Below are 72,089 nucleotides of genomic sequence, written 5' to 3'. Positions count from 1 at the left end.
CTCGTCCTCCCACCACACGTTACCTGCACTTTGTTTACGTTTTCACTGTGTCTAAACGAGACGCTCTACTGTATTGTTATAGTTTTCCAAATTTACTGGGATCGTGGTAGGTACTTATTCCATTCAACCACTCAATTGTGTACGGGACCTCAGGATATCCTGTCCTTCAATAAACCATTTAACTTAACAATTTAAATAATACATATATACAATATATATTCATTTAATAATAAATTTAACTGGGCAGAAACAATTTAAATAATATTCATTAATTGATTTACACTTTTTAATTTGCCTCAACATGAAATATTTCACAAATTGTCGCCAGCTATGTAACTTGGTCTCGGACTTAAAAGTCATCTTTCAAATCACTTGTACTAGTTAATAATTCGCAATCATGAAATAGTATCTTTTAAATATTACATGACATGATGTTGAACTTCCCAGAGAATAAACATATCCTGTAACATGTACATCAACCATTAAAAGCAAATGCTGTGTAACTTTCGGCGCTGACTCCTGACTCATTTCACTGAAATTATCACGTTCATCTCATTAAGACGTTAAATAACTATAGAAGTTGATAAAGCGTTGTAAAATAATCAATTAAATAAAAATGTACTTCGTTAGTGAATCCGTGCATGATCGGAAAGCAATTAAAATACAATTGAATACCTCGTAGAATAAGATAGGATGTAACACTTGAACAGGATATTGCATCCAACATTGTTCCACGGAGGTACTCAATTGAATGAAGTGTAAATAAAAGTCATAATTTCCAGTTTATTTTCACAGTCTTGTAAATACTTTACCATTGATATTCTTTCTTTCTTTCTTTCTTTCTTTCTTTCTTTCTTTCTTTCTTTCTTTCTTTCTTTCTTTCTTTCTTTCTTTCTCGCCCAGAAGATAAACGAGCTTATAATAGAATTTTCACCGATCTGAAAACGGATAGACAACGGGGTCCGAACTCACGACCATGTATTGCATGCAAAGCTAAAGTTGCTCATTTTGTTACTTATGCTGTACCTCAGTCTATTGAGGTATGTGAACCGTATCGAACATGAAATACGAAAATATACAGGGTGTAGGGGGTATAAGTGTCATTATTTTAACTGATGATTGTTCATGTCATAAGGAAGAAAAAATGTCCTCACTATTATTTATAATTGCAATATTTAACTAATTATTAAAGTTTACAATATTAAGGCTCGTCTCCACTATTAAACATTTAAAAAAACATGTTAAATGTTAAATTGTTTACCGTTAACATCCCAACATGTTGATTGAATATGTTAATGCTAATTTCATTTAACACTTTGTCCACACTGTTAAACATGTTAAACTTGACTTTCTTTGCTTAGTCCACCATAAACAGTCTATGAGATTTTAATATAGATAGTGTTTATTTTCAAACCTTGGAGAATGGACTCAGATGATGATATGACTTTTGTAATTGCCTCTATTGCTTGTTACAAGGCTTTGAAAAGGAAGAGAATGAGAATGTGAATGCGGCAAAATCTTAGTAAAAGACACTATGCAGAAGGCATTCTAAACGAGCTTAAAGTTGAATACAACCAGGTGGCCCGGGTTCGATTCCCGGTCGGGGCAATTTACCTGGTTGAGGTTTTTTCCGGGGTTTTCCCTCAACCCAATATGAGCAAATGCTGGGTAACTTTCGGTGCTGGACCCCGGACTCATTTCACCGTCATTATCACCTTCATATTATTCAGACGCTAAATAACCTGAGATGTTGATACAGCGTCGTAAAATAACCTACTAAAAAGTTGAATACAATATCGATTTGGATTCAAAAACTTGCTGAGAATGTCAGAACACGATTTTAATATAGTGCTGCAAAAATACTTCCTCTTACATCAAAGAAATACACAATTTAAGAGCCGCCATTTCATCCTAATTAAAAAAAATTACAGCGCGATTGATTATCATAGGACCTACGACATGAAAGATGTTAAAGGAGTGGGTAATATCGCATAATTATTCTTTCCGAAGTTTTACGAACGTTAACATACATCACCAAATACGACCATTACTGACGTCAACATAGCGTTAACGTTTAGCGTACAATGAGAGTGCGAAAATTCTCTATTGTATTTTCAAGAACAGTTAAATAATAATTCCAGTTCTCTAAAACAGTCGGCCTTCTTAGTTCTGCCCGTGTATACTTTTGCAGACACGTCCCACAAACAAGGCATTTCCATTAGTGCATTAATTTTATTCTAATGTATTTTCTTTCGTCCACTCCATTATTTCGAACAACTTACAGCTAACCAAGACCCAATGATAGTATAAAAATGATCAAGATACGCCCCACAAAATCGGAACTTATAGTTGTTGCCATGGAAACTGTACGAACTTTGCCGAACAGTACCGACGCCGCACGAGCAAGTGAATTGAATTGACATGTTTTCCATTTCTGCTGGAAAACACGCCAGCATGTTAAATGTGTTAAATTCAACATACTTGGTTAACATGTTAAGTCAATTGAGACTTGAAATGTCCATATACATGTTAAATTCAACATGTTATATTTAACATGTTGTTATTAAATGTTTAATAATGGAGACGCGCCTTTAGACGTTTAGCAACGTTACTGGATGGGGAGGAGGGGGTTTACAAGTACACAGTACAGCTCAAGCGGATACAGACATACCGGTACAAAATGGATGTTCTGTTCTAATGCAGAGGCGGACTGTTGTTTATATAAAACGAACAGCAAATACAAACTTTCAATCTCGTTAATAGAACTTTATGGTAAATTTCGATTTTATTTATCAATATTGGCAATAATTGTCCATTATTTTATTGTAGGTCTAAAAAGTAAACAATAATGATTTACTGCACAAAATCACACGAACTTTGTCTTAAATACAACATTTTAATCTATGTCCTGTGAACAGTTCCATAGTTATTTGGTACAAGATAGAAGTTTGTCTCTTCAGACTCTTGTGTACGAAGTGGGCTCCACCGATAAGTAGAGTACAGATGTAATACTGATCCAGAAACTAGTGAGAAAACCGAGGTGAGCCATTGTCTTTATCTTTAATTTTATTCATTCCAATTTTTAAAAAGTCCTCCTTTTTCAGCAATGTCCACTTATTTTAGATCCCATGTCCTCCTATAAAATTCCTTCTCATGGTAACCCTAGAGTATGGTGATCGGTGAGCCTTATACATCTGGTATTCGTAAAATGGGGAAGCTTATCTATTGATCAACTGGTAATGAACAAAATGTGTAAGACGCAAATTGATAGACAATGGTAGGAGTGAACAGGAATTGGTGCAACCATTGAATGTTAATGGAGCAATTGCGTGCTAACTGCCAGTTAGTCGCTGGAATTGTCCCGAGCTCCGACGTAATCAAGCAGGAAACACTCCGTAACTCTGTCGAGACACAATCACACAGTTTGCTGTAAGGATGTGGGCGTGGCCTGTTGACTCATTGTCAATGGCCAAACTCAGCCAGCTTTAATTGCTGCACTCTCTTCGTCTCACATTATTCTTGTTCTTATTATCCTTACTTAATGATATACAAGTACGTTACTACTTCAATTGCAGATTTCGGACAATTTAAGAATATTACTATTAATAAAGTAGTAGCAATAATTTAATATCATTATTATTGTTTTAATTATAGTCCTACAGTAGTTCTTCATGTTATTTTATGCTCTACCGTGCCGAAATGTAGTAATTATACACCTGGTAGTAGCCCTTTAATGCACCTCATTAAAGTACAACTATTCATTATAGTTCAGTTGTTCAGCCAATGAGAAATCGCCATTGTAGCATTATAAAAGCGCAAGTTTCGATTATTCTCGGATACGCAATCGAAAGATAACCAGCAAAACGTCACGGAGGCTGGAAATCCAATACTGTCGCAGAAGATTATGTTCTGTTACTATTATAATAGCGTTAATTGTAAATAATATTCAAATACTGTAAATTCAATTTGTCATCTCGTTTTTCAATTTTAAATCAATTTCCAGGTTATATCAAGATTAATGTTCATGTTATTCTCTAGATTATATCAAGGTCAATGACATTCGTTCCTCGGAAAAAATCAATACTTTCGCGTCTGCGCACATCTCACAATTTAGAAGGTCAGTTCCGCTCCTCACTTAGATAACATAACATGAATACTTATGAATAATTTCAAGTTAGAAATATGGTCGAGCATAAAAAGTCGTATGAAACTTGCCTATAATGGTAATTAAGACGCTCGTATGAAAATTATGAAACTCGCTTGCGCTCGTTTCATTAACAAACATATTCGCGTCTTAATTACTACCATTATAGGCACGTTGCATAATGTACTATTATTCAACTGCCTATACTTCTTGAACTTCTTCTGTCTCATTTTCTTAAAATTTAATTATGGTTGTATTTTCTTATAATATTAACATCTTGTGCATTGCCATATTTATTTCTCTACTTTTCTTTCTTTAGCTATTATTTTAGACAATAGTATTTGTAAAATATTATCTATTATCTCCGAATAGTCTCCGTAATTTGGAAGACGCATTATTTTAACTGTATGCACTATCATTATCTTCAGAGCTCATCTTGTAGGGTTTCTGTCGATGAAATCAAAACTTCTCTGTGGCGAGTTAGTGGCAACATTAACATCATTTTCCTATCAATTGCGAAAGTTTATGCCTGGAAATTCTGCAGGTGAAAGTTTCACTTCTTTCTTCCTTAAAGAAATTATACGCCAAAAATGTATTTGTTTTTGTTAATCAAAATATGTCTTATGTAACACTTCCGAATTCCTTTTGGGTCGCAATAATTCCACCAAAATACTGTACCTCTCCTTATTCCCCGCACCACTAAACAAATCTTTAATACAATAATTATTATTTCCACACGTTGGATCAAAGTAAGTAGCCCAAACAAATACCTTTCTAAATATCGACATTTTGCTTGAAAGTGTAATCGTACCAAATTAATTCTTTTGCATTAGGTAGTAGAAAAATTTCTATCCTTTTGAATGGTGCAATTTTCTTTTCTTCAAAGTACGGAAAGTAATTAAGAAGGTATTATAACCATTCCGAATCAGCTGAATGTGAAGAAAGCAGAAATGTTTAAAGAGAGGAAAAGAACCGTGAGAATACGCAGTATCAAAAAAAGAAACTGCGAAGCATTTAGTATGGATTTCCAGAAAATCTTGTCAGTAACTAATATTTTAACATATCAATATGTTTACTGAAAGAGGCAACTAACATTTAATCTATTCAACATTTATCTCTCTGAGAATATCAGTATTTTATACATTACCGAAGAAATAATGAAGAATGTAGGATATCGCAGTAGTGTTATTTCTAGTTAGAAACGTACTTGATTCTCAAGTAAGGAATCTGAAGTTGTTTTGTGACTCATGCATGGGTAGACAAAAAAATCTTCGAGCTTTTCAAATATCTACTCATCTTGTTCATGACAGAAAACGTTTTAAATCAATCAGGGCAGATTATCCAATCCAAAAAAACCGTTCATTCGGTTGCAAGTTCATAATTTCTAATACAGTCATTTAGTACTTAAAGCCTATAAAATTCTACATTACACCGCGCCTTTTTTCTGAGTTTGTGACTGTTCAGAAATATATCGAACGTATAATAAAAATACATGACTAGAGACCGGATTTTAAAGGAAATCCATTTTTTCATTTCAACACGAAACATGATATAATTAATTGGTTAAATGGCGATCTTACTCGTGTTAAATATGTAAGCATGTGCGGCTTACAGCTGTTTCGGTGCTATTCGACACCTTTTTCAGAGCCTATTAGATCTCGGCGCTATCTCAACTTCGCTGCCTGTTGTGTGGGTGCGTTTGTGTGATGAAGAGTTGTGTCAATTAGTGTGTCTGTTCTGAAATTGATCTGTGTGTTGAGAATTTGTCTGGGGTGTGTTTCAGTGTGTCTGTATATTTCATATTGTTCTAGTGTTTTGAGTTTTTGGTTTTTGGGTTGTATGTGTAGGATTTCCTTACCTGTATTTATGTTATTGTATGTGTGGTTACCATTAGTTATGTGTTCGGCATATGTAGATGTATTGTGTCCTCTGGTTATTGCTTTAATTTGTTCTTTGTATCGAGTTTGAAATGATCTGCCTGTCTGTCCAATGTAGAAACTGTCGCATGTGAGTTTGTATACACCTGTGTGGTTGTATTTATTTGTTTGTGTGTTGAGATGTCTTTGTAGTGTGTTTTCTGTTCTGTATGCTATGTTGTATTTCTGTTTTCTGAATGAGGATGCGATCTTGTGTTTTTTTTTTGTTTTCGTATATTAGTGTGATGTATTTCTTGTGTTCTTGTGTTTGTGTTGTGTTTTTTTGTGTTTGTTGAGTTTTTGTTTTGTCTTCCTTATGATGGTGTCTATTATGTTTGGGTTGTAACCATTTTCTTGTGCTATGTATTTGATTGTGTTCACTTCTTCATTGTAGTGTTGTTGGCTCATGGGTATGTTGAGTAATCTGTGTACCATTGTCCTGAATGCAGCATGTTTGTGTTGTATGGGGTGGTTAGATGTGTTGTGTATGTGTATGTGTGTGGTGGTGGTGGTGGTGTTGGTGATGGTTGGTTTTCTGTATATTTTGAAGGTGTGTTTGTTGTCAACTTTTGTTATGGTGATGCGTAGGAAATTTTTGGAGCTATTGTTTTCAAGTTCCAGTGTGTATTGGAGTTTTGGTTGTATTTTGTTTATGTATTGGTGTAGTTTGTGTATTTGTCGTTTGTTTCCTTTGTATAGTATGAGTATGTCGTCTACGTATCTGTGCCAGTATATTATGTTGTCTGCATACTTGTCGTGTTCATTGTTGAGTATGTATGTTTGTTCTATGTCGTGTAAAAATATCTCTGCTAGTATGCTAGATATGAGTGATCCCATTGGCAATCCTTCTGTTTTGGTGTAGTATTTGTTGTTGTGTGTGAAATAGTTTTGCTTTGTTATGATGTCTGTGATTTGGATGATTTCTTCGATGTATTCTTGTGGTGTGTTGTTGTCTATGAGCATTTGTTTTAGTATCTGTAATGTGTCTTGTATCGGTATGTTAGTATATAAGTTTATGATATCGAAAGATGCTAATGTTGCACTGTGTGGAATGTGTTGTTGCTTTGTTTTGTTGACTAGGGGTATAGTGTTTTTTATTGTTGTCTTTTTTCTGAATTTTATATTCTTTCTGATGATTTTGTCCATGTGCGTGGCTAGTTTGTGTGCTGGTGCCTGTTTGTAGTTGATTAGAGGTCTGATTGGTATGTTTTCTTTATGTATCTTGGGTAGTGCATTGCGTTTAGGTGGTGCTGGTTTGATGGGTTTGAGTTGTTTCATATTGTGCGGTATTACGTGTTTGCTTTTGTTGATTGTGCCTTCTATTGTGTTGTGGTATTGTGTGGTGGGATCTTTTTCAAGTTCTGTGATGTTGTTCTGTTTAAAGTATGTTTCTACTTTCTTGCGTAATCAATTATTTATATTCAAGTGTTAAAAGTAGTGTACGAAAGATTCGACATGAAATAATTAATTATGATGTTCAAAATTATCTTCCACCGACCAAGTTATGTGGTTTTGACTTCCCTTTTTCCCTCCTTTTTAGTCCATATTTCCTTTTACCCCCCCCCCTTTTTTTAAAAACATATCTTATTTTGGTCTTTTTTTGACAATATCGCAAACATTTAGATAATTTTCTTATATTATTCCGATAGATCTATAACTTCGTGAGCAAGCGAAAATAAATATCGTTCTTCATTTGATTCCAGACATTGAAAAACTAATATAGCGTGCTCATTTGGAGTTCAGAATAAAAAGAAAATTTTCACCTCTGGATTCAGTTGATGTTGACCGGTCATTTTCTGTTTATAAAGACATTCTGCATTCAAAGATACAGAATCATATTGAAACGGATTGAAATGTTGAATGCGATCAAATACAACACTTTCCTTATACAGTATTGTGAAGCTAAAAATATAAGATTGAATGTGCTATGTGTATCCATGAATGTGCTGAAGTGTTTTTTCAATTAAAATAGTACTCTTTTCAGGGAGTAATATAGCCCCTTTTTGACTGTATCATATACAACACTTTCCTTATATTGTGATGAGATAAATGTAAGATTGTGTATGCCATGTATTTTCATGAATGTGCTGAAGTGTGTTTTGGGGAGTAATATAGTCCCTTTTCAATACCTTTTTTGGCTATAACTTTTCCTTTCTTGTCCTTTTTTCATGAACATTTTTCCCTTTAAAATCCGGTCTCTAGACATGACAATGCTATTTTTATATTTCGTATGTAGTTTAAAATTGAATTGTTACCATAATGTTGTTTTTAATCTGCAGTAAGAGTGCCTAGTGCATGAAAGGTTCTAGCTGTCCCACTTGTACTTATTTTTTCTTAGTAAAAGAGATAGCTAATACGTTTTTAAATATTAAAGGTGTTTTTTTGTACTTAAGAAATAAAATTTATGAAGAATAATGTCTGTGAATTGTAACTTCTTTAGCATCGTTGCCAATAATTGTGCCTTCCGAATTTTAAATGTCTATTTCTCTCCAATGTATTATGTATCCTAAGGTAAAACATTTTACAATAAATTTACTTAAACTATTTTTCAGAAATATCGGAATGACCCAAACCTATATTATCTTCCATTTTAAATTCTAAATATACTTCCCAGTGTCTCTCGAAGAGACCTCACATGAAAAGTTTCCATGTCATTTATTGAGAGTTCATTCTCCTAAGAAGTTTCGAAAAATTAGCATTTATTTTTATTAATCCGTTCAAGACGTATTCATTCGTAACACTTTATTACTCGACCAAGACCAGTGGAGTTCTGCAGCTCGTGGCGCTACTGCTCCTGCTTTCGTATTACCGCATCGTGATAGTTCACATTACGCCCTCGGTTCCACTCGCCTTGGTCGAGTAATACCTAAGCTATCATATATAAATAATATATATTTCCATAATTATTTTAATATACATTACAACCTTCAATTAAAGAGTGCGAGCCGAAAACAAGTTCAGTCCATTTTTAAGAAAGGACTGGGCTAGTTTTTTTTTTTTTATTATTCACTTGTCTATGCACTGAGAGGGTTTTCAAATGTTATACACATTAACACAAACTTTTAGAGAAAGATTGGCGTTGTTTTGAAAGAAAAGAAGCTTAAAATATAATAATGTAGGTCTCAAACATAATCATATATACATATGTATAAATCTTAAAAATGGCTAAATAGACTGAGGGAGTTTTGGGATCACATTCTTCAGTCACATACATCGTTAGATTATTAAAAACTACTACAAAAAACATAATTTCAGAATAAAGTAATGTGGATAGAATTTAAATTGAAATAAAAAATTATTAAATTACACTTAATTCTCATTGAATCACACAATTCATTTTAAGCGGTCACTACAATGAAGACATATTATAGATTTATTAATTTGTCCTACAGAATAATATCTGTAATATTGACAATTAATATTTGAGGAGAAAAATTCGCTCCGGCGTCGGGGATCGAACCCGGGTCCTTGGTTCTACGTACCAAGTGCTCTAACCACTGAGCTACGCCGAATTCAATCCACAGTACCGGACCGAACCATCCTCCTTCGATGTTTCCCTTTGTGGCCTGACTCCAAGTTATGCATATATGTTGGCGTATATGTCCAATGTCAACTGCCATTATACTAGGAGCGCACTCAGTTGAGTGACTTGTTTGGCCGGGATTCCGCAGTTACGTGCACGGTAATCTGTACAAATATATGCACTGCAGCTATGAGGATATTATATAGATTTGTTAATTTGTCCTACAGAATAATATCTGCAATATTGACAATTGGTATGTGGATTGAATTCGGCGTAGCTCAGTGGTTAGAGCCTTGGTACGTATAATCAAGGACCCGGGTTCGATCCCCGGCGCCGGAGCGAATTTTTCTCCTCAAATATTAATTGACAATGAAGAGAGACAAGAGGAAGAATTGAATCTAATATAATGAAATGCTCATGAATGTGCAAGATTGTATATGAGAAGCAATTAGAATTTTCAATGCTTGCAATAGATTAAAACTGTAATTTCTCATCAGAGCACCTCTTTTTACTTCTGTTATGGGAATAGCAAATTGTTCCGTTTATGTAATGAATTGAAGCTTCAGTTCTATGTTAATTTGTTCACATGTTTGCATTAAAATGCTGTCACTTCCATAGAAATTTTTGACACAACATAAATTGATGTTGTTTTATAAATCTATTACAATTACACAATTCTTTTTAAACCAATTTCACTTTTCGTCGTTTTTAATGGTTGTTTATTTTAACTTCATGAAGACAACGACAACAAAATTAGAATCACATTGTTTCCTAAGATGAAATGTAGCTCGTATAATTTTTTTCTGCCTAAGACTTAGCTAACACAAAAAAGATGATTATTGTGTAGATTGTTGGGAAAAAATAAATACATCCCCTTAATGAATGGCATTTCCCCCAGATTGAGGTACTGGCTGATATGTACAGATACGGAATTACGATTAAAATTTGGGGCGAGTCTTGTTGGAAGTCCACTTGTAGGTACGTAGGCAACAATTTCACACGAATGTCTACAAGTAGCTTATATACAGGGGTTCTTGTTTACTCCACATGAGCAGTGTGTTTTAAGCGATACTTATACAATAAGGGAGCTCCAAAGTTTATTTCTGCATCTTTATCTACTGATGGAATGTTGAAACGAGACTTTTTTCGGAGACCATAGAGCAGTTTTGAATAAAGAGAATACCTAGAGCTTGGAAAAGGAGCTCTTACATTTTCTAGAACATTTACCACATTGTATTTACCCAAAATAAATTTCTCATCTAGGATTGTCATTAAACAAAAGTGAGAAATAGCCTTGAACTTTAAGGGGATTGGACTGCATTTTTTTTATTTTGGTGAAAGAGGAGTAACTTGAAAAAAAAATGTTTAACACCCTGTGACATCTGTAGAATACATTTCATAAGATTTTGTGTGTTTTTGTGAACGTATTGCATGTTGAAGTATTGCATTGAAGTTCTTGCGCTCTGGGTATTTAAATCACACTCCCGCTTTGATGGTTGTTTCCGATAACTTCATTTTTTTGCTGCATTGCCAGACAAAAATTGACATAAATTCGGCACTATTAAAGATACATGCACGAAATTTAAAACACACATTCTCTAGACTATTACGAAACTTTTCTCTGTAACAGAATTTTGATAATTGACTTCATTTTAAAAATGTCTGTTTGCGAAGGAAGGAAATTAAAACTTGTTACTAATTTTAATTGTTTATAAATGTAGGTATGAATATTCAATATTCTGTTACAGACAGTTTGTAGAGCATGGTTTTACAAGTAAAAAATAAACTGTTTGAAGTTATCTTTTAAAATGGCTTAGATATATCGATATATGTCACTTGGTATACAAGAATTGGCATATGGACATTTGACATACTCAATTTTAAAATACTTTATTTTCACCTAATCATGTTTAGCCTACCTAAATTTGTTGTACGGCATTTCGCATACTCAATTTAGCCTACTGCAATTTTCATAAAACACTTTCAGTAGCATATCATTAATTGAATCTTGCGTTTGTACCAACTGAAGATGCCACTGCTGCTTTTGATCAACTTTATGATGCTGCACCGATAATTACTAGTTGACATCATGGAATACTTCGATGTCACTTATATCAAAGGAAGACCAGCACGTGGCAGGAGGAGAACCGCTGAACCTCGATACCCTCCACAACTCTGGAACCAGTATCTTGCTGCAGTTAACAATGAACCAAGAACTAATAACCTTGTGGAAGGCTAGAATAATCGCTTTGCTGTTATGGTGGGAAAGCATCACCCATCTTCATATTCATTCTTAAGGGAAATTAAAAAGGAACAGGAAGATGTTCACCAGATGTTCCTAAAATTGGATGCAGGGAGAAGAATATAGGATCCACGGAGAAAGAATTACACCAGAGTAAATAGATGTCTAAAGACTATTTCACTGAATTACCAACAATACAAGCTAAAGAACAGAATTCTAGATTATTTAAATGCTTGTCATAACTTTAATCTACGTGTAATATACTACTACAGTGCCTATATTTCGCACCATATTCAATTCATTCTGTCTGTTTGTTAAGGTATACCAAATTTATTAAATTCATTCTCTTTCTGTTTATTGAATGAATGAATGAATGTTAGCCATGATGTCCCATGTTGGGCACAGGCTTCCTGTGATGGAGTTAGAACACCCTCGGCAGGGATGGCTTAAGTGTACTCGCTTGGTGAGCCAACCCAGGCGAGCTTGTCGTGTATACTACTTTTGTGACATGGTTAATAACCTTGTTCAACTTTAACTAGTCTCAACACTCTGTTCTTTGTTCATTTTCTTTCTTGCACTACACACCTTATACTGACACCGGTACTTTGACAAACACTGGTTGCTATTTATACTATTTACCTGACACTTTCTCAACACTGACTTTACTATTTACAAAACTTATCTTACACTTTCACTAATACTGACTTTACTATTTACAATATCTTAACACTGATTATGTTATCTATTTGCAATGGCCTTCCCTAGTTCTTTCCACAAAACTCTGTTCTTTGCTGTCCTCGACCATTGTTTCCCCGCCTCTTTGGTAAACATGTCAGACCATCTGAGCCGTGGTCTTTCCTGTCCTCTCTTTCCGACGTGGGGGTCCCACATCATGACAGCATGGATCCATCTTGCCTGGTGTAGTCTCGCCACATGTCCCCCCCCCCCAGGTCCACTTCGTTGCCGTGGCTCTTTCTGCTGCGTCAGTAGTGTTCGTCAGTCTTTGTAGTGTTTCGTTTGTCATTCTGTCTCGTAGCGTGGTGCCCAGTATTTTTCTTAAGGTATATAAAATATATTGTATACCAAATGTTTGTGAATGAAAACGTAGTATACCAAATAAACGTATTCCAAATATATATCTCACAATTTTTAGTATGCCAAATGTCCGTATGCCAATTTTCGTATGACAAATGACTTGAAATGAGGTATTATATCGCTTATAGTAAAATCTTGCATTGGGTGTATATTTTGTTTTTCAAATCTGGCCCCTCAAATAATTTTTTCAAAATATTTATATTTGTTGAGTTGTTATAGCCTTGAGCTGTAGGCCTATACATATAAAAAATTAATATTTTACAGCAAATAAAAAAAGTTAAAAAAATACCGTCCCCTCCCCTTAAAATGTTTTCACTATGTGTATCGACTGCTTAGTCTAAATTTGAGAGGCTAGTTTCTTAAAAAATAGGGTACATTTATCACATTTTTTTAATTTATAGCTATTTAATGATTTTTTTTTATTTTTATGTTCAGCAATGCTTATGTGTATGTTTCTAAATGAGAAATAAATATATATTAATAAGGCGTCTGTATTTATTTTGTAAATCATCTCGTGACCCCTTTCAACTTTTTACATGATCCCCCTGATAGTCGCGAACCGTACTTTGGGAACCATTGCTTGAAAATTATATGGTAATTAGTTTTTTCGATATATAATTTTGTATTTTTGATTGAAATCTCATACGTATCTATTCTGTTCATATCGCTCAAATTCCGTTCTGTTGAGTCGAGAGTGTGTCTGAGATACGGTTGGGCCTGTGTGCCGAGTTGCTTTCATCTACGTGAACATAACAATAAACTTCTCATCCATACCATATTTTCATTACAGAAATAAGCCGTAATTATGTTATTGTCGCATTACAATTTAGTCTTCCATTACATTAAGCTCAAATATTTTAATTAATTTACTCCAAGTAAGTTTTTAGCTGAGCGAATAAAAAACTTGATTACGTTTCATTCTCATTACTGAGGGTTTGTGTACATTACGCATGCAAGTACGTGAGCACAAATAACTACAGGATTCATTAAAACACCAGAGCTCTAAATATAGAGATGTGCTTTGCCGCAACAGATGTCTTATCTACCCCCTAGATACAATTTAAAATGACATAAAGTACTGTGCATATCTGAGAAGAACCAGCAAAGTAGAGAAATGAAACAAGATGTGAGATTAACGCTTTACTTCATTTAATATTGTAAATTACTTTGCCAATATGTGATAAGTAGAGACGAGAATTTCATACACTATAAAATCTCAAAATATGCATGCATTCATGTACCTACTATCAAACTATGAAACATGCACGATCAAGCAAAAAATACATTAAAATATTCACTTTTATTTTTGTTCCAGATTTATTTCACTTCACTTTTTTTGCACAGTTAACATCTAACAACATTTCTAAATTGTTTTCTTTGAGGTTCCTGTGCTTGTCAATCAATATGATTTTGTAGGCAGAGAATGACCTATCTACATTGCAAGAAGTTATGGGTGCAAACTTCAATAAACCTATTTGTGACAGTGTCAGGTCAAATTCTTCATTCAAGTTTTCGCCACAAATAACCTTCACTGAACAAAAGAATCCAAAGTCTTGTTTCGCGTTTATGACCCTTTCCAATTTATTTTAAAGAAGTTTTGTAATGTTTTACAAAGAACAACTGCCGTAGAAAATAATATTCGGGAACAGAATAGAAGTGCTTAGCTGCCTCTTTATTGCAACAGTCGCAGAATAAGACATCGCGCATGACCTAATAAATCTTTTCCTTTAATTCACTGTGTAAAGAGTACACTTTTGGAAACTTCAATTGGATGCATATTATAACCACATTAACACACGCAAACAGAATAAACAAACACATTAACCACTTACGAGGTTCACACACTACAAAGACAGTTTAGCGAATGATTACAATTTTTGAAGAATCTAAATAGCTACTAGTACTGGAAAAAAAGGGAGAGAGAGAGGGAAGGAGGGAGAGAGGGGGAGAGGGGGAGAGAGGGAGAGAGAGGGGGAGAGGGGGGGAGAGAGAGAGTGTGTTTACAACCTTCCTGAAAGGGAGTGCTTTTGACTTGAATTATTTGTCGGCAGTTTCCTTGAACCCTCTGTATTTTTCATTATTATTCTCAAAATGCCCTACGTAATAAATACATTTATGACATGCAGTCTATAGAGGGTTATCGGTTAAGTGTTGTAAATGTGAACTTCTGTCCAGTGAAACATCTTATTGTGAAAATCTTAACGTTTTATTTCATTTTTCTGTTATTTAGTTTTTTTTTTATTTTCCTTCTTCAATCCAGATTCCTGAAGCTAAAATAAGGGACATAAAATCGAAGAACTGAAGTATCCCCCAAAATCATTAGGACATGCATTTAAACTAAATATAATGTATATTATATGCATGATTAAGCTAAAAATATGCATTATGCATGTTTCTATCCCCAAAAAGGCCAAAACATGCAAATATGCACGGAAAAAGTACACACATTTGGAACCGGAAAGTAATAAAATGGATAAGTACAAAGTTTGAGCTATGGCCTATATTCCTATAAAAATATGTATTTGCATGGAATTCTCGTCTCTAGTGATAAGCATTGCTCGTTGTCGTGTTTATTAGCCCTTCTTTCGGGGGATTATTAGCCCTTCTTTCGGGGGAGCACCATGGTCTATCCACAAAGTCATTTGTTCAAGTTCTGAATAGTTCAAAGGCAGTTTGAAAGACATGAAAGATTTTTTTCCATAGCTTAAGTTTTCATCATCATTATCATCGTCGTCAACATCATTATTTCATTATCATTTTCCGAAGAGAAAGTGTCAAGCTTGGTCAATAATCTTATCCTCCGACATATTTTAGGAGCTTTAAATCTCAGCGAACATCTGAACTGTGAACAGGCTAAGAAATTTCTGTGCAGTATTTTGATAGCTAATAATTTGAAAAACCGAGCGAGGTGGCCCATGCGTTTCGCGCGGGAATCGCATTCGGGAGATCCGCGGTTCAAATTCCCGGACCGATCAACCTGATTGTGGTTTTTCCGTGGCTTTCCACAGTTTCTTAGGCAAGTGCCGGGTTGTAATTTTCATTGCCAAAGTCTATTTTTCTTTCTCTTCCCTGTAGAAAAAGAATTTAGATTTCATATCATATCGTTCATCTTCATCATTTCATTCCATAGGCATACTCAGGTCATGACTCATGTAGCCTATTCGTCCGCTTGCAGGAGGGACGTCGTCTCTGAAACCGTCACTGGGATCCAAATTATGAAAAATATACCCGAAATACTAGGTGCTATACAATTATGCATTATTTTACGCAATAACCAACGAAAATAATATTTTATGCAAATTTTTGTCCTATGACTTTAAAGATAGTTACTGTTTAACGGACATTCTCCTGTTCATAAATTTCGAGACCTCCTATCATTTTTAACAGTTACACTTGTTACACTATGATTTCCATTTCAGATTACTTACTAACTTGCTAACTTATGGCTTTTAAGGAACTTGGAGATTCATTGCCGCCCTCACATAAGCCAGCTATCGGTCCCTATACTGTGCAAGATTAATTCAGTCTCCACGATCATATCCCATCTCCCTCAAATCCATTTTAATATTATCTTCCCATCCACGTCTTGGCCTCCCCAAAGATCTTTTTCCCTCCAGCCTCCCAACTAACACTCTGTATGCATTTCTGGATTCGCCCATACTTGCTACAAGTCCTGCCCATCTCAAACCTCTGGATTTAATGTTCCTAATAATGTCAGGTGAAGAATACAATGCGTGCAGTTCTGCGTTGTGTAACTTTCTCCATTCTCCTGTAGCTTCATCCCTCTTAGCCCCAAATATTTTCCTAAGCACCTTATTTTTAAACATTCTTAACCTCTCTTATTCTCTCAATGTGAGAGTACAAGTTTCACAACCACTATGGTCGTGCCAGAGACTCAGTCCCATTCCGAGGCTTATATTGGAATTTCGTAACAAGCTGTTTTTTTACGGTGATGAGTTGTTAGCCCTTCGTCCAACCCCCAAGCCGGAGGACCACCCCTCATCGGCTGCCCGCGACTGCTTATTCAATATATTGGCAGGTACTCTCCATATCTGGAGGCCGAGGCGGATATATCCGCAACCTGAGGAAGCGCCATGCCGTGGTGATAGGGACCCACAATACATGCCATTTCAGATTACAGAAATATTACATCGTATCACTTACGTACGTAATTAATTTTACAAATATGTTTATATCTAACTAAAGGGCCTTTATTTTTTTTATTAAATGAACAAAATAGGCAAAAACAGCACCGTCACAGCTTAGTGATAAATAGATCTCTGATTTTTAGGCTCGAATCGGATAGGTTGCAACAATTTTATAGAAAAAAATTCTTAATGTATGCAACACGAGACACTCTCCACTGATGATATCGCCTAAAACTAGGTGCATTAAAGAATGTACGTTTCAGTCTATGCTAAACGAGCTTAAACATGTAAAGTCTAGTGATAAATCATCCAAACACAAAAATTTAACTACTTTTGTCCTTTAAAAATGTTGTCTAAAACATGTTTTCAGTCCACACCTCTGGAGTTACTGTTAGCACGTCTAGCCGCGAAACCAGGTGGCCCGGGTTCGATTCCCGGTCGGGGCAAGTTACCCTGTTGAGGTTTTTTCCGGGGTTTTTCCTTAATCCAATATGAGCAAATGCTGAGTAACTATCGGTGTGGATCCCGGACTCTTTTCACTGGCATTATCACCTTCACCTCATTCAGACGCTAAGTAACTTAAGATGTTGATAAAGCGTCGTAAAATAACCTACTAAAAAGTGTATATCTGTGTAAAGCGAATATAATTTTACAGAACGATACCTACTAGTGCAAATATTTAATAATAATAATAATAATAATAATAATAATAATAATAATAATAATAATAATAATAATAATAATAACAATAACAACAATAATAGTAATTATTATTATTATTATTATTATTATTATTATTATTATTATTATTATTATTATTACTGTACATTAGTGAGATCGAAACTCGAATATGCATCTGTAGTTTGGAACTCTATTACTAGTACTGATTCTGCAAAACTGGAAAATATTCAAAGGAAATTTATATCATTATGTTCGTATAGATTTGTGCCTAATAACTCCGGATATAAGTATGATAAAAAATGCGAGCACTTTAAATGTCGAAGCTTGAATGCTAGACGTCACGATCTCGATTACTTATTCCGATGTAAGGTTCTTAAAGTGACATTAATGTAAATCTTTCTTAAACAGTGTCAGCCTTCGTATTCGTATGAAGGACATGAGACATCACAAACTCTTCTATATTAGAAATTATAAATCTTCTCGCCAGTCTCCATAAGTATTAAAAATGCTAACTTGCATGTAGGCGATTTCGATCCTTTCAATATATTCAAGTATTGGAACAAGGCAATATCTTTGCTATTATTATTTGCATAATCTTTCTACCCAAATTGATAATACTTTTGTAACAATCAACTCCTGCAAATCAAGATTTCAGGTATAACTCCCTGTAAAGTTGATTTGAATAATTGTTCCCTCGAAATTATTCAAATCAACTTTACAGGGAGTTATACCTGAAATCTTGATTTGCATAATACACGTCACTGTTCGTTAACAGAAAACCACAATTTAAGTCACACAGAGTTAGTGTGCACTCGAAGTTGGTTGCTTGACGGTTGTCAGCCCACTTTGAGGTCTGTGGATATAGAGGGAAAAATTGGATCGGTGTCGGTTAGAGTTCCCGAGTAGCTCAGTGGTAGAGCGTTGGTACGTTAAACCAAAGGTCCCGGGTTCGATACCCGGCTCCGGAACAATTTTTCCCTCGAAATTATTCAAATCAACTCCTTTCCATAAAATATTATAGTATTAATAATACTTCTAAATTAATAATTGTAATCTATGTCCTTCATTCTGTGTTTATCTCAATTATTTAATATGTACCATAGTTGTTCATTGCATTGTATTAATTGTATCACTGTGCTGGACGTTTATTGGCCAATGGCTATTGTCCAGCACATAGATATAAATAAATATATAGCCTATATAAATAAATAAATAATTAAATAATGATTATTTTCCTTATTATTATTATTATTATTTATATTATTATTATTATTATTATTATTATTATTATTATTATCATTATTATTATTAATACCAGTGTCATTTTTACTGTTATATTTATGTAACGCTAGTTCGAAAATATTATTGTCCAAAATGAACGTAAACTAACTACGGTTCAGATGTGACCTCAGTATAAACAATATTACTTGTTTACAGAAAGTCCTGAGTTGGAAATGCATTAATTCTCAGAAATGTCCGTAGAAACTAAACACCAGCACTGAGATTTAATATGGTATTTACTTCCGCTAAAAGTAAAATAATAAAACGTAAAATATAATTATTAATATTAGCTAGGGTAGCAGTCTGCACTTGGCGCACCCACAAGCCCAAGAAGCTTGGAGTTCAGAGAGTCTTGAAATAGCCATCAACGACAAGAGTTTCTGTCACGCATATTGATCCTTAAACCACAGACTATTGACACTTGCTGCAGGTTGGAATTTCGGAAGTACTTTATTTCCTTCCAGACACTGTTAGTCGATCTAAAATCTGGTGAGTTTGGAAGCTAAAATATATTATCAATATTTGGCTTGGAATCAAAATTGTTAAATTCCATGATTATTCTATTTAATTATGAATAAATTTTCCAGACAGACGGATCTACGTGTAATGTCCTATACTCCAAGATGTATCTGTACTGAAATTTGACGATCTTGCCTTCGATCTGCGCCAGAACATTAGTACCTTCCACCAAGATTTACCCTGAACATGATACATTGGTATTGGTCCCGCATTGAAACCTATCTTCTATCATGCCGACAGTACCTCGATGATAGGCGCGAACTGCCCTTTCCTAAACTGTTAATATTGTCGATGAGTCATAAAAGACGGGTTTAGGTGTTTTGTCACATTTTTTTGACAGAGGTACGTTTTGTCACACTTTACACTTTCGTCATATCATCTTTTGTCACGCATTACACTTTTGTCACAGGCCTACAATGCCACACATTAGTTTCTAACACACTTCATTTTAAGTTTCTTCACTTGAAGTATAATTGCAACAATTAGTAATTCGTAATTGATTAACTAGTGGACTTACTCGTGTTAATTATGTCTGTGTGGCTTACAGCTGTTTCGGTGCTTCCTCACACCATCCTCAGAGCCTACTAGATCTCGGCGTCATCTCGAACTTCTCTGCCTGTTATGTGGGTGCGTTTGATTGTTGAAAGGTGTTGAAACGCGAAGTCAAATAGTGTGTGTGTACTTAAATTGATCTGTGTGTTGAGAATTTGATCGGGGTGTGTTTTAGTGTGTTTGTATATTTCGTATTGTTCTAGTGTGTTGAGTTTTTGGTTCTTGGGTTGTATGTGTAGGATTTCCATGTCCGCATTTATGTTATTGTATGTATGGTTAGCATTGGTTATGTGGTCGGCGTATGTAGATGTATTGTGTCCTCTGGTTATTGCTTTAATGTGTTCTTTGTAGCGTGTTTGGAATGATCTGCCTGTCTGTCCAATGTACAACTTGTCGCAACTATTACAGTACATGTGAGTTTGTATACACCTGTGTGGTCGTATTTATTTGTTTGTTTGTTTGTTTATGTTTTTTGTGTGTTGAGATGTCTTTGTAGTGTGTTTTCTGTTCTGTTTGCTATGTTGTATTTCTGTTTTCTGAATGAAGATGCGATCTTATGTGTGCTTTTGTTTTCATATGTTAGTGTGATGTATTTCTTGTATTCTTGTGTTTGTGTTGTGTTTTGCGTGTTTTTGTGTTTGTTAAGTTTTTGTTTTGTCTTTCTTATGATGTTGTCTATTATGTTTGGATTGTAACTGTTTTCTTTTGCAATGTATTTGATTGTGTTCACTTCTTCATTGTAGTGTTGTTGGCTCATGGGTATGTTGAGTAATCTGTGTACCATTGTCCTGAATGCAGCATGTTTGTGTTGTATGGGGTGGTTAGATGTGTTGTGTATGTGTGTGGTGGTGGTGGTTGGTTTTCTGTATATTTTGAAGGTGTGTTTGTTGTCAATTTTTGTTATGGTGATGTCTAGGAAATTTATGGAGTTGTTGTTTTCAAGTTCCAGTGTGTATTGAAGTGTGTGGAAGCACCGAAACAGCTGCAAGCCGCACAGACTTACATAATTAACACGAATAAGTCCACTAGTTAATCAGTTACGTATATTCAAGTGTTAAAAGTAGTGTACACAAGATTCAAAATATAATTAGTAATTAATAACGGTATATTGATATACGTTACCAAGGTTATGGAATCAATTTTTTAGATGGTAATCAAAATTTTTCCAGTTATATCTGTTAACATACGTTTCGGGAAAACTAAACGCGGGAAGGAGAAATTAATTCATAGAGGATTTCTGTATACATTGCACAGAGTGCAAGAGAATGATGTTGTATGGAGATGTGACCAGCGGGACGGCTGTTCGTCTACAATAATTGCAATAGCATTTGTTCCCGAGGAAGACGTTGTCTCCGCTTTCGAACTAGTAAGAGATACCATACCAGACAACCTTGTTAATCTCTTGGACTATGTCGAACACAACTATGTAAGAGGACGAAGACGTGGCAGAGGACTGCAGGGACCTATATTTCCTCCATCCACCTGGAATTGTTACGTTCGAACGCTAGGAAATCTTCCAAGGACCACTAACAGTTGTGAGGCATGGCACCGACGCCTTAACACACTAATCTGAAAGTTTCATCCATCATTTTACCATGTTATCGAGGCGCTGCAGGCTGAAACAGCAAAAATTCACAATGACATTGAAAAATTGGAAGGTGGACTGTCGCCACCACGTAAAAAGAAAAATTATACAGATCTCGATATAAGATTATAACGAATTGTAAAAAGATATTAGGAATATAAAGCCGATGGCAATATCCTAGGTTACCATTCAGCAATTGGGCATGGTGTAGGTCTAACTGGACCCTTTGGTTAAATTACTTATCTTGAATATATGCACTAACTTCGGGTAAAAATGTGAATAAAATTGACGAGTATCCAATAAATAATAGTGAAAGTAATATTGTGTAGTACATTCAATATTGTGACGGGACATATCCACTGTGGCGCAAAGATACGTATGACGAAATGCAATCTTTGACAAACATGTCCATATGACGAAAAAGTCCGTGACGGAATGGCCGTGACGAAACATACCGTCGGCGAAAGCACCGGTTACGAATACGCCGGATCCAATAGAAGACAGCTCCCTCCAGTCATAGTCAGCATTTTGTCAGCATCAAACGCTATACTGTCTTAAGGGACTCCTTCTATTGCTGAAGCCAAGAGGCTTCAGGCGATGCCTTATACATACTCTGTAAGGAAACCCAGCCCGTACCCCTGACGATAACTGGAGTCCCGCTACCACGGACTTGCATCTCATAGGAGACTCTTGTGTCCCTGGGCTGAATAATTTCTATCTCTAATGCTTCTAAAATACAGTATTTTGACGTCTTAGTCAATTGGGCTATACCCAGCAAAGAGGCTGCTAGTCTTGTCCAAAATTCATTGTGAATCACTCTGAAAAGGTTATTGCATGTCATGGAACAAATAGCAACTTAAATAAATGTTTATAATTACCGCAACAAGAGATTTCGTCACCTTAAGCTTAAGTTTGTATTGTAATTCCCTGGTAGAGGGGAAGAGAAGGCCTGATGGCCTTATCTCTACCAGGTTAAATAAATAAATAAATAAATAAATAAATAAATAAATAAATAAATAAATATTAAATAAATTTTATAGCAGAAAGATTTCGTCCAAAGGACTGGACTCGGGAGGAGTACCTAAAACGCTCATTGCATTTCCGCGTTGAATAGCAATACAACCCTAGCACTGCTAGGGAGGGGGCAAAAATTGCCCGCACTATTGGTTTTATTTGTGTAGAGTATGTAATTGTTGAACTGAAGAAGAAAGATTTTAGGTAGTTTTAGATTAATATCTCAATTATATTGTGATGGATTTATAATTTTTATGAATTATTTAAATGTGTCTACCATCTTTATTTATAGTGCGGGCAATTTTTGCCCCCCCCCCCCTTAGACATGGGTGTGACAATTTTTCTGTCTGAAAATATTTATCCGTAATCAGATTAAGATACATTGTTTGATTGTTGGTACCACTGGATATACAAATTTAATTCAAATTATGTTGTCATTTTTTATTTTAAAGTAATAATTGTCTTGTTATTCAAACTGGAATAGTTGGAAATTAGTTGTGTGAAAATGTCTCGTAATAATCAGAGTGTAAAAATGTCTCAGAGTTTTCTCACAGAAAAAGAGGTGACAGCTATAGTAAATGAAGGTAATGTAGATGATGGAAATGATCCAGAAGAAGATGATAATGTTGTGACAGACGACAGTGACACTGAATATCACAGAGAAATTGAAAGTGACTCAAATTCGCCAAGTTCATCCCCTGATGAGCGGCACGCGTCTACTTCTAACTTCGCTGTTATAGCAAGAAGCAGTAGAGAATATACTACTGTACCTCCAAGGCAAGTCCGTAGGTCAGTACACAATATAGTGAGTTTTCATTAAGGTTTGACAAATGAAGCTTTGACCTCTAATGCGTCAGAACATTTCAAAAAGTTTATAACTCTTGAAATAATGAACATTATTGTGCATAATCTAACGAAGGAGCTAGTATTAGAAATCTAAAACTTATAAACACAGAAGAATTATATGCCTTCGTCGATATTGTGATACTCATGGGTGCAAATAATGACAGTGTACTGCCAATTTGAGGATTTATGGGTAAAAGTACTGGGCAAGAATATCTACATAGCTACAATGAGTCGTATTCGATTTGGAGAACTTCTGTCCTTGATTAGAGTTGATAATAAGCAAACAAGAACTAAAAGATGAAAGCAAGATAAGTTTTTCCCTCTTCGTGAAATTTTCCATAAAATTGACGAATTGTCTGTGAAATACTACATACCTGGTACACATATAACAATCGACGAAATGCTCTCGCTCTTTCGAGGAAGATGTTCATTTAAAGTCTTTATGAAAGACAAGCCAGGCAAATATGGCATATTGATTAGGATGTAATCGGATGCACACACTTGGTATATTCTGAATATGGAGGTCTATGCAGGAAAGGACGAGCGACCCGCCGAGGAACGGAGTGCAAAGACAGTTGCTAGACGCCTATTGAAGCCGCTGGAAGGAACCGGAAGAAATGTAACAACGGATCGTTATTATACATCCATCGAGCTAGCGGAGGAACTTTACAATGATGACAAGCTGACTTTGGTGGGGACATTGAGGAGTAACAGAAAGCACATACCAGAAGACCTAAAGAAGACGCAGAGTCGAGAGCTATATTCCTCTAGATTCTTATTCACAGACCCGAAAACAGGCAAGGCACCAGTTACCTTGGTTTCATACATCGCCAGACTCAAGACCACTAAGAATCTCCTACTTCAATCTACACAACATAATGATAGAAAAGTGGGTGAGTCGACAGAGAAAAAGAAAAGAGACTTCAATCTCTACTATAATGAAACCAAAGGAGGTACAGACAGCATTGATCAAATGACGCGACATCACTCTGTGAAGCGGGGAACTAAAAGGTGGCCGCTATCTATATTTTTCACCTCGATAGATATTGCATGTCTTAATGGTGGAACAATTTACATGAAAAACAACCCCGACTGGAATAAGAAGAAGCATAATGCAAGAAGGCTCTTTATGCTAGAGTTGGGTAAACAACTAGTTATGCCAGTTGTGGAAGAGAGAGCCAATAATATTATAGGTTTGCAAAAGCCTATCATTTCTGCAATGGAAAATGTTCTAGGGAAAACGCACTAGTGCAGTTGTTCCTTCTGGTGCATCGTATTCACGGGTAAGATGTCGTCTCTACTTGAAGACTAAAAGTTCTAAAAGGGTAAAAGACAAAATGACAAAAGTGTCTATAGTTTGCTGCAGGTGTTGTAAATATGTTTGTTCCACTCATTCTGCAAAAACAATCATATGCACCAATTGTGAAAGTAAGTGCAAAAAAGCTATTGACAATTGAGGAATTTATGACTTTGATTTTTAGTTTTCTTTTTTGTGGTCAGCAATAGTTTCTGTTGATTACTTAGTACAGAAAAGCCTGAATTTAAAAAGTCAAAGCATTAGGCCTAGCCTATATGAGAAAAATACGATTTTATAAGGCTATTTTAAAAATGTCATATATGTGTCTTTTAGAATGTTCCTGATATAGACAATTGTGTAGTAGGCTAAATATTAAAAAAATGTTTTTGTTCATTACTTAGTACAGAAAAGTCTGAAGTTTAAATATCCAAAGCATTAGCCTACATGAGAAGTATAGGCTACTATTTTATAAGACTATTTTCATAAACTCTTATATGAGTGACTTTTTTTAATGTTCCTGATATACGGTAGAAAATTGTGTAGTAACATAGTAAAGTAATTCTTAGTCCATTAAAAATCAAAACAAAGCGCGGGCAATTTTGCCCCTCCCCTTAGTCATCCACGTGACAGATCGAACCTTAGTAGTGTTAGGGTTAAGAGTTGACGCAAATAAGTAGTGCAACAACAATCACCAGTAATGGAGATCAAAATTTGGCCGAATTGAGATACCAAAACTTTAGCTTCATGACTCCAAGAACCGAAAGTCTCCACAGCAAAGAGGACAAAGATATAATTGTCTAAAAATGAGCATATTTATTGACTTTATTTTTCACGGCTAATTCAGCAACAGATGCTGCGCGTCTGGAGGTATTCGGAGAAGTGAGATGGAGCTAGAGTGTCAACGCAAGTGGAGTCCCAAATTTAAGATTTTCCTCTAGACCATGGAATTAAGGTGAGACCATCGGGTCGTTTACCATCCGCGCGACTAATACCTGGTGGTTCCAAAAGAGACGGGATGCCTCAAGAAGTCAGAGATCTTTTAATGGTATCATTGAGTGATGTATGTCTGGGAATACGACCCTTTCTCGTACAGCTGAGTGTATGATGACCGTAAATATCAGCAATTCCTCCGCAAATACATTAGTGTGGCTGGCAGAGTTTACAACCAAGGCGTAAAGCCATTGCGATTTTAAAGGATGTAATATCTATTAGAGTGCCAATGTGAAGAGAAGGTAATGCGTGTAACCAAGCTCCAGATTCACTCTCTTGAAGAGCTAGGAGATGTGCAATGTCTTGTTCGGATTTGAAAGAAGAAAGGAGTTTATCTAAACTTTTTTGGGAAAAGATAAATAAATAAATAAATAAATAAATAAATAAATAAATAAATCAGTAAATAAATAAATAAATAAGTAAATAAATAAGTACTTACATAAGTAAATAAATAAGTAAATAAGATTGAACTTGTATGGAAATTTAAGTCTAAATATAGCTGTATTTAGAGTGATTCTCGAATTCGCTGAAATTCTTCAATGATAGGGATACATTGGTTATAAATAAATTATTAAAATAATATTATTATTTAATTTAAATTCCTGCACACACGCAAATAAATCACAACGTCAACTGCACGAATGTATTGGAAAAAAGATTAGGCCTAAGATTTATTAACCATATTTAAAGAGAAATATTCATGCTTACTTCCTTGCAAATGGGTTTTAGGGAACCCGGAGGTTCATTGTTTTATTTCAGTACGTTATTTTACGACGCTTTATGAACATCTTAGGTCATTTAGCGTCTGAATGAGATGAAGGTGATAATGCCGGTGAAATGAGTCCGGGGTCCAATACCGAAAGTTACCCAGCACTTGCTCATATTGGGTTGAGGGAAAACCCCGGAAAAACCACCAGGTAACTTGCCCCGATCGAGAATAGAATCCGGGCCACCTGGTTTCGCGGCAAGACACGCTAACCGTTACCACGGAGGTTCATTGACGCCCTCACATAAGCCCGCCTTAGGTTCCTATTTTGACCAAAATTAATCTAGTCTCTACAATCATATCTCACCTCCCTCAATTCCATTTTAATATTATCCTCCCATCTACGTTTCAATCTCCCAAAAGGTCTTTTCCCCTCCGGCCTTCCAACTAAGACTCTATATGGATTTCTGGATTCGCCCATACATGCTACATACCCTTCCCAATCCAAACGTCTAGATTTAATGTTCCTAATTATGTCAATTGAAGAATATAACGCGTGCAGTTCTAAGTTGTTTAACTTTCTGTATTATCCTGTAACTTCAACACTCTTAGCCCCCAAATATTTTCCTAAGAACCTTATTCTCAAACACCCTTAATCTCTATCTCTCAAAGTGAGAGTCCAAGTTTCACAACCATACACAACAACCGGTAATACAACTGTCTTGTGAATTCTAACTTTCGACATTTTTTACAGCAGACTGGATGACATTTTCTTTATTCTCCGTTTAATTTCCTACCGAGTGTCATTTATATTTGTTACTGTTGCTCCAAGATATTTGTATTTTTTAAAATTCTTCAAAGGATAAATTTCCAATTTTTATATTTCTATTTCGTACAATGTTCTGGACACGAGACATAATGACTTAGTTTGTCTTTTCGGGATTTACTTCCTAACCTATATCTTTGCTTGCTTCAAGTAGTCCACACCTGTGAAGTAACGGTTAGCGCGTCTAGCCGCGAAACCAGCTGGCCCGGGTTCGATTCCCGGCCGGGGCAAGTTACCTCGTTGAGGTTTTTTTCGGGGTTTTCCCTCAACCCAATATGAGAAAATGCTGGGTAACTTTAGGTGTTGGACCCTGGACTCATTTCACCGGCATTATCACCTTCATCTCATTCAGACGCTAAATAACCTAAGATATTGATAAAGTGTTGTAAAATAACCTACTAAAATAAAAAAAAATGCTTCAAGTAAAATTTTCGTGTTTTCACTAATCGTTTGTCGATTTTCTACTAAGATATACACGTCATCCGCATAGACAAGAAGCTGATGTAACCCATTCAATTCCAAACACTCCCTGTTATCCTGAACGTTCCTAAAGGCATATTCTAGAGAAAAGTTGAAAAGTAAAGGTGATAGTGGATCTCCTTGCTTTAGGTCGCAGTGAATTGGATAAGCATGTGACAGAAATTGACCTATACGAATCTGCTGTACGATTTACTGAGACACGATTTTAATTAATCGTACTAGTTTCTTGGAACTACCAAATTCAATAAAATATTTTATAAAACTTCTTTCTTAACCTAAACAAATATCTTTTTGAAATCTATTAATAACTGATGTACTGTATCCTCATACTTCCATTTTTCTCTAATATCTGTCGAATACAAAAAAATTTCATAGTGATAGAAATATAAAAATAACCAAATTATATAAAACAAATTGAAAATTCTCTGTAAATGGTGTAAATAAGCTTATACTGATGGTTGATAAATAAAATTATAAAGAAATGAAAATTTACCTCTCATTTTTCTTTATTGTACATGTTTTGGTAGAACATCGTATATCGAGTTGGTATGTTTTCTGAACGAATATAGGAATAAAATTGTCTGTTAGAAAAAGCTGTTTGCAGAAAACCTTTTGCGTTCTGGCGACTTCCAATGAATTGTTTTTTTTTTTTAACCTGGAAGGTCCTCTTCAGATTTTTACAAAATGAATTACTTTATTTATATTGCAATAATTAAAATGTTATTTATTTGTATTAAGTTCTCATCCTGGGCCGAATCGCTATGCGGTTTAAGATGCGCAAATTTAGACGGCGCTGTCTGAAGTTTCGTGATTGGAATCTCGCCTCGGGCAAGAATGGCTGTCCTTCGTCCATGTTCTGTTCTGTGTGTATCTCTGTGGAGGCCCCTACTCATTTAACGTATAACATGTTTTCATCATGGCGTTTATTAAGATACCATGACCCATATGTGTAGTTACAGTAATGTAGGGGAAAGGAAAAAACTCATAAAATTTCGTTACAGGGGATATGATTGCAAGACAAGAAAAAACTCGTAGTAGAATCACAGTCTAGTATATACAGTCACGAAGCTCAATACGTAGTAAGTATGCATCCATAGATAGTTGCTAACCACTAGGATCGCTACTATCGCCTCATTACAGACAATGCGAAATAGTACCTGCACAGTCTATTGTTCCCATTACCCTCATAAACTCAAGCTTCGTGACTGTACATACTAGACTGCAGTAGAATGTCGAAAATAATTTATACTGTAATTTATTAGGGAGTATAACAGTAATGTACAGTCATTCATTTCATTCATACTTTTCTTCCCAAAGGCATATCTTTGACTTTAACTCAGCCTTCTTTCATCTCTCCTATTTTCTGTCTTCCTCTTAGTCTTCGCATATGATCCACATATTTTAATGTCGTATCTCATCTGATTTCTTCTGCCGCGACCTCTTCTCCCGTTCACCATTCCTTCCAGCGCATCCTCTAGTAGACAGTGCACCATTCAGTAGGCAGAATATACAGTGAGATACATCCAACAACTCTACTGCAGCTGAAAGATGCCATCTCGCAAGAAATTGCCAATATTCCAAGACATTATCTGCAAAATGCTGTGCATGGTGTCGCAGACAGAATGCTGTACGTTGAACAGAGATCGGCGGACATCTTCCCAGTGTTTTGTAAACCCCGTTGTTTGCCCAACACTGTGATGTTTTTGTTTTTTCTCTATCTCAAATATTATAATATTTACAGCGGTTTAATGTTTGAACTGCCTTTTGAAATACCCTATTATATCTCAAGGATGAAACATTACCTCTGTTTGTAAATAATGTATCAAAATAAAATAAATTAAGCTAGACTAGAGTGAGCATTGATAAGAAACTTACATTTTTCAAACGATTCTGGTTAAGCAAGCATATTACAAGACAGTTTGTATATATGTACAAAAGCAACCGGTAGTTTTCACGTGGAGTTCTTCCTGGAAAGCAACTTATCTAAAGATATTACGAAATAACATTAATTCATTATTTTGAGATAAGGAATCCACGGAGCAGCTGTAACTAATATTCAGAAATCCCGAGAAAACCCATCAGTTCCAGGATCTTGAAACAGATAGATTAGCGCCTATGTCAGCTGCTGGTCACCCAGCTGTCTTAACCATATAGTGTGCGCTACTACATGACTGTCTCATTTTCACAGATGGCTCTCATGTGAGAGTGAACGCGAATGAGGTAGCCGTCTGCAGTGCTTTCGTCTGTTATGAAAGGGAGCGAGGAACCCATTATGAACAGTTTAAACTTAACCCTATACGATATCCTATACGATACAATATGTTAATAGGCTATATGCTATAATTTTAATAGAACAATTGAAAAAAATTGGTAGGAAAATTAAAATTTCACAATACTTTTTATTTTACTTTTTTCATTTTATTGTGCTTCCTCAAATTAGAGGCTGCCATTAGACAAAGCATACATAACATATAAAATATGGACATTGCGAGAGCTGTTTTCTTTACAGTCCGACAAGGTTTAATAAACTAGTGTGAGAAATGAAGTTTTGCCAATTTAAGGGTTAACAAGTGCTGGGTTGGCTTCTAAACTCAAATTCTTGCAATTGATAAAGCTCTTAACAAATACCTTACTATAATAATACCGGACAGCTAGCAGTTTTACGTGCGAACGACGCTGGTGCTGCTACCTGTGATGATACTCGCGAAACAATCTGTAATCAACTGCAATGTATATTGTTGCTGGGCTAGTTAATAGTTTTATTAATTAGTGCTGTGTTAAAATGTTAGGTTGTATATATGTGCTGTTTATAATAGCTATAAAATTATAGCATTGCAAATTACTCCAAATCGTACTTTCGATATCCGAGGGATCATAAAACGTGAGTCAGCAACATTCTTTATTAGACCTAATTCCTTCGTCTTTATGTTGATACAAAAATAGAAATTAACTGTTATATTTAGACCTAATAAATGAATACGAGTTAAAATGTATCGGAAATTTTAAAGTTTTATCAAATTGAGTTTTATTGTTGGCCACATGCCTTTACTAATTATTACAAGCATCAGATTACTATCAGTTTTATTTTTGCAGTTGTAAGCAATGCGTATATAAAGCATTATTTTAAATTCATTCCTAATATCAGAACTGATTTTGTGTCACTAAACCTAAGAAAAAATATGTAACAATTAATTACGGAAAGTAATATGAAGTATGCAGTATTTCTCATAATATGGAGCTTTGATATGAGATAATAATTGTACATTAAATACTATTAAACATTTCTTAAGTGTTTCATATATTATTCCACATTAGTAGGGGAACTAGGCCCAAAATGACATACCTTAAGGAAATCTTGAAAAAAATATGTATTCTTACCAAATTTGTTTTGGCCAATTATATATAACTGATACTACAATATTAACACATATATTAAGAACAACAGAAAGTGGAAAATACTGACAATCTTTAACTGAAATGTATGTTTAAAAATAGAGAAACTATATCATTTTACCCACGTTACTAGGGTACTAAGTTACTAATGACACACTTAAGTTAATTTTTACATAGTTCAAAAAAAAAAAAATTTTGTTCTCTTAGATACACTTGCACATTCATTGTGTGCCCATGAGAAACATTTCTTGAACTGTAGCCATGTTTCTTCTGGTTTATATTGGCTGTAAAATTCATTGCAATACAGACAAGGTGCATCGTTCTCAACATCACCATCTTGGTCCCCATTGCTTAGATCAAACTGAAGCTGTGTTTTTCCTCTGTTTGCTGAACTCCTTTCTTCTACAGCTCTTCTTTCAGCTTCCTTTAATTTTAATTGGTTAATAAAAGAAATGCTCGATTGGGACCCTTCATGTGTTCTCTTTCTTCTCGCCACAGATCTAGTGCCAGAGGGAACCGGGGAGATCTCTTGCTGTGCCACATGAGCTGAAGGCCTCTTTTGTGAAGCTTCCGCAGCTGGTGCAGTTAGTGGTGATGGCTCTATCATATGTTCTTTTGCATTTTTTTGTTGTTGAACTGCTCTTCTGTGTTGCATCCTTTGGCCCGTCTGTAGCGACTGCATTCGTTAGAGGTCTGTCTGTGGGCGTTGCAGGACTAAATAAGTGATCAGGAAATATGTCCGAATTGAGTGGACAAATTCCTGTTGATGAAAATCCACCCAATGCATTGGTGTTGGTTGCAGCTTTTCCATAGACTTCAGAAAATAAGTCCGCAATTTGAAACTGTGTAATCACCCATCCAGGATGGTTCTTCAGCCACTTTGTAACGGCCTGATCATATGTTTTCAAAGGCCCGAAGAAAGAGACATCAAGTGGCTGGAGTCGGTGGGTGCAGAGACGAGGGAAGGCTAACATGACGTGTAATCACTGTTGCCAACTTCTGTGCACTATAGAGCTGTAAATCCAAACTCATCTTACAATGTTTTCCACAAAAGCGCTTTTGGTGAAGTAGGTGCAAGTAAACTTCGGACTCGCCAAGCCTAGCTCATTCATAAGAGGATAAATCAGAGTGACAAAATTCAGTGCATATAAATATTGAAAATATATTTGTTTTATAAACTTTAGGGTTTTATATATTTTAAAGAAATCCCCATCTCACCTATTTTAAAATCAGTTAGCTTTACGAAAAAAACAGTCGAGCAATGAGAGTGATGCCACTATATATTACATAATTTCACAGAAGTAATCACTAATCAGCCATTGTAAACAAATTTGACACCAATTTTGCAAATCGCTATCGCCCATAATCTATGGCTTCTCATTTCCAGTCAGAAAATGCACTTGGATAAAATGACATAGTATGTCATTTTAGCCAAGTAGGTGGTATGTCATTTTACCCGGAGTGAAGAAGAATAAGAAGTAGTGTTAGTACGACCTAAACTCTTTATGAATTTGGATATCGTAATGCTTTTTATAGAGGGAAATATTCATGTTTTCAGTCACTAATATCTGAAGCTTAAAATGACAAAAATACATAACATACCTCAACAATATTATATCGTCTTGCACATTTTTCCTTTAGTTGCACCTGCTTCACCAAAAAGCGCCTTCGCTTGCTAAAACTTGGATGTAACCACTGTTTCCAGCTTCTGTGCACTATAGAGCTGTAAATTCAAACTCAGCTTACAGCGTTTTCACAAAACACATAGTATGTCATTTTACCCAAGTATGTCATTTTAGGCCTAACTCCCCTAACTCACATTTTAAACAATAGTCCGAATCCCTCTATGTTAATATTTGTATATGTGGACGTAATTCCATCCCGCTCTGCTAGATGTCAGGTTCCCGATATTTCCCACTCACGCCAATGCTGCTAGTATACAGCAGTCCGGTATTATTATAGTAAGATATTTGCTCTTAATATGGTGTATCAGCAGAGATTACAGTGTATTTATTTTCAATGATTCGCAGGCTTTTTAAAACTGTATAAGGAACAACTGACGAGCTCATTTTTAAAACTTGTCTTAACCATCTGATAACGAAAATGAGCTTCCCGTGTCCATGCATTCTTCAAATAAAACTATACATATAACTGTCTTCATTTGGTTTCATAACGCTCTCTAAATCCAAAAAATATTAACGTTGAAAGTGACTATTGAAATCAAACAGACTTTTGTCCAGAGCAGAATTTGAGACAAAATATTAGTTTCAGCTTTCGAAATAAAGATTCTCATCCTCCCATTTCATTCTAAATGCATCCAAACTCTTTGGTTTCATAATGCCTCTTGCCTAGCGGCTAAGAAATTTTAGACCTAAAATGTTTTTCGTGATTTCCAACAAAGTTACTGGAATGGACGAGGGTATTTTTTAAAATAAGCTCTTCAAATATAAAATGCATATGATTGGTGTAAATGTCAGATGTAATATTGCTAAACTCTAGCAAATTCTTTAAACTGGGTTCGAGAACACTGGGGTGTATTATTGAACGAAAGGGCAGAAAGTGAAGCTTACTTGTTCCTTGAGTACTGTAGATAACTACAGTACGATTATTTAGTCCTGACAGTCGCTGACAATGTGCTCCTGGATCAGGCGAGTCCATTAAGTTACGCCAAGGGATGTTCAGGTTAGTCTGTCGCCTGCAGTCAGAGCGATCGGATGTCACGCATTCGGTATAGCGGTATTTTTCTAGTACAGTTAAGCTGTACTGCATTCCCTTACCGACCGCTCGCCCTTATCTCTATTCCGAAACTCTCCCCATTACTCCTATTACTTCCCCCCTTTCGCGTCGCTGAGCTGTCAGGACTGAATAATCGGTCTGTACAACTGTTAGTTTTCTTCTTAGTTTTATAGAGCATAAATTAAGGGAAATCATAGTTACATGCTCGGATGCTAAATAAAAAGGAAGTAGCCTAATAACTATTCTGTAACATGTGAATTGAGGATAAGGGCATATACACGAAGTGTAGTTCTGATATAAACTAATTTCAATGTTTGTAAGCTGTCAGGTTCATCATAGTTGCGTCGAAATGTTTTTCATTGCTGTTAAATAGTTTCGAGGATATTTAAAACAGAATTATTGAAACATAATAACAGATAGTAGCTTATATTCTGCGATTAGTAAATAAATATAATATGGAACTCTGTATACGCCCTTTTTCCGGCGACAGTATGGTTCAGTAGTGGTTTTAATTATCCTGATGTCCTAGGTATCTAATTTTGCATGAAAGTTGATTATATATGGGAACATCTCGTACTTTATTACTAATTTTGTCTTAAAAAGGTAAAATAAAATAAATCCAAAATAAAATTTGAATTTACCGTAACATAACTTATTAAATAAAAATATTGAATAATTACACAGGTAGGCCTAGAAAATAACATTACACTTTTTGGTTTATGGTTTTCTTGTTCTTATGTCTTTTTCTTCTCTATGCATAATCACTATTGTTGCTAGAGTCATCTTCACCATTGTGTGATGATGTCCTGGCTTTATTCAGGCTTGAGTGCAGCCAACTTTCGCCGTCTTCATCTAAAAACTATAAGAGGTCTCTTAAGCCCTTCGCCGCTGTAGTAGGTGCATTCACTTGTTCAACGTAAACTGTAACATTGTGTCCTGTGTTACATATTGAAGCTAGACTTACGAAAATTTACTACAGTCTCCTACAGGGATATCATTTTATTTTTACTTAAATTTTTTTTGTACGTGAGTTTTTTAATGTACTTCACTCCCTCCCCTTCTACTAGTAAATTTCCACACGTCCTCCACACAGAACTAAGACCGCACATGCAATCAAAGTCGTCTTACGACCATAGTATAGGCGTACAGTAAGAGTACTGAGTGAGTATATTATGTTCCAGAAATATGTTCGCGTTTTCCAGTGACGAAAGAGTCTTCAATATTGAATCATATTTTTGCATAGGTGCTGTCGTACGTTTACCTACGTCGCACCCCGGTTTTCCCCACCCGCTTCTGCTCGTCCCTCTGTAAAGGCTAGTGGCTGGGCTGTCTTAGCTCTTTTCTGAAAACAGTAGTTTCCGTTAGGAATTGGACGTTTACGTGATATTATAAAACTATTTAAAATCATTTAAATAAAAGGGCCTCGTTAAGTTATAACTGTCACGTGATTTCACCCCTTTCTACGACCCTGCGACCACTTGGACGGGCAGTAGATGATATATGTGAGTAATTTTATTTTTTCGGATCGGGCAGAAGTAAAGATTGAATTTACAGTACGTAAGGTACTCTTTTATAGAGTAGGTACAGAATTATTTCAACATGAGTTACTAGTATGGAGGACGAAACTGGTAATTGGAATTAGGTACAATAGTCTATAGTGCAATAATATGTACAAAAGAACTGAAGCCTGTATCGAAATGAATGGCCACCATTTTCAAAGCTGTGTATAAATATCCATATTATGATTATTTGTCAATTTAAATTCATTCTCTAAATTGTACGCTAATGTGCTGTAGACAGTATAATAAACACTGCATAATGAATACGTCCGAATGGATAGCTCAGTTCGTGAGTAAAACATTTATTGTTAATACTGTACTGTATATTGATGAAACAGAGACCTAATGCAAATTATCAAACTCAAAATCGTGATAGCCTATTTCCTAGTTTGCGTAAATGGATGAACTACTTTCTTCCCTCCTATACCTAGTAAAGTGATTTGTTTGTATCATCGAACTCCAGTCGTGGAAGGGAGTAGCAAATTGTGTTTCCTGTTCTCAACCGTTAATCCAAATGTATAGCCAGGTTAATATTAGAAATGTTAGTAAAAATAAAATGATGTCCCTGTATAAGAATTCAACTATCTAATACCATGATCGTCGGAAAACGGGCATGTAACGATATACGCCGTTATTTGGGTGAAGTCCTCAATTATTCTATACAACAGTGATCGTTAGAGTAAACTGTAAATACAGAATGCCCAACCACGTGCTTACGTCATATTTCAGTCCATTGAAAATTTAAAACATATTTAACACGGTTAAAAATTAATAGTCTAAATGAATCCATGTGTAAATGCGAGAGGAGTGACCAGACTATTCAACACCTGCTGGTTGATTGCCGGAAGAGCCCGCCTGCCAGTACAATCACATGTCATCTCATGTTCTGGGCAATTTGAGTATTTCATAACTCACAACAAATGCTGTTCAAGAGAATTTCGTAAATGTGTATCACGAATTCATAATCCATTGTAAATAGCGGTTGCTTTATTGTAATTTCATCCGCAGGCCAGTAATATAAGTTGTAGTTAGCGTAATTAGTACGGTATATGAATGTGTCCATTTTTAATGTAAGAAGTCTAGTTGTTTCGTAAAATTATAAACCTATTCCACCACTGAGCAAAACACGGCTCATTAAATGAAATTTCAATAATAATATGTTGGGATCTTTGTGTGGAGTGTGGCATTGTGTGGACATTACGACGAAGTGAAGAGAAACGACTAGAAGCATTTGAAATCTGGATATGGAGAAGAATGGAGCGTGTGAAATGGACAGACAGATTCAAAAACGAAGTTGTGCTGGAAAGAGTATGTGAAGAAAGAATGAGAAAGATACTGATCAGGAAGAGGAAAAAGAATTGGCTGGGTCGCTGGTTGAGAAGAAACTGCCTACTAAATATGCATTGGAAGGAACGATGAACGGAAGACGAGTTCGGACAGAAGGAGATATCAGATTATAGTCGATATTAATATACAGAGTGATTCACGAGAATTTATAGTCCTTTACGGAGCTTATTTCCGAAAATATTCTAAACAAAAAATGTTATATACACATGTGATAAATATTTACAGAGTTACGTTTCGTTATTGGAACGCATTGCTGTGAACGCGTGATCTTGGTCAGCGTGCAGTCAGCAGCCAGCGCGAGCGCTACGGAAATCAAAGATAGCCGTATGCAGTTACGAAGAGCGACGAGTGCCGTTCATAAGTGTGCGGCCAAGTGTACTCAAGCGGACGGGGACATTTTTTAAAAATGTGTTTTAAACTCTCCAAAACTGTAAATTAAATTGCAAAAACTGGAAATAATTAAGTCGGTGGAAGTGGTGTGATTTGTAATAACTGTTGTGATAAATGCGTAAGAATAATGTAATTTTCTAGTTAAAAATACGAAAAGATGTGTGTACGAAGCAACTAAGGAGTTCACAGCACATTTTTAGCTTCATAATACTTGCCAATTAAAGAAATGGTTCATTCTTTATTTGTATTATTCTTTTATCTTCAAACTAAAAAAAAAATGTATTTTACAAACAACTTTAAATTAGTATAATTCTGAAAATATTGAGAATAGGAACTATGTTTATATGCCATTTTTTGTTCAAAATATCTTCAGAAATAAGGACAGTAAATCATAGTGAATCACCCTGTATATGGATCATATGCAGAGACTAAGAGGAAGGCAGAAAATAGGAAAGATTGGAGAATGTTGGGTTTGTAATTAAAGACTTTGTCTTGGACAGAACACTGTGAATGAATAAATGGATGTTCAGATCTAAGAAATGAGAAGTATTCAAGCCGAAGAAAGCACCCAAATATAGATGTGATAGTATGTCTTTTTCCTGCATGCAAAAGTAGAAATACTATATCTGTATCCGTGTGTGTGTGTGTGTGTGTGTGTGTGTGTGTGTGTGTGTGTGTGAAAATTTAAATTTGAATGAAATAGGCCTAAGTGCTCAGTTAATAAGACTTGCTTTTACAATTCAGTATTAATTCAGAACAAAAATATAATAAGCGGTTTATAATAATTTTTAGCAACTTATGTGTGTGTATTTATTCACACTGCAAATGGGTATATACCCGGTGGCAGTGGTAACTAATTATACTCAATAATGACAATTAATAATAAACACAACTAATAGAAAATAATAAGTAAATAATAATAATAATAGTAATAATAATAATAATAATAATAATAATAATAATAATAACAAGGAGCATCCTAAATTAAATGAAGCATGGTCACTTAAAATAACATTTAAAGTAAATCTAATTTGTATCTTAACCCTAAGTTCGAACTAAGACCCACGAGTGTGACAGGTTCATACCTGCACAAGTAGGCCTACCTTTCGCCACTATACTTATTTCGCTGTCAACTCACTCACTGCAATGATTTTACCTGATTTCACTAACACTTCTAACCATTTCTCTGTTCAAATACTTTGCACAGCCACTTCACTGACACCAACACACTTCACTTACACAATAGACTTCACTGACACTACACACTTCCTCACTGATAGAAAGCATTCCAGTCCTTGATAGTACGATTGAGAAAAGAAAACTTTCCAGTGTCCGTCCTCTGTCTTCTTTCCCTCAATTTATATAAGTGGTCGTTCCTTGAACAGTAGTTTGACGACTGCAACCAATTTTTTATTTCTCTCCAGGCAGGTTCACCTCTGTATGTTTTGAACATTGCGCATAATCGAATTCGCGTTCTCCAGTCCGTGAGTGTGTCCCATTTTAATGGTGAATTATTACGACAACACTTGAGAGCCCGTTTTTGAATTTTTCCAGTGTCTTTATAATGTTACAACTTGCAGCACCATATTCCATTACTGGACGAACTAGTGATTTATATGCAATCTCTTTGGATTTATCAGAGCCTTTCCTTAGTACCCTCATCACAAAGTGTAACGTCCTCCATGCCTTTCCCGCTGTGTCAGCAACGTGTTCCCCCCATCCGAGATCGCTGCTAAATGTTATTCCTAGGTATTTACATTTGTTAACTTCCGGAATGGTTTCACCCCTACTTCCGGAATGGTTTCACCCCCTAAATTAGTTTAGATAAGGTTAGGTAACGGTGACTAGGGTCGGGTTAGGGACGACCCTTTTCATATCGGCCATACTGAGGACTATTGTGCACCCCGAATTTTATGCGATGATTGAGGTTGAGGTTTACCAGCTCACCGGCAGCATATGACTCCACACCCGTTCATCCAATGGGAGCTCTCTATCCCTCGCCCTAAGTTCATATAGCCAAGGTGACCAAGCAGCAGAGGATCCAAGGTGTCGAAGCGCCCTTGAAAGAGCTCTTAAGGAATGAATCCTGGCAGAAATATTGCGGAATGTTGGGAACCGAGGGACGGTTGCGGAGAAGACGCCCTCTTCCGTAAGCGTACGAAGACACGCGTCTTGACCTGAATATGCTTATGGAATGAGATGAAGAAGATGAAAATTCAAACCCGGTATTTGTCTAAGTAACTGTGGAAACCCACAAAAAAATCAGAGTCAGGTTGGTCGATCCGGGAATCGAACCACGGATCTCCCGAATACAAGTCCCATGTGGAACGCATGAGCCACCTCCTTCGGTGACCAACTTATATTTTACGGTGATATACAGCTCTCATTTCTATTCCTCGTCACAGAACTTCTCTACTCAACCTCCTATACTGTATCATTGCCTCGCCTCTGGAATTCGTTACCAGTAACGTCAGGGTTTGCCGGGCACTGTCACAATTTAAAAGTAAACTAGAAATGTATGTTTTATCTCATGAAATCCATTTCTAAGAATTTGCTAGATTTATGCTGAAGTTTTTATCTTTAGTATTTTGGCAATAATTTCCTTTTGTTAGATTAATCCTTTCTCTAACCTGTCTTTGTGCCAGGATACTATAACAGCTTATTGTCCCTTAGTTAATAACAGTGATGCTGAGAGTCACTGTATTTGTTGTATGTGTTTTTACTTTTTGTTTATTCTTTTTTTGCATCATTTAATATGTTAGACTAATTTTTATTATTTTCAATTTATACTTGTATGTTGAGTTGTTTTTTATGTCGTATTCATTGTGTCACTCGTTATTACTATAGATTAATTGCTTTGATGTTTAATTTTTCTTGTAGTTTTATTGCATTTCTGGTGGTGTGGAAGAGAAGGCCTGATGGCCTTAACTCCACCAGAGTAAATAAATAAATAAATAAATAAATTAATTATTTAATTAATTAGTAAATAAACAAATAAAACTTTCTTATACTTCCAAGCTGATAATGAACCAGGATAAAGACTTGACAATATTTCTAACACATTGTGCATTAAATCTGTGCATCAATGCTGTCTATCTCAATAAATTCACATATACTATAACAGCAGAGTACACTAATCGCAAACTTAATCTCATATGCAGCATTTACTAACGTATGAACTTTATTTCAGACTTGAATTTCGACATCAGGAATTATGAATTTCTGTTTCATAAATCATAAGACAGTTTTGCAGTTAATTATCATAAATTTAATTTTATTACACCGGTTAGTAATTGTTTAATAACTATGGGTACAGAATATAAAATTTGAAAGGTATCAATGAAGTCGAGACATTGAAGAATAAGATGTTTATTCGTCAAGTATTTGTCAATGAAACCACCAACAATTAAATTTATATTTCTTTGTTTCAGGTAAGTTGTGTCGAAGCTGTGGCATTGCACGCTGCTTAAATTGCAACCGTTGAGAATCAAACTCCGAGTGCTGTTGAAACACTTCAAATGTATGTATTTACTTAAGCAAAGTATTTTAAAGATAAGAAATATTTTAAAGTAGGCTATTATGTTCAGTACGTATGGGCGAATCAAGAAATGCATATAGAGGCCGGAGGTAAAAAGACCTTTGGGGAGGCCGAAACGTAAGTAGGAAGATAATATTAAAATGGATTTGAGGGATTTGGGATATGATTGTGGAGACTGGATTAATCTTGCTCAGGATAGGGACCGATGGCGGGCTTATGTGAGGGCGGCAATGACCCTCTAGGTTTCTTAAAAGCCATAAGTAAGTAAGGCTATTGTGTTAATTTCTTGTAAGGCTAATGACACACCACGAAACAGGGTAAAGAGAAGAAAATTATATGAAGTACCTTTATTATTTTACTCTATATACGTATAGTACGCTATCTATTGTACTTTCCCTTCATTGTATATGGAATTGTTAATTTGTTTACACAAAAAACCAAGACTCCATAAATGTGCTTATTAATGTAGAAAAGAAAAATTATAAGTGATAGGAAAGAAATCAATTTCAAATTGGTTTATATTTTCTAGGCTGTTTATTATTTATTTTGTAAAATTTTGTTGTTGTTGTTGTTTAGTCTACAGTCCGAAGAGAGGTCTGAATCTCATAAGCAAGTAGAGCATTTTCGTTTCCGAACAAGTTAGAGAAGTTATCGGTTAGTACATGCTGGCCATTCTGAGTTGAAATTCAGACGCTAAATGCTTACGTCAGGAAACTACGAAATGTATAGGCTAGCTCAGTACATATTAATACTGGATCATGACAACTGTAAGTGGGATTGCTACTAAATTGAAATGCTCTGTCCAGCTACTTGTTGCTACATATGACAGAAAATATAATTAGGTAATACTGAACCAGTATATAGAATATAATATTATACAACATAATAGTAATCATGATACACATTAACTTATATAGGCCGGGGGTTTAGAGTCATAACAGCGTATCTACAGAATTGGCCATTTTGACATAGCTACATCATTGCTGACTTGGGGAACCAATCTATTTAATGACAAAACAACGGAACGTCTATCTTTAACCGTTATGGAGATAGTGTGCTGCGTATCTACAAATGCACGTGATTATTTAATGTCAGAACAACGTATCACCTTATACGTTAATTTGGCTCCTTATATTTCTCTATGGTGTTGGATGTCAGAACAGCGTATGTGTAGATCCGTTGTTTTGTCTCTAAATGCGTGTCACTTATTTTCAGATACGAAATCATAGTACAGAGTATCTGCAGCCTTATATTCACTCACTGTTGGCGTAATCCTTGAAATAAAGGATTTTAAAAATTATTGTTATCCCTAGTGCACTCCAATTGTACATATTGTCGACCTGGTTGGCGAGTTGGTATAGAGCTGGCCTTCTATGCCCAAGGTTGCGGGTTCGATCTCTGGCCAGGTCGATGGCATTTAAGTGTGTAAAAGAACCCCTGGGGGACAAAATTTCGGCACATCCGGCGACGCTGATATAACCTCTGCAGTTGCGAGCGTCGTTAAATAAAACATAACATTTAACATTTATACATATTATCGGTACTTTCAGTCATGCAAAGATATCGTGCAATGAACTTGTGCTGAGCAATCGATGTGTTTTTTAAAGGAATAAAAATTCTTGATCTCCTGAAAAATGAAAAATGTGTTACTGAAGAGAATTCAGATTGTTAATTTCCGCAATGCCTTTTAAACGTTAAGGATCAATACTGAAGCCTGCAATGATAAGATTATATACCGGTAATGTTGTTTCATTACTCGTCGTTAATATTCAATTTTAGAATTTTGATAGAATCAACATATGTCAAGTGCGTTATAATTGATAATAAACCATTTTACTTAAAAATTAGTCATTACGTACATACTTCAAATCAAAATTATCCCTTTATGCACATTCAGAAAATTACGGCCATAGCCTATTCCATAATCTGAAAGTTCAGAATATCTACCAAAGGCAAATCACTTGCTGGAAGGTCGTTAAACCGAAAGATTGCTCAAAATGTATAAGGAAATGCAATTTCAAATTTACTCAGGTTGAGTGGGTACCAATTCATGAAGAATTTTGGAATTTAAATGACACAGATGATCAGCTTTTAATGAAAGATAGATGGTGAAAATGGTAAGTTTGTCAGGCATAGTTTCTTGCAACACTCGATTTGCCTGAATCGTTCATACATGAAATGCTGTATGTACGAGTATAAAAGGAATGAACATTATATAATTTCAAGAGATCAAAGAGGACAGCACAAACCAGCTTGGCTAAGTCAGATGTTGTAATGTAAGGAATTACATTATTTTCATATTAATGATTTTCCAAAAATAATATCACATTATGCCTGAAAATATTCAGAGAAAGAATACTTGCCTCATTAGTTAATTCGTAGGAAAATGTTCAAACTGTACGTTGAAAAATGTGAAAATGATGGCATAACTACTGAAAGGAATATTTTTTTTTTTTATCGAAATATATTCACAACATAGAATTTAACTTGCCCTTCCATTTGCCTAAAATGATTTGTGCGATACATGCTACAGATTTTCTCATATGAATGCCACAGACAACGAAATTCACCATCAAGATCAGGATGCTCACAATGAACAGAAATGTTTAGCGAGGGCTAGAAAAGACAACATTGAGGCGGAAACTGCAACTGGAAAATCCAGTTAGCTGAATTTGATCTGGAGACTGACGGCTACTGTCCCAAAACAGATGCTAAAGCATTATTTTATGGGCGAAGATTGGCTGTATACAACGTAACTGTATACTATACAACTTCTGTAGAGAAGTCGCATGCTATGTGGAGTGAAAGAACTGCCAAACGTGGATTTGTAGAAGTTGCTTCATGTCTTTTTAATTTCCTACAAAAATGCAGATGGTAAGGAATGGAATTCCTTTTCAACACATGCGGTGGACAAACCAGAAATGTAAATATGTCTGTTATGTTTCTGAATGCTGTTGGGCATCTTGACATCCCTTTAATCAATGATATGTTCTTTGAGTCAGGCCACAAATAGAGTACGACTCTGATCATGTCTCAGTAGAGAAAAGAACAAAATTATTTCACATCGGGATGATTCACTATTGTCAGAATGACAAACAAAAAATATCATATAATTGAAATTCAGCATGTACCGAATTTTTTAGAACTGAGGCGCCACATGAGAAAGGACACAAAAGTTTTCAGTGATGTAAATAATATCAATTGGCTCAAGATGACCTGATTTCAGTACAGGAAAGAAGACTTAGAACACACTTATTTTTAATACAGCAACAGGACTTCTCAAGAATTTGGGTTTAGAAGAATACTAATCCACAGAACTAAAACAAGAATGCGAGTTTCTTTCACACTTCAGCCTTTGTTTTCTCTCCAGCTCCTATTCAGAAACAAAAACTTAAAGATCTTCTGGATCTAAGCAATATGAGGATTATTCCTGACCAGTATCATCACAATGCTATAAGTAATTAATAAATGATGTTACAGACGAGAAAGAAGCGAAAGTTAATGAAGGTTGATAATGATGGTGATAATCAGCATTGTGATGCACTTGGAGAGCTATGATAAGTAGATAAATCCGGTTAAGAAAGCCAGCTATAACGGCTAGTATGGGAACCATCGTGCTAATTACACGATACCTCTATTCTAGTTAGATTCCACCTCTGCTTAAGCATCTCTGCTTGAGGCCAGCAACTGGCTGATCGGTCTGGACCCTTAAAGTGCTGTAGCGCTACGAATTATACTATTATTATTATTATTATTATTATTATTATTATTATTATTATCACTGAGGACTATTCCTTCTTCAGTATAACAATTTTTACTATTGCTTCAGTAATACAGGTTTGTGTAAAAGTCATTGCATTTTGTTATGGTAAATTATGGTATATTGCCATCAGTTTAGTATTTTAAGCATTTTGGCATATATTATTATTATTATTATTATTATTATTATTATTATTATCACTGAGGACTATTCCTTCTTCAGTATAACAATTTTTTACTATTGTTTCAGTAATACAGGTTTGTGTAAAAGTCGCTGCATTTTGTTATGGTAAATTATGGTTTATTGCCATCAGTTTAGTATTTTAAGCATTTTGGCATATTATCCAGCACCTTGCTAATCAATATTAGAAGAAAGACTTATAAAACTGTTTGTTTCACAATAATTAGATCTAATTACACAGTAATATAAAATACTTCAGTGCATTGTTTCTATTGTCATTAATATTAAAATCAAGTGTAACTTTCTAAAAGAACAATTTATTTAAAGTCAAAACAACGTATCTACAACACAGTCTTTTTTTTTTCTTATGTAACACTTAGCTTAAACACAAAAAATTGTTGAGCGGATGTAAACATACTCTAATAACAATGAGTTATCACATATGTCGCACACAATAGCATAGGCGGTAACAGTGATAGTGTTTCAGTTGCTGCAAAACTTCTTTTGCATTTATCTCAAAACATGAATTTTGTAGATACGTCGTTATGACTCTAAACCCCCGATACTCTATATACAATATATGCAATTAATTCATGTAACAAAATCAGTTCCGTTACGGTGAACAAAACATATATTCTGAGATTATAAAATTCACATCTTTTATCATAATAATTATCAGTAAAAAATTCGTGTAAGCTAAGAAAATATTCTTCCTACGTTTAATGACGTTATAGGAACATAATTATAATAACAAAAATAAATATACAAATTGACAATATTTATATTTTACACAATAAATTCAAATAATTCATTTATCAAAACCTAAACACGTTGCATTGAATGAAAACATACATTCTAAGATTATGAAATTCGAATCATTTACGAACGTCACATAATTTTTTTTAAACTGAGAGAATGTTCTTTCTACGTCACATGACATTATAGGGACATATTTATAATGCATTAGATCACAGCATAGATCATTATTTCACATAAATCACAGTATATTTCCATTTCATATGCTGATATAGTCGTTCCGAAATTCGAATATAACCAACTGCAATGTAGATCTTGCTGGAGATATTCTTCTGAAAGAAAGAAAATAAGAGGAAATAAATATTGTATATTTTACAAATTAAATTAATTTCATTTAGGCTCTAGTGACATTGGAATGGGACAAACTTATGTTCAGAAATAAGCCTACTTAGAAAATTATTTTAAAAATACAGATCGAAATTAAACACAATATAACATAGATTGGTAAATTAACATAATATTAACGCAATAGTCTGAATGAAAATACAACTTACTCAGTATTAGAATCAGATCACAATGTAGTCGTAACTTGGTGTTTTACATAAACTTCATTGACGATGGAGCGTCTGTATTGTACTATGATTCATAGTCTATACGTACCTGTTTGCAATTTTACCCTGCTTATGAATCTACGTGACGTAATAGATGTAACAGAAGAAAGTACTCGATCCGCTGTACGTTTGGGAACACAAATGTGCTGCCTGCTCATAAATGATACCAATAAGGAATCACTGTAGGCTAGGAGATAATGGGATAGATTGACCAGTTTCTTTCTCTGTAACAGTTTATAGGATGTTATATTACGACTTATTATTATTATACTTATTTCATGGATGAAGTTCAACCCAGGGATTCTTCCAGTTTTATAGTAACATTGGATACTGGGTGTTCAGTTCAAAGTGTGTAATGGCTCGCTGTATGCCGTCATGTGGCTAGTTGATGAGCCTAGAGAATTCAATCTTCCTACACTTCCGCAGAGGCGTATTACCTATGTGCCAGAGAAGTTGCCTAGCAAGTACGGCGTTCATTCTGAAGAGTAGGCCTACTTACCGATACGTACCGTAACGCCTGTATTGGCAGGAATGTGAACTGTTTGGAAACACGTATTGAGGTGAGTTTTTTCTTACTGTCGGGATATGAGGAGAGGGTTAAAACGATTACTTACGTATTTGTTGACATTAACTTGGACGGTCAACATGGACACGGAGCATTTGATTTGTACTGTGGAATGTTGCCGTATGCAACCGATGGTAACAAATACCCTGCGTACGACTTGCCCATGCAAAACACAGTTCGAAAGAGGTTATGGTAGCACACAGAATTTACAGACAGCCATCTGTTGCTACGACGTTCAAGTTATACCATACACGTTCTCAAGTTCAGATTGAACGCTTTGATTAATAGGCAACTTCTCTGACATAAAAGCTGAAACTCGCTTCAAATCGCTGACTCACAACAGTGACGTCATGACACACTTTGAAATGAATAACCAGTATAATACCACATCAGTTTATTCTTGCTCTAACTAATTATTTGCGGAAAGACTGCCAGGCAGTCAGAAATTAAGATATACTCGGAATAGTCGAAGAAAATGGAGGAAATGTGAGATCGCTGGAAACATTCCATTACCCTTATCGAGTATGAAAGCAATAATATTACGCCTATTCGTGTTTGATGAAATTTTCTAATATAAATTAGGATTCGCTCATTAGTTATTTCATCAAAACTTTAGGAATTTTAAATTAAAAATCTCCTTCAATGCTGAGCTAATGAAGACGTCAATTGTAACTACGATAAGAAAAAATCAAATTGAAAGTACGCTGTTGTTAATTCGGTTAATCGACAAAATTTAGTAGACTTTCAGACTACTGGTATTAAGTATCGAATCTCAATTTCCGTTTCATACGAAGCAGCCGTATCAGAAGACGAAAAAATCGATTTTCTGTTTTAAGGGTAAAAGTTGAACTAGCGCCTAAGCAAATGTGAAATGGGAAAGCAACAGGAGTTGATGGAATTCCCATTGGATCAGTGAAATGCTTGGGTGAGGACAAGAAAAAATTCTATCATTATGCAACGAAATATATGAGAAAGGCGACTGGCCTGAAGATTTTACGGAGTCAGTGTTACTTCCAATACCGAAGAAAAATAATGCCAAGGAATAGAACGAGTTCAGGACTATCAGCCTGATATCAAACTCGACGAAGATTGTTCTGCGAGTATTCAATCGACGTTTATATTCTAAAATGGAAGAACAGTTAGAAGAAGGGCAGTTTGGCTTCAGGAAGAGAAAAGGTACGAGAGATGTAATTGGACTGCTACGAACGATCGGAGAAAGGTACCTAGAGAAGAGTAAAGACGTGTATGTGGCATTTGTGGACATAGAAAAGCGTTTGACAGAGTAGATTGGAATAAACTGATGGGGATCCTAAAGAAAATTAGCGTGGATTGGAAAGAGAGGAGGCTGTTCAGTAGGCCCTAACCTTTATATGAAACAACGAATCAAAGTCAAGATAGGAAAAGAAATGTCAGAAGAAAGTGAAATATGGAGAGGAGTACGACAAGGATGCCCTTTATCACATACCCTGTTCAACATATACTTGGAGGATTTAGTGAAGAATTGTTTTCAGAGTATGGGAGGAGTGATAGTAAGAAGAAGAAGAATAAAGTGTATAAGATTTGCTGATGATATGGCGTTGTTAGCAGAAGAGGAAATTATACTAAGGGATATGGTATTTGACCTAAAAGACAGCTGTGAGCAGTATGGAATGAAAATAAATGCCAACAAGACGAAGACCATGGTCATAGGAAGAAAAATAAAGAAGGAAAACTTGCGAATTCTAAATGAGGCAGTAGAGCAAGTGGACAGCTTCAAATACTTGAGGTGTACTATAACCAGTAACATGAGCTGCTGCCAGGAAGTCAAAAGGAGAATAGCAATGGCAAAGGAAGCTTTTAATAGAAAAAGAAGCATCTTCTGCGGACCTCTGGAGAAAGAACAAAGGAAGAGACTAGTGAAGTGCTTTGTATTGTTGTAGTATTGTATAGGGCAGAAACATTGCAATTACGACGAAGTGAAGAGAAGCGACTAGAAGCATTTGAAATGTGGATATGGAAAATGATTGAGCGTGTGAAATGGACAGACAGAATGAGAAACGGGGCTGTGTTGGAAAGAGTGGGTGAAGAAAGAATGACGCTGAAACTGATCAGAAAGAGGAAAAGGAATTAGTTGGGTCACTTGTTGAGAAGAAACTGCCTTCTGAATGATGCACTAGAAGGAATAGTGGACGGGAAAAGAGTTCGGAGCAGAAGAAGATATCAGATGATAGACGACATTAAGATATATTAATCATATGAGGAGACAAAGAGGAAGGAGAAAGTAGGAATGACTGGAGAATGCTGGATTTGCAGTGAAAGATCTACCCTTGGGCAGAACACTATGAGTGAATGAATAATTGCCGATAAGAATGTCACTCATATAGCTACAATTGGGGTGATTTGTTCGCCAAGTTTTAGAGAGTAACTTCTCGAGTTAAACTAAACTCTTGACTTACAAGAAATTAAAGTTCTATGAAATAAAATAAATAATTACTAAAATAATAAAGACAAATTTCTTTACTAGAGACTGGCTGTCATTGGAAGAATTTGAGCCTAATTGTCAAGTACCGTTCAGATTTAAAATCGAAAGATAATATTTTTATGGAATTGAATTGATTTTTTAAAAGGGTGTAAATTATGATATTTTACATTTCCATTTTTATCGTAGTTTCGAAAGTACATAGATAAACCCATTGTTTTTGCTTGAAAGGCCACCAATAACATTGTTCGTTGGATTGTTAGAGGCAAATTAAAATCACGATTTTTTATAATTAGTCAGCAGTCAATGAATGACATGCATCGTTTTAAAACTATGGCAGCGGTGACTGAGTGCAAAAAGCTGAAAACAAGGAGGAACATTACAAAAAGACTGCTGTTTCTGAAGAAAGAAGGAAACAACAAAGAAATAATATAGCCAATTTTGCAACGTGTACCCTATACCACTTTGAGTATACACATGACAGAGTAGGATACATCAAAGTATCTTATAGTATTAATGAATTAGTAAGCCACGCATTCTTCATGGCACTTCTGCTAGAATCTATTCCTCCACCATCCAACCCAGTCTATCCAGCAGCAAAAGTGCCAATAAAACAGAAAGAAAGAAGTGCAAGACCTGGAAAAAATGAAGCAGTAAGCCCTACACCTCAAATGAGCGTAGGGCATTTTATGAAGAACTTTTCATCTGGAATACAGACAGTAATGCAACGTACGATAACTGGAAAACAATTAATTAATTTATTTTATTTAACTAGCTAGGTAGCTAGGGAGTACAAATTAAAATTATAAAACAAAAATGTTTCTAGCCACTACCGTAAGAGCCAGGCTCGTGTACGGTGTGGTCTTACAAGCAAACATCCTGATGAAGGCAGATAAGAAAGTTAAATTTTTTCCTTCCACCATGTTAAGAAGTCAAAAGAAGTGCTTATATAAATTTTGGCCACTAGAACGCAATTACGAGGCCGTGAAAGTGATTTTGCCTGTGGCCATTTACAGAAAAAAGCTCAATTGCATGAAAAGATTTATTGAAAGAGATACAGCAATTGTTGCACTAATCGTCAACATATTCCCACTGGAATTGAGACATTTGGCATACCATAGGATCAATTTTTGTGTACTTGTGTCGTAGAAGTCAGCCGCCTGGGATCGGAGCCAGCTTTTGACATTTGTCTGCACCTCTCTGTCGATCCCATGATATGACGAATGTCTCAATTCCGGTGAGGAATATGTTGCAAAATAGCATAACAATTGCTGTGTCTGTTTCAATAATTTGTTTCAATGAAATTGTGTTTTCTCTCTGTTAACAGCCCCTGGCGAACTTATTTTTCACGGCCCTCATAATTGCGATCGAGTGGCCAAAATTGGTATAAGCACTTCTTTTGACATTATTAAAATGGTGAAAGAAAAAAAAAACTTTCTTATCTGCCCCCATGAGAATGTTTGCTCGTTAGCCAATAATATAACAAAAAATTTACAAGGACAGTTTACTAAATACAGTAAGTAACTTTATTCAAACCAATAAATAACACATAAGAGCAAAAAAAAAAAAAAAAAAGAAGAAAGTCAAAAAGAAAGAAAAACACATTTTATATAAATTGACAATCAGACAGAAGCCAGTGATATTCAATAAAAACATGAATACAGTAGACAGAAATAAAAGGTAAAAACATACACACATTTGTTAATATTATAGATTATGAATAATCTTTTAAATTTCTTTTTTAAAAGCTTCAGTTATAAAATATTTTAAGTTTGGAAAACGGTTTGTAATTTTATTTTAAAATCTTTACATCACAAGTAAAAAGACTGATTTCTCTTTATTATTCATGATATTTTCCTATTTCTAAAATTTATAATTATATATTCTGTTTGTTGATTTTGTATGATTTTCAGTAAAGTAATTTAAGAATAGCACGAAAATATCTGTATCGTATTTCATTTCACTTGTTATAAAATTGATTCTTTTTTTAAGGGCGGCTTTCTTCATATGTTAAATGTCAGTAAAACCGTAAGTACCCACATAATGCGTATCATTACTTTAAAAACAACAACTGTAACCTAGACTATCAGTCCACATGTCCGGAATTATACATTTTCAAATAGTTTTACTTTAACATAGTTTTTTTTTTAATTTCCCAAAAATTTACATTTCCTTACTTACGCCCTTAAAAAACGTATTAAATTTTAGTTCGATATATTATGTAGTCAACTTGTCGATATTTGAAGGCTTGAACTAAACCAAATGGTTACTAAAAATGATTTGGCACACTTCATAAGCTGAAATATGTCCAAGTCAGCTCAACTCTCAAGATTACCAATTGAAATAAATTGTGTTGTTTCATCAATATTTTGTTTATAGAAAGAACATGATAAATAATACTCTCTCGACAGGTATGCCATGTGACATACTGGTAAAGTATTTTGTTGATAACATAGAGATCCGAGATAGAGTCTTAATATCTACGCTTTGTGTTCAGGGATTTATTTCATATCTTCGAAGTATGGATATCAGCGTTCACTCCACTTGTGTTCCTTTCACTGCAGAAAAATATATACTTAGATTATTTCAAAGCTATATCCAATACACTTTTTTTATACTCGCTGTAAGTTAGAATAAAATTATTGCTACAATTTTCTGCATCTCATCTGCTTTCACGAAGAATGAATTCGATTAAGTATTAAAAATGTCGCATGAAAATTTCATCTGGTTTTATCATGGCCATAACCTTTAGGTTAACTCAAAGTCTATCAATGGCTTAAAATACTACGTGACAGGTACTCTTATATTCTGCTGTGATGTCTTCGCGCAGGATTTCGGCGACTTCATAAGATTTTGTGAGTGCCGAACTCTGCTTTTCAAATGGGATCCGGAATTTTCGTCACAGATTTTTCGTCATCCGGTGATTTCATCACATATTACAGCTCATGCATTATGTCCCGACACTCCCCCACTCTTTCTTCAGAGCTGCGCACGATATCGAATGAGTCTACTTACGAATTATAGGGGAATGGGTTAATCTTTGCCTTGAACTCGGTAGAAACACGCCCGACCTTCCCTTCTACTCCTACCCTCTACAAAGAAACGTTGTTTCCGTACTCATATCGCGAGTGCCTTGACAAAATGCATGAGCTGTACATTTTGCACTGCAACATTTTGTTACTGATTCACTTTTGTCACCACCATATTTTGTTACTAATTTAATTTCCTCGTCACTATTCGCCACCACAATTTTTCTCTCCTTCGTGTCGCTTCCCTTGTTGATACCTATATAAAATCATACGTAATATAAAACCTCCTACTTCGTGATCACAGCGTTCATTTCGTTTCCAAGGGTACATTCATTTTTTAATTCGAAATCTTCAAGTTACAGGATTCACTGGTTTCAAAATCTTCAAGTTAACATATGGAAGAATTATTTTGATTCGTAAAACGTAATAGAGCAAGAGATAAGTTAATCTATAACGGATATATGTGTACAAAGCACAAAGTTACGAAGATCGGGAGTGTATGGAGGTGTGATCATAGCGACATTTGTAATTCACTGATGACTGTTTCCTCAGATATGAAAACTATTATAAAAGAACCTACAGAGCATTCGAACCATTCAGCAAATTGGGGCAGAATTGGAGCTGCGGAATGTGTTGAAGCAATGAAAGCCGAAGTTGGAACTTCAGCGGAAGCTACGTAATCTATTTTACAACGACATGTAATACTATTATTGTTTTGGTGACGAAATGACGACAAAATGTGTATGATGACGAAATATCTTCGGTGACAAAATCTCCTCAGTGACAAAGAAATTGCAAAATGTATCTAATGACGAGAAATAGGTGACAAATTAACGATGACGAAATTTCCAGTTACGAAATGCCCTAGATCATTTTGAAATTTGGAGTAATTGCTTAATTCTAAATATAACCTTTAATCGTTAATGTCAATTAATAGTTATTCGCATCTAGGAAGTCGGAGAGAGAAATTAGTAGGTAGGCAGTAGGAAATAAAAGGTGGACGAGGAAAAGGTGAGAAATCATAAATAAAAGGGAACGAAAGGATATCAGTTACCTAAATGGCGATGAGATTCAAGTCCATACTCCAAACTACGTGCAGATAGGCTTATGCAAGATTACTACTGCCTAGGAATATCTGAATTATATTACAATTTACACTGCTCCGTCGATATACGAGAAAGTCAATGTCTAACTAGTCAGATATAACAAGCGTAGCAAATCTCCTGCAATCGGCAACCAACACAAACATATAATAACTCATATCTGGTATCAATCAAACAGAGGATTAAAATCAATAATAGATTTAGTAATACCTAGACAAAACTGAAGAATAATGATTCAAGATGTGGGAGCCTATAGAGGCATGAAATGTCTAATTAATTATTAAGACAGAGGTTCGCAAACGTTGTTGCTTCACTGTGTTGTATGAAATGTTAGTGGAATGCCTACACTAAAATAAATTCCTACTTAGTAGTAAGATATTAAAATAAAATTAATTTGTATGCAATATACTCTTGAGAAGGAATAATCTGTTTGAACTGTAGGACGAAATCATACTATTTTCTTTTTAGGTAATCTTTAGACCGCGGACCTTCAGACATTAAAAATGTATGTTTTCGGTTCCTAAAATAGGCATTGAATATCCTTAGAAAAGTGATTATGAACTGAAAATGTGCTCTTCTCCAATAAGTATTAACACAACAGTACATATGTAACTTAAAGCTTTGTCCTCCAAATTGAATGAAAATACAAATTAATTTTAAAACTCAACTTCCCTCCTTACTTTGTTTTTCATTATAATTACTCAAAATATAAGAAACGTTGGTTTAAATTAGTAGGGATAGTAGTAGCTAATTAAATACCACGCTACACATTAAATTATGTTATTAACTACAAAATGTGAAACAAAAGTGTAGCTTACCCCAGAATAGTCTTAAGTCACATACGAGTTAATGGAGAAGATTACTTAGCCTATGTTCGGGCATGATTTCATTTCACGACTATATTCCTATTCTTCTCTTCTAATATTCGCGGTTAGTATGGCTGACCGTGAAACGAACGAGACCTGGTTCAAATTTTGGTTTGGACAAGTTACGTCGTTGAGGTTTTTCCGAGGTTTTCCCTCAACCAATTGAGTAACTTTCGGCGTAGGACCTCGGACTCATTTCCTATTCATAATTACATTTCCTCTCTTTCATCATCACCTCTGTTTCTTTTCCATATTTCGGTCTTGCTCCAATGTAGTCAGTTGCGGGTCGCCGCCAAACATTCACCCCGTGGATATGTGGCCATTCGTTGTTGGCGGTAGTGCTATGCACCGTGGACTCTTCACTGGGTTCATGTAGTTGGTGGGACCGTTGATAAGGGACCGCGGTGAGGCCTACGTGGAAAGGTAAAGAGATCATGTAAGCTGTAGGGGAGTTTGGAAGACGCGGGGCGATCTGCAGCCCGGGAGGCGTTAGGGCATGCACAGTCTTCAATCCCGTGTACTACAATGGGCCCACCTGAGCAGCCTGTTTGCGAGGACAGTCTCAGTTAATACCCTTCCCTGAATGGAGACTAATACTATCCAAATTTCACGAGAGGATCTCTACGAGGAGGACAAGGGCCTTGCGGGGTAAGAGGAGAGAGTAAGCCAGTAACAGAGCGTTCGTGAAGGAGCAGGTGCATGGGAGTTGTGTCATTGGCCGGCTGGTACAAACAAGTGGCGGGCCGGTTCCATGTCTGGGATAGGTTATACGAGTGGGGGAAAAACTCGCATTTCTTCCTCGGATCTTCTCGGGAAATACGGACTGTAGATAGATTGTTGGATTTCTTAGAACACAAGAATATAGGAGCACAAATACTTTCCGAGAGAAACAGAAAACAAATAATAGTAATATGCGTTACAAGAGCGGTACCGTATGTAGAAGTTTTCATGTTCGAGGAAAAGTTTGAAAAAGCGAAACGTAGTTGAGCTTTTTTAATTTCCGAGAATTGAAAGAAAACATACCGCTCGTGTATCGTACATTATTTTGTGCGAAGATCGTTTATTACATACCTGAAAGAGGAATTTATAATTAGTTGCAATGAAATCTCCATCTTGGTTTCTGTTCAATGACGGCAATTTTGGAAAACAAAAATATCTATCTTCAACATTGTTGCTTTAAAATGTTTTCTGTGTTTACTATACTCCAGCAGGCCGTCATATACGTCTGTCTTTTTTTTCCCCCAGCCTATAAATGCGAACTTAAAACAAACGGCTTCCTTAATGTTACATGCATCACGAAATGCAGTAACTTTAGTGGAGTTGTAGAGTTTACTTAATTTTTGCAAATATTTAAAAACAATAATTAACAGTGCAATTTAGGTGAAACTGCAGTGGTAAGTTTCCAGTTTATAACTATTACTATATTGAACGTCTCTAAAATAATATGTTAAAAGCCTAAAGCAGTAAAATCAATATGTCACTTAAGCGGTAAGAAGAGGGAAATTGTTATGTGTGTTCGGTTGGGAATACTGAATGTGGAATTTTAGACTTACCGCGGGTTGGTTTTGTGCGGAAACGAAGCAAATACGCACGATCTCGCACAGAAGTTTGTTGTTTAGTTTCAATTAGAAAATATAGGCACAAACGTCAAAATAGGCTGTTCGGACACCCTAAATAGATTTCTACGAACCAATGTTGATTAGCATTTAAAACATTTTTGTTTTATAATTTTTATTTGTACTCACTAGCTACAGTAGGTAGCTAAATAAATACCAAGTCTCAGGGGTCTGCGTTGTCAACAAAAACATATGGTTTTACGTAAAACCTGCGCTCTAGTATTTATAATAAATACATTCCCATTTAGTTCCGAAAAGCGTAATTATTAATAGTTGAATTACAATATATTATATACGCTTCTCTTGGGGATGGGATTTACACTGAATGTTGTAGAGTATAAAGAAAAAATCGACCACATTTTCAGTAATTTTGTATGTTTGAAATTACTGAAACTAATGTCGATTTATTTTATTTTATTTTATTTTATTTTAGCATGTTATTTTACGACGCTTTATCGACATCTTAGGTCAGAGGTTCCCAACCGGTGTGTCGCGGAATTTTGGAACTGAAAAATAATTTTTTTTCCATCCAAAAAGTCTCTTTATAATGCATTTTGTCTTTATTTACAACGAAGTCTTTGATACATTTTTTTGAGACAGACATTACCAATGAAACGTGAACATCTGAACAATGCTCAGTTTAATTTTTCTGCCTTGCGATAATTCCAATGAAAGTGAACATCTGCAACAATGCTTTGTAATTCGTTTACTCGTCCCACTTAGTAAAAAAGTGAGTTTAGAATCGTCAGAACATACAGTATTGGTTAGTTTCAGTAGGCGTATGTACATGTGAGCGGATGATAATACGACTATTTTATCGAAAGTGCTCTATTTAGGTTTTATCACGGACAAATTTTTAATTCGAAAAAGACAATCTGAATCAAGTTCTGGGTCCGATGACAGCAGTGCCAATTCTAATAATGTGAATGAAAATTCCCTTCAGAGTTCACAAAAACGTACTGCGTTTCATAAATACAGTGATGAATACTTGCAATATGATTTCACGTGACGTGGAGATGAATATAAACAAAATCCAGAGTGTTTTATAAGCGGAAATGTTTTATCAAATGAGTCGATTGTGCCGAATAAACTAAAAATTTATTTAGAGCTGCCGTTTTCAAATTCATACTTGTGTGCATCAGCATTTTTCTACCATGAAAATAGTGAAGTCTAAAAGAAGTAACAGACTGCTGAATCTTGAAGATGATTTACTTGTTGGCCTGTCAATTATAAGGCCACGTATAGAGAAACTCTCTGCACCCCATCAAGCGCAGACTTCACATTAATTTATATAGGTGAATTTTCAAAAACAATAATATAAATCTTTTATCGGACATCCAGTATATATGGGTTGGGATTTTTGACAGGTAGGTATTGTACCTTTGTTTTTTTTTTCCTAATGCCATTCAGGTTGCTGCTTTTTTTAAGATTGCGTGTTAAAATCGACCTATATACTACAATACACTGGATGACCGACACCGACAGAAATTGTTGTCAGTGCATTTTTTTTCTGGCGGAACGTGCTGGAACGGCTCAGACCTTTAGGGTGCTATTCATAGAAATTTCGCAGCACGCGCTACGAGCGTACTAAGCTAGTCCCGGCTATCCACTGGTTACTAGTACATAATTCAAATCATATCCTACCACTAACACTGGTTTATGAATACGAAAAATGCTGATAACACCGTTCTGCATTTCAGAACTTATTTTCCGTTGTTTTCAATCTGATAGGCGATTGTGAATGGATTTTTTGTGCTGAATTCGAAAATAATCTCCATTTTTTCCCCATCACGTCAGGTTTTCAGACAATTAATGAATAACTAGAAATGAAATTATAGCTTTGTGAAACGTCATAAAAATTATTTTCAACAAGAATTTTGTGAGAAAAACTAGGCCACAATTTGCTATTTGTCACTAATTAATCATTAATTAATATTAATTAGTAATTATAAGCACTTTTATAACCTTACCTCAATATTGCACTACAAATTTTGTCCTCCTTGACTTCCTTGCATGTTGTGAAGAGCAGTTCCTTTTTAACTTCCAGCAATAGTCCGCAATGTTTCCATTATGAAGCAAAACATGCTTAAGACTTTTCTGAGAAGAATCTATGAAGAACCTCCACTCTCTGGAATTATAGTTTGTTATAAAATTTTAAGACGGCAAGGATGTCTTGGAAATACACTAAATTTTCTTCTTCAGCAAAAAAAGGGACAAGTTACTTCTGACGATGCCAGTACCAGGAGAAATATGTATCTTCAGCCAATACTTTCTTTTCTTTTAACCAGAACGTAATAGTTCTGCTGATTCTTTAGGCAAATTTAAATCCCTCGCTAAATCATTAAGCTCACTTTGATTATAACGTCTATCATCACCAGTATTGTCTGGTTCATAAGTATGATCCACTGCAGATTCAGTTTCAGTGCTTCTGGATTCAGATGGCAGTGTATCTGATTCGGAGGGTAGCGGAACGGGAATATCGGGACCATGAGGTATGGGCCGAATGGCAGAGGGAATGTTAGGATATAGAATATCTTTCTTGTTTTTAGCAGTATATCCAGCTACCTTAACTGCACAAAAATAACAATTGTCTCCATTATTTGTAGGTTCCTTCCAAATCATAGCGATACCACTTTTCCAACTCCTCAACTCTTCAACACAACTACGATATACTTTGTGGGGGCACCAGGATTTGTCCTGGTCTCATAACGTAATGCCAAAATATTGAAAGTAAGTATTCTTTACAAAAGTTGTTATATTCTGTCTCTGTTTTACTAACGTATATAACCCACATATATAGCTAAAAAAGTTCGGATCATTTACACAACAACGTTTCGACATTTCTATGAAACAACACTATTACGTTGTACTCTCGCAGAAAAATGAGAACTCACACACTTCACTTTTACACGACAACCAACAACACAAAACTGAACCTCTAATTTTAAAACAACTATTAAAAGGGGATAGGTTTATTATCTCAGTAAGGAAATCTGTAGCCTCATAAGTTGGATTGCACTTCCATAAATAAATGTAATATACAGGGACCCTATGTCATTTCTCTAATTCATTGTTAGTTTTAATAGCAATCTCTAAGAGTAAATATTTCCTTCATAATTTTTTATGACCTGAGACACTAAACATTTCAACTTCCTGTTTATAGATAACGTTGGGTGCAGACAGATAAAAATCTCCAAGAATAAACAACGGATGTCTTAGACTCGGTTCATTTTAAGGGGAAGGGTACAATTTTGTACATCCCCTATGGGCGGATACATTCACTAGATTTTAATAAATATCAAATACAAACATAATAAAATATATTATGATAAATCTTAAGTAATAAAGTTTAAATTATAAGCTGTCATGCCTTTTCAACAAAAGACAAGCACACTGTAATATTACAATATTACGAAAAATATTGAAAACATAAAATTTTTAATTGTAAAAAATTCTGACGTGGTACGCGAAAACGGATTTCATTTTTGCAATCAGTGTGGAATTGTGAACCAGAAACGCTAATTTATTTCAAAACAACAAAATCCATGCAGAACGGTGTAATCCACCGAAAGCCAGCACTAAAAATGTCTATAAATACGGCCCTGAAAGTCTTAGTTGGATGAAAAGGAGGTTAAAAACGACAAGATTTCCATGCAGCAAATAGTAATCATCTCCCCGTTCGCTATAATATAATCTACACAGTGTTCGAGCACCTTTTTCTCTAGAAGAAAGCACTGATTGTTATTAAATTACTATTATTATTATTATTATTATTATTATTATTATTATTATTATTATTATTATTATTATTATTATAAGCAAATAAGTGTGTCGCGATATCGTGAGCGTTCGGTAAAGTGTGTCGTCACTCGAAGGTTGGGAACCACTGTCTTATGTTATTTAGCGTCTGAATGAGATGATGGTGAAATGAGTCCGGGATCCAGCACCGAAAGTTACCCAACATTTACTCATATTGGGTTGAGGAAAACCCCCGGAAAAAAACTCAACGAGGTAACTTGCCCCGACCGGGAGTCGAACCCGGGTCACCTAGTCCGGCTAGACGCGCTAACCGTTACTCCACAGGTGTGGACACTAATGTCGATATTTGTTTCAAGTTATTATAATTCCACCATTGATACAGTTGTCTTGTAGTGTGTGTGTTTGCTTTTGCATGAAGTACTCTGTCGCCTCTGGTATTTTAAAGGTCTGCTATGGCTGTACTAAAACTTTCCCAATTAAAAGTCTGTAATCCTGGTGTATGAATTTGCAATTATTTCTTCACAAATAGGACAGAAGTTGAGCAACACAACATAGAATAAACTTTGTTATACCTTGTTAGGCTATTAATTGAAGCTGCATACGTCTATAATGAGCACCGTATAAACCAAACTTCCCCTTTTCTTCGTAAATTAGACACAGTTCACTAATATCCTGATGCTAGCTTATGTAGTAACGATATGCATACAGATACCGCTGGATTCAGATCTATCCGTGCAGCAGTTTCTTGATGTGGGCACAACGTCATGTCAAGCGGACTACTAAAGACTGTAGCCTACATCTGGGACACTGGATCAAATTTCCATCCGATTCTAGTGGCATTTATGGTGCACAAATACGGTGTTTGAAACAGGTTTTCATGGTATATTCTGTAGGAATTCCACTATTTTTCCATCAATTAATATCATTATTATTCATTTTTTCATCTCCCATCTTGCACAAAAAGCGAAGTAGATGATGGTTACGTGATGTATAACTTTGGTTCCGTCCATGAAGTGGATGCTAGACCTAGAAATAAAAATACGAAAGAAAACTGTTTTAAAACAGTTTATTAATGCAAGTGTACAAAGCGACTCATTTCTCACGCGTGAGAGGTTTTTTAATTGGCCAGTGTTCTGAAGCTAAAAATGTGTTGTTAATTGCTTTCTACAGATTTTTTTTTTTTTTTTTTTTTTTTTTTAATTTTTAACTAAAATTTTCATCACTCTTACACACTTATCACAAAAATTGTTACAAATCGTACGATTTTAGGAACTTAATGTAGAGTCTTAAAATATTTACAAGAGTGGCGTGATTTGTAATAATTTTTATGATAAATGCGTAAGAAAATATAATTTTGTGGTTAAAAATCGAAAAAAATTCTGTACGAAGAAACTATGGAATTCACAGCACATTTCTAGCTTCAGAATATTAGCTAATTAAAGAAATGATACTCCTGAATATTTTATTCTTTACCTGTAATATTCTTTTACCTTCAAAGCTCAAGAATAATTGTATTTCACAAACAACTTCAAATTAGTGTAACTCTGAAAATATTGAGATTATGACAAATGTTTATATGGCATTTTTTGCTCAGAATGTCTTCGGAAATAAGCTCCGTAGAGGACGGCAAATCCTCATGAATCACCCTGTAAGTATAGACCTATTTCGGATGTGTGTACACATCACAATGTCTCCTTTAATATCCTAATCATGAGGTAGAGTAATGTATTCAGTGACTACGTGAGTTACTATTAAGCACTTTGACTATATGTATAGCAAATACATTAATCCCATAAAGAAACAAGTTGGCTTTGATAAACGCATTGGATAAAGGTGCAGCTTCCACGTTGTGTTATTATTGAATCGTGAATTTAAGAATCCCCACATGTACGTTTGTGTGAATTTTTCAGGAGGCACAAAAGACTGATTATCCTCAAAAGCTTTTGCTATTTTGAAGTAACTATCTCTTTATTCAAGCATAATAACAAGTTCTAGTGTGTGACATACCTCAACTTAATTTTCTTCTTTAGTATTTTATGGAAAAATATCTTAATTGTCCAGAAATGTGAAGTTATTGCAATTCACGACTAGTAGGTAATAATAATTTTATTTCTCTAAATCAGTTTTTAGGTGAACGAAAAGGAGAATAACAATTTTTATCTTTTAAATAAGTTATAAGTAGGCTCCGTATTCCAGCTACCTAAAGACTGAAGTTAAACACAAATTGTGTATATAGTACGCCGAGCACAGGTAATGCAACGAATAAGGATATAAACAAACACTTTTTTGCTGCGTGTCCGTGAAGTACAGTCAACTCCCAACATTCTGAAGCTATAGGTACTAATAAACACATGCTTGAGCCGTAATGATCATTTTCGTCGTGATCTTTGCAGTGAATAATAACATGCGTTCGTAAGTTACGGGACTTGAACAAATGCGGATGTCACTTGAAATGATTTTATATTGCAAGAAATTCTTTCAATAGCACATGACTTTTTGGTGCATGATATAGTACAAGATATCCTTATTGTCTGATAAGGCCACCGGCGTGGCTCAATCGATTAAAGCGCTTGCTTGCCGGTCTGAAGTTGCACTCGGACGCGGGTTAGATCCCCGCTTGAGCTGATTACCTGGTTGGGTTTTTTCCGAGGTTTTCCCCAACCCTAAGGTGAATGCCAGGTAATCTATGGCGAATCTTCGTCCTCATTTAGCCAAATAACATCTCGCTATCACCAATCTCATCGACGTTAAATAACCTAGTAGTTGATACAGCGTCGTTAAATAATCGACTAAAAAAATTGTCTGATATTTTTTCGTGTTTCATTAGGATATTGCATGTCTTTCATCACTGAAAACCCACTCATTTTCTATGTACCGGTACTTATCTAGAAATTCCCTAAAATGTATATTATTTAATTTATTAATTGGGATATTAGCAGCGAACATCAAATCCATGCCAAACTCCGAGTTAATACCTTCATAGTTTTCAGATTTTTTATGGTACTGGTTCTTTTGGAGTACGTTCAACACATTTTCTGCGCCTTTTGGTATTGCAGTGTCTTTCAGTGCACTGTTTTTGTCATTTTTACGTTTATTTTACACAATTTATATGTAATGTTGTCTATATTGACAATTAAAATATTACTTAAAATATCCTCAACTATAACTTGCAATATTATACGCTTGAGCGTCTTATCTAATGCATTTTACCTCTGCAAAGAACCTTCAATCAGCCACAGTGATACGACTAGTAAGAGCAGTGATCGATAAGACTACTCACTATGACTGCTTCCCGATTTCGACTTTCTAGAGGAAAAGGGCAGAGGATGCGTAACTACGTATTTTATATACGAACGTACCTGTACCTGCGCTGTGATGTCACATATACTTCTACTCAGACAACCTCATTCCAGTTTATAGGTAGCTGGAATACGAAGCCTAGTTATAAGTGTATAAAAAGCCAATGAATAGAAAGAAGTATACAAACAAACGGAATTCGAAATTGTGTGAAAAACATACTTAATTATTCAAACACCTATAATCTTATAAAATACAGAGAAAAGGAAATGAAAATTTTATTAGCTTCTAAAAAATTCCACATGCTTCGGATTTCTGTTGTTCTTACAATATTCTACAATTCACTGTAACTGATTGCCACTGTGAAATTTACACTGAGCACTGGATGTGTAGAATTTCTGCTCAACTTGAAAGGCCATTACAACCATATGAAGAACTGGATTTGAAAAAAAATTGTAACTTGTGTGGTTTTCTAATTCACGATTCTGTTGTGGATAAGAATATTATATACGATCTTTTGCAGTGTAATTTTCAGTTTTGTGTTAAATAGAGATCTGAGATCTCTCTGACAAAAATTCGAAAATGTATTCAGATACAGGCTTATCTATACATAGAGTGTCGAGAATTAATTCAATAAAGCTTAGTTAATGTGATTTCTATTTACGATAGCACGAGTTGAATAATGTTTTCACTTTTCAAACGCTCAAACCAAGTACGATACGTGCTAAACGTGAGAGCCCTCCAATATGTCTGGTGTGTATGTTTTGAGACCTTGAGGATGATTAATGAGCTCATAGGTTTTTGAGTTTTGCATAGTTAGCTGCACATTTTATCTAGTGAAGAAAATCTGTTACTGTACCTGTACAATTAACGTTAGTTTTCGAGTTCTCTTTGTCATTCTGTATATTGAGTGGAATTTTTCACCATCTTGCGTCAATTCTTATGCTACTACAGATGACCTGCAGTCGACATTCTTTCATATAACGTGCAGATGCACCCAATATCGTTCATTTCTCTGTAATTTTAAATACATGTGCACTATAACACATTATCCTCTACGTCACTAGAAGGTGACATGTTTCTTTGAAGGTTTAAAACTTCTGAGAAATTACAATTTCTAATAGGAAAAAATATGCAAACATATTATGTTTGCTGAAGGCATGCAGAGCTGTGAGGGAGTTCAGTACGATACAGCATCGTACAAGCAAATGTTGGAGTCCTGGTGTGCCGTTACTGTACTGATCCGTCAGAAAGTGGCCTTAAAGAGTAAAGTTCATTACGTTAAGTGGTTAGGTACAGCTTATACCAGTAAAATTTTGCAAATATTCAAGATTTTTTCCTCCATTATTGTATCTTATACAGTAATGAAAATTAGTATGTGTGAAACACTGCCCTGATATACGAAAAAAATATTTTTACGAAATTAAAGAATAGTTTAAATTTTTTTTTCAAAATTCAGTTCACTGTGCATGATGAAGCTTTTCCCACATAACTCAAAAACTATCCAACATTCTATGATGAAATGTTTTGTGTGTATTTATGAATGCCATATATACAATATAATGCAAGGTCACTTCTCTACCTTTGATATATTGTCTGATAAAAAAAATATTTTTAAAAAAGGTCAAATATCAGTATTTTCTTCTAACAAAAAGCTATATATATATATATATATATATATATATATATATATATATATATATATATATATATATATATATATATAATTTATTAAGGAATGTAGTTGAAAGAGCATGATATTGTAAACACGAGTTTCAGCAATAAAATAAAAGAGAGAGAATATGAAAAAGTTAACAAGTGTATGAGTTATGAGGGAAACGCTTCATCACTGCATAGTGAAGTGCCACGATTTTTAATTTTGAAAAAAATATATATATTTTTTAAATCGTAAAAATATTTTTTTCATATAGCAGAAGGACAGTGTTTTACATATACCAATTTGTATTATTGTACAAGATACAGTAGGCCTAATGGAGGAAGAAATGTTGAATATTTCGAAAAAAAATTTACTGGTCTAAGCTGTATCTAACCCCTTAAAATTGTATAGAAATGGCAAATAAAGTTTATTACTGTGTAAATTCACTATTTTAACATTACAGTTATCAAACTACTAAATAAGATTCTAAAAAGAAAAAAAAAACTCTCGCTTACTAGTCTTATAGTTAATAATTAATAATAGTAATTTTATATGGAAAATGTAATTGTATTTCACTCAAAGAAGGACTCCATGACTTAAATGTTTATTCATTTCGATATCTGTGAGCGGACTCTTTCTTAAAAGTTAAAATGTAATAGTAACTATCTAAAAAGAAAGAACGAGACATCAGGATAAGGAAGCAAAAATTATTGTCGTATATTTCTCCAGGAACTATTCTACGTATCCTTATGGGAATGGAGATGTCAGAACCAAACGTAGTATGAAAAAAATATGTGAACATTACGGAAACGGCTAGCTGCTGCTCCAGTTTATTAGGTAAGGCAGCAGCAGTGATTGTTTATCAGTTCAGATTCCAACAGCTTCCTTCACATAACTATATCCTCTACAAATTCAATGCCAGCCATTCCTTTTGAATAAACTTCCAGGCGATGTCGAAAACTTGTATAGATCGGACATTAAATTCGAGTGACTTCTGCAACAACGACACATTACTATTTGAATAACGTGATTGCGTTTCTCTAATTAAATGAGCGAAATTGAGGCACAACGTTCAACTGAATCTGTAGCGCAGTTCTCTCGTGAAAATGTTCGTATTCTTTGAAATTTGAGAAGCGTCTCTATGCATTTTCACACTATACGAACTATATTTTGATCAATCCATCCATCCTGATCCATCCATCCTGAAACATCCGTTCCAATCCGTCCATATTACAATCGATACTGATCAGTCCATATCCTAATCCATACTGACCGGTTTAGTTATATCCTGATCCTGATTCGTTCATATCCTGATCGATCCAACCTCACACATTCACCCTGATCCTTCCATAACCTGATTCATCCAACATAATCTGTGTCCTCATCGATCCATTCTGATCCGTGCAAATTCTGATGGATTCATCCTGATTCATCCACCTATCTGATTCATCCACCTATCTGATTCATTCCGATCCAACTTTTTTTCTGATCTGATTCATCCTAATCCACCTTTCTATCCCATCAGATCCATCTATGTATCCGATGTGATCCATCCATCCTCTATGTGATCTCATCCATCCTGATCCAACGTCCTATCTCATCTGATCCAACCTGATCTATCCTTCTATCTGGTCTCATCATATATATCCTGATCTACTATTCTATATCATTTGATCCATCCTTTTATCTGATCTGATCCATCGTAATGCATCCTTCTAACTCACCTGATCCAGCATGATCCATCCTCCTATCTGACCTGATCCATTCTGATCCATCCTTCTTTCTGATCTGATCCATCCTTTTACCTGATCTCATCCATCCTGATCCATCCTTCTATCTGATCTGATCCACCCTCCTATCTGATCTGATCCGTCTTTAAATCTGATCTGATCCAGCCTTCTATCTGATCTGACCCATCTTGATCCATCCTTCTATGTGGTTTGAACCATTCTCATCGACCCTTCTACCTGCTCCACCCTTCTGTCTGATCTGATCCATCTTTATATCTAATCTGATTCATCGTGATTCATCCTTCTATCTGATCTGATCTATCCTTCTACCTGATCTGACCCATCCTTCTGCCTCTCTATTCATTCTTCTATCTGATCTGATCCATTCTTCTATCTTATCTTATCCATTCTTATCCACCCTCTTATCTGACCTAATCCATCCTGATCAATCCTATCTGATTCCTTCCATCCTAATATCTTATTTTATCCATTGTAATCCATCCTTCTATCTATATTGTCTGATGGTGGTTAATAAGAAAGACCAAAATATGAAAGATATTAAACACTTTCGAATCACATATTTGTTTTGTTTCCGAGCTTCTAGTTTGATATAGGTCTACTGTTACCTCTACTTTTTCTAAGCCAACTCTGTTTTAACAAGTAAGTGAAATTTACACTTTATAATTTTAACACTGAGGACATTAATTCTGACAGCATTTTGTGATGCTATTTCATAATCTAACAAAAGCTTTGAAATGATTAACTACTTTCTACATATTTGGAGATATAATTTATTCAGGAGACACTACATATTGTTATATGTTTGGGTATTATCATTTCGCAAAAAAAAAAAAACAGGAACAATGATGTATTCTTTATTTATGAGAAAAATTATGTTTTATTCTACAGATTATTAAGACAATGTGACTGTTGCCGTTCACATAATAAATGTTCTCCAATTTGTGTAACTTCATTTTCGGCAGAAGCATATTATAAGGCTTCTTGGATGAAAGAAGGAACAGGAGGAGGCATTTTGAAAAGTTTCCTATAAATTGTCTGTCTGAACAGATCAATTTCAAAAAACAAAAAAAACCATCCTAAATTTTATTATTATTATTATTATTATTATTATCATTATTATCATTATTATTATTATTATTATTATTATTATTATTATTATTATTATTATTATTATTATTATATTTAATTTCAACCCTTATCAACTTAGAATTTTTACATATAAATCACATTTTGAATGCTGTACGAATTGTGTTTTCAGTTCATTAGATATGATGAAATGTTTTAACGGACATGATATCCTGTTCTATCAACATTAAAAAGTTTCTGTTTCTCATGATATGTTTACCTGTAAACTTCCGTGTCCTGTCGTCTGTAACTTTTTATTGCTTAAAAGTTCATGTTTATAAAATATTAACACGTAAAATACACAAACTTGCGTAAAGCTCCGTTTGTAATATATTAGCACATTAAAATACACACTTAATTAGATCTATAAAGAGCATTTGTTCAAAATGAATTCGTTGAAATGCTTTGTACGAAGACCTACATTTTGAAGCTACTTTTATTCTCACACTATAAATAGCAAATGTGCTGCTATACACCACTATTAAGACTAAATAAAGGCACTCTTTGCCGCCGAGATAGATTACAATAGGGTACACCGTACAGCAGCCGTCGGCAAATTTGTACTCACTATGACATCACTGGACGCAAGCCGCAATACATAAGACATAATATCAATCGAGAAGTAAAGAGCACTCCGTTCGGATCCCAGTGGCGGACTCTCAACACAAGCATCTGACGTAGACTACTGATTTATGGATGTAATATAATAATAATAATAATAATAATAATAATAATAATAATAATAATAATGGTTTATTTTAACTGGCAGAGTTAAGGCCATTCGGCCTTCTCTTCCACTCAATCAGTATGATAGAAAATTACTACAATGCTATGAATATAACATAATTAATACAATACAATACAATACCATTCAAAGCAATACAATACTACAATACAAGACAATATAATACATAATTAATATAATACAATGACAATTCTTTTCATCTTCACAACACCAATAAAATAATTCTGTGATAATATTATAAACCTTTATTTTTAACGTGCCACAACAACCTAGGAAAATAAGCCACAAATTGCCACTCTTAATACAGCTCGTAAAATTTCGTCTGCTAGTCACGATTGTTGTATAGAATTTACCAGTTTTCGTTCAGAAAACAAGTGTTCCGATATATATTGAATATAGAGTCAAATATAGCAGCGGCAGGCGTTCTATGTTAGGACTACACATATTTCCTGTGGAGAGCATAAATCTAAGATAGTTTGATGTGTTATACAATGGCAACGTTTCATGTCCTCAGTTATTTCCAGCTCTCTTAATAACATGTTACTCCACCTAGTAGAATTTTTTTTAAGTCGTATTTCGAATCCGTATGTTACTACAGATACAAGTTGCTTTATGTTCAGATTCATTTCGTCTATATATTTTCTTCATGCTTGGAATAACTCCTCTCCTGTGCAATGACACCGAGCAAATATTGTAATACAGAGAGATCCTTCATAACTCCGCGGCTGAACATTACCAATCCTACTGTATCAATATCTGTGTTTCCAACAAAAGAGAGAGATTGGACCATTATTTATGCAACTTCGATTTTATTTCTCGTTCAACTAGTGTTTCAATATAGGACCTTATCCTCCTTTGTATTGTTCATGTGGATAATTTCATACTGTTAATTAAACACATCAGATTATTCGGGACAAATAATGTGAGCAACTTTATTCATGCATTCTTTAATGAACTGTCCTTCATTATAACACTTCAATGATTTTGCGATTTCCAAAGCAATAACATAACCTGCATGGAGTTCCTTTTGACTCATAGCTTGTTTCATCATATTTTACTACCGGAACTGTTATTTGAATTCAGTTCTTTTTTACGTTTTAATTGTTTCGTCCCGTCCAGCCCTATGAAAAGAGAATTATGTTCATACTTATGTCCTACCGTATACATTTCCGTTTACAATTACATTGGATATATTCTTGTTAACCTATGATTTTATGATAATATTATGGCGTGTCATAATGTCTCTAGATGTTTGATTGAAAAGTGCCTATTAGAATTTTAGAACACAAGAGGCATCTACAATGTCACATATGCACAAAAATTACTGTTCCTCCCATTCTTCCTTAAACACACGTTTCCGAATGGACGTAGAAGATTTTGAGAAAATAAGAAATCAAAATCTAAGCAAGTAATTCGCCACTGATAGATACTTATGTCCTGGAGTTGTAGGGGAGTTGGACGTAAGGGAGGGATGAAGCGAAGACAGTTCACGGCGCTGGCCCTGCGACGTCATTATTGCTAGTGATCACGATGACATTTTTGCCGACTCCTGCCGTACAGCATTGCCAACCCAAGAATTTTGAGTTCTGACTGTGCCTACATTAAAAGAAGTGCGATGAAATGAAACCTACATCCTTAGGGTAAAGTGGAACGAAACGAGCTGCAGCGGGAAATAATTACATTTCATGTTTACGCATCAGCACAACAAACGATAATATGAAGATACACTCAAAAGGTTTTTTACGGTACTAGCATGTTATGATAACGCATTGTTCATAACGTTTATAACTGCATTGTTGACGAGAAAGCGTATGCTACATTGTGTCCATGTGAACTCAGCAGCAAATGATTTCTCTTTGCTTTAGTCGCAGACCTATCTAGTCCAATGAGAAGTTCTGTTTCATTCAAACTAAAATTATAAATAATGAAACAGTTAAGTTTTGTTACCGTATGTTCAGAATTATAGCGAGTTAAAAAAAAATTCAAAACCCTCCCACAACCAAATTCTGGTCGCGCCACTATTATTATTATTATTATTATTATTATTATTATTATTATTATTATCTGATGCTTTTCACTGTGGGCTAAAGTAAGGAGATGCACTATCACCTTTACTTTTTAATTTCGCTCTACAATATGCCATTAGGAAAGTTCAGGATAACAGGCAGGGTTTGGAATTGAACAGGTTACATCAGCTTCTTGTCTATGCGGATGACGTGAATATGTTAGGAGATTAGGGAATTTTACTTGAAGCAAGTAAAGCGATAGGTTTGGAAGTAAATCCCGAAAAGACAAAGTATATGATGATGTCTAGTGACCAGTATATTGTACAAAATGGAAACATAAAAATTGGAGATTTATCCTTCGAAGAGGTTGAAAAATTCAAATATGGTGGAGCAACAGTAACAAATATTAATGACACTTGGGAGGAAATTAAACGCAGAATAAATATGGAAAATATCTGTTATTATTCGGTTGAGAAGCTTTTGTCATCTAGTCTTCTGTCAAAAATCTGAAAGTTAAAATTTATAAAACAATTATATTACCGATTGTTCTGTATAGTTGTGAAACTTGGACTGTCACTTTGAGAGAGGAACAGAGATTAAGGATGTTTCATAATAAGGTTCTTAGGAAAATATTTGGGGCTAAATGGGATGAAGTTACAGGAGAATGGAGAAAGTTACATAACACAGAATTACACGCATTGTTTTCTTCATCTGACATAATTAGGAATATTAATTCCAGACGTTTGAGATGGGCAGGGCATGTAGCACGTACGGACGAATCCAGACATGCATACTTACTTACTTACTGGCTTTTAAGGAACCCGGAGGTTCATTGCCGCTCTCACATAAGCCCGCCATTGGTCCCAATCCTGAGCAAGATTAATGCCGTCTCTACCATCATATCCCACCTCCCTCAAATCCATTTTAGTATTATCTTCCCATCTACGTCTCGGCCTCCCCAAAGGTCTTTTTCCCCACGGCCTCCCAACTAACACTCTATAGATGTATTTCTGGATTCGCCCAAACGTGCTACATGTCCTGCCCATCTCAAACGTCTGTATTTTATGTTCCTAATTCTGTCAGGTGAAGAATACAATGCGTCCAGCTCTGCGTTGTGTAACTTTCTCCATTCTCCTGTAACTTCATCCCTCTTAGCCACAAATATTTTCCTAAGAATCTTATTCTCAAACACCCTTAATCTCTGTACTTCTCTCAAAGTGAGAGTCCAAGGTTCACAACTATACAGAACAACAGGTAATATAAGTGTTTTATAAATTCTCACTTTCAGATTTTTTGACAGAAGACTAGATGACAAAAGCTTCTCAACCCAATAATAACACGCATTTCCCATATTTACTCTGCGTTTAATTTCCTCCCGAGTGTCATTTATATTTGTTACTGTTGCTCCAAGATATTTGAATTTTTCCACCTCTTCGGAAGATAAATCTCCTATTTTTATATTTCCATTTCGTACAATATTCTGGCCACGAGACATAACCATATACTTAGCCTTTTCGGGATTTACTTCCAAACCCTATCGCTTTACTTGCTTCAACTAGAATTTCCGCGTTTTCCCTAATCGTTTGTGGATTTTCCCCTAGCATATTCACGTCATCCGCATAGACAAGAAGCTGATGTAACCCATTCAACTCCAAACCCTGTCTATTATCCTGAACTTTTCTAATGGCATATTCTAGTGCGAAGTTAAAAAGTAAAGGTGATAGTACATCTCCCTGCTTTAGCGCGCAGTGAATTGGAAAAGCATCAGATAGGAACTGGCCTATACGGACTCTGCTGTAAGTTTCACTAAGACACATTTTAATTAATCGAACTAGTTTCTTTGGAATACCAAATTCCATAAGAATATCATATAATATTTCCCTCTTAACCGAATCATACGCCTTTTTGAAATCTATGAATAACTGATGTACTGTACCCTTATACTCCCATTTTGTCTCCAATATCTGTCGAATAAAAAAAATCTGATCAATAGTCGA

The sequence above is a fragment of the Periplaneta americana genome, chromosome 14 (genome assembly GCF_040183065.1).
Source record: "Periplaneta americana isolate PAMFEO1 chromosome 14, P.americana_PAMFEO1_priV1, whole genome shotgun sequence".
Taxonomy (NCBI): Eukaryota; Metazoa; Arthropoda; class Insecta; order Blattodea; family Blattidae; genus Periplaneta; species Periplaneta americana.
This window is presented reverse-complemented; position numbering follows the sequence as displayed.